The following is a 64,240-nucleotide window of genomic DNA, read 5'->3' on the forward strand; positions in this document are numbered from 1 at the left end:
CTAGGCCCTACCGTTCTCGAGATATTCACAGAAAACTGTGTCTGCCCTACCCTCCTTTCGGGGGGTGCAGTCCAGCGGGGGGGCTACAGATCAAAACGAAAAACGATGGTTCCATGCTATCCATGTGGGGTTACATGCCCACCAAGTTTCGTGTACCCCAGTCTTTCAGTGTCCCAGGAATCCTTGTTGGTGTACGGTCACTAAATGTTAGGGGTGTAACGGTACACAGAAGTCACAGTTCGGTTCATACCTCGGTTCGGACATCACGGTTCGGTACGAGTTCGGTACAATGGAGGGAAAAGCAAAACAAAAATGCAGAAAGCATTTTTTTTTGTACATGTCTCAGGCTGTACCACCTAGTGTCATACAGTCTCTACCCTGAGCTATCTGCAACAGCCTGAAGTGTGTAAGATGTAGGCTAAACAGTACAATAAGTACCCAGACTCCATCTGTAACTTGTAAACAAAATAAGACAATCAGCTATAAAACTGAAAATAGGCCTACAGCATCTCTTATTTCTGAAAGTGCAAATTACATAGAAAAATGATTTTTTTAAAAATCCACTTAAGCAAGACCTTTTATTGTGTGTAAAGTAATAATCTAGCCTACTAACTGAAAATATCACACTATTTTGCCTTTTTTTAAAAAACGAAATTGCTCCTTTCATTTCATAAACAGACTACAACTAGAAGTCACGGACTTTGCCCTTTTTGACGTTAACTCACCGTGTTTGGTTTGTTTATTAGCCTGGTTAAGCGTTGTCACTTTATTTTACTGTCTATGCACTTACACTACCAGCTCCTCATGTGAGAAGTTACAAGTTACCCCAACATAAAGGTAATTACCACTCGATTTACATAGCTTTCTGTCATTACGAAATCATTGAATTTAAGCCATAGGTTTCGGCCCTATTTGTATGTGTATCCAAAGGCTGCTGAAGCGCAGGGGAAGTTTTTTCCCCTCGTTTCAGTGATTGGTAGTCTACATCATCTGGGTGATGGCTTCGAATATGTGTAGTATTTTTTCCAGTCACATACCCAACAACTGCTAAACAACGCCGACACACAGTTTCATCTTATCCACCACTCTTTCGCCTGTACTAACGTTACTGTACTCTCAAACTTGCGATCTTAAAGAGACCAGCGGATCCTCTAACTCTTGTGGGTCTAACATTAGTGCTGCTAATGACTGACAGACTCGACCGACGACCTGACAAAAAAAAACATAGGCGCCAATCAGAGCTTCAGAGCTAAGGCGAGGCTACAGAACTCCTGTAACTCTCGCTACTTAACAGTAACTGCGCATGACATTAATTAATCCGCACACGAGTTTTATGTATTTTTATACCGTGTATTCTCCGTGTAAATTCATGCACCGAACCGTGACGCCCGTACCGTTTCGGTTCAATACGAATACATGAACCGTTACACCCCTACTAAATGTACACATAAATCATTTTATTGTAAGGCCCCCCATGAACGAAAGTTCACAAAACTTGGCATGCATTCGGAAGGTGTCATAATGATCCTACACTTTCAATTTCGTGCAGTTTTGACCATGTCAGCCAGAGATATTGTGATGAAAACACCTAATTTTTTGCTTTTTAATTTTTAACTAGGTGGCGCTATACATGAAATAAGTGGTAATGGGATTGGTTGACATGCCCCCTTAAGACCAACATACAAAAAAAAGGTGGACCTCCTAGGCCCTACGGTTCTCGAGATATTCACAGAAAACTGTCTCCGGCCACCTACAGGCCAGTTGGTGTATAGTAACATAAATTAATTTATTGTGTGGCCCCCATGAACGGAATTCGACGAAACTTGCCATAATGATCCTACACTTCCAATTTCATGCAGTTTTGACTATGTTAGGTCACAGATACCTCGCGATTACAACACCTCATTTTTACTTTTTGTGTTTTAACTAGGTGGTCGCTATACATGAAATGAGTGGTTATGGAATGGGTTGACATGGCCTTGAGATCAACATACAAAAAATGGTCCTCCTAAACCCTCACGGTTCTCGAGATATTCACAGAAAACTGTGTCTGCCCTACCCTCCTTTTGGGGATCCAGTCCAGCGGGGGCTACAGATCAAAACGAAAACGATGGTTCCATGCTATCCATGTGGGGTTACATGCCCACCAAGTTTCGTGTACCCGGCTTCGCTGTCGCGGCGGTCATAATTAGATCCCAAACCAAACCGAAAATGTTATGCTTTTGATGGCCTACCAGTATGCGGCTCAAAGCGAAAAGCATCTCTAATGATGGTTGTTAGTAGACAAACTGGCTTCAGATATCCAACAGAGTGAATATGAGATTGTGCAGTCTTACAGTACTGTAGGTGATGTGTTGCTGTTAATTGGGGGGGGGTTTACATAGTTAAGCAAACCCCTATAGGTTATTATTTATTTAGCGATATAAGGCTTTTTTTCCTTATCAAAAAGTGGGGGGACGACGGCCGTCTTTTCAGCACTAAGTGGGACATGTCCCCCGTCCCCGTGCCTCCTAAGCCCTGGCCTACTGTAGGCTAGTATAACTGAACTGCTACTTGAAAAACTGTTTTGTGTAAGGGATACAGCAAGCATCAAAAGCATGTGTGTGTTGTTTTGTTTTTCTTGCTTTATGATGCATAGCTCATGCTCTTTTATTCACCGCATAAGTGGTAGAGTAAATTAGTGAAATAAAGTGAATTAGGCCACCCACTTACCTTTCCCTATTTCCCAAATATCTTATATACATGTAGCTTGCTTTTGTGTGTGTTTAATACATTTATATTTTAAATAATTTGAGAAATACAGGAATGATGAGACTTTCATAGTTTAAATTGTACTGGGCCTTTATCAGTTCCATAATTGAAAAACTTCTAGAACATGCAGTGATGTTGAACCAAAAAGGAACCAAACCAGCGAATCAGTGGCACCACCAGGGCTGGATAAGCCCTATATGCACACTATGCATGTTATAGGGCCCCATAAGTGAATCAAGGCCTCCTTCCCATCTTCCCTTGAGTCAAGCTAATGACAGACAGTTATAGCTAGTGTCTCATATGAGCAGTGCAATGAGCAGTGAGAACAGCAGTCGTGTAAACTTGTGTTCGTTTCTTGATGTCAACGAATAATCTGAGTAGGCCTAGTAACGTTAAGTTGCTGGCCTAAAAGGGAAGTGAATCCCTTATACTAGCAAGCCACAGACAGGTCAGGGGATTCACTTACCAGAAGTGATGGGAAGTGAATCCCTTGATCTGTTTGTGGCTTGCTTACCAGCCTTTCCCAGTACTTCGCGAAAGTTGTGACATATACTGTAACTGCATATCCGTTTTTTGAATCCCGCAACATCTATTTAAATGTGTTCATAATAACATGCGTGCTTTCGAGATGAAACTAGTGCCAGCGGGTCTGTCCTTTGGTGCCCTCACGCGAGAGTGTGAGATCGCATGGTGGTAGCGGCGACACTGGACACTTTGTTCCAGGTGCGTTTACAGTAGCCTATTATTGCCCATTGACAACTTGACAAGGCCGATGAGGCTGTGATTGGAGCTGTCCCTGACAAATTACGGGATGTCCCGGACAATTCGGGACAGTTGGCAACCTTACTCAAAGTAGCCGCTGATGGAAGATATAAGACACCTGTCTACGATGCACCCTAAACACCAAGCTATAGGACACTTCTGCTTGCTAATTAGGGTTTTCTGCCTTTAGAGTAAGTACTTCCGTCAAAAACATGCGAGATCTGTGTTGTACAGTTACATCATAACTTCTGCTTTTACAATATGTTGACTAACATTTTCGTATTTGTTTCATTTCAGATCAGATCGGAACCTTTCAATGTTTTACAACTTCCTTATCCAGGGATGACTATAAAAGATGGGAGTCTGACAGAGCTAAAGAAGTGTAGCTTAAGGGATCATTAGAAGAATCCTCTGCAGATTGAAATGCAGATTTTGTTTCTGGAATCTTCTTATCACATAGATGAGGTAAGACTGTAGTTGATACTCTATAATATGTTGTCTTTGAACTATTCTCAATTAAATAGAGGGTTACCATGATTTGAACTCTTCTCAATTAAATAGAGAATTTATTTGTAAATCATAGCATTCTGTTTTTATTCACATTTCACACAGTGTCCCAACTTTTTCAGACTTGGGGTTATATGTAATGATGAGTTCTAAGTAATGACAAGTTATTTGAGTAATTTATGATTCTGTTGGAGGATCAAGATAACACAAGCCTCTACCCTATTTGAAAAGGGAGTGGTCTGTATCGTGAAGTTAACATATACAGTAGGCATAGCATAGGGATAGGAAGGAAGGCATACAAAGTTAACATACAAAAACGCTATATCTCCGTTTTTAAAAACATTTTTTTACAAATTTTTTTTACACAATATTTAATTGTGTATTTCAGGTAATATCATTAAAATTGCAGTTTTGTTGTTTTGATTGAGTAAAGATAAATCAAATAACAATACCAAATTGGTTCTATTGAAATTACTTGGAAAACAAAATGTAAAAAGAATATGAAAATGTACTAAAATGGCTAGCGTTTTGGAACCAAACTCTTCATATGGGCACAGAGATAGGAAGGTGGGAAGTAAGGAAGTTAACATAGGCATAGGAAGTTAAAGGAGAATTCCGGTGTGATATTGACCTAAAGTGTATTGAAACATGATACCGAGTGTGAACGTATGTCTCATAGCCCATCTCGGCTTGTCCCCTGCACTCCAAAATCTGGCGCTAGTTAGCCGATGCTACCAAGCCGATGCTACCAATGCATGGATTCCAGTTGCTGCTACTGGAAGAAACTGGAATCCATGCATTTCCACTGAATTATTTTTGGAATCTGATCCCTTATCATACCTGTTCATTCTTACTCGTTGCTCGACTTATCGTGACTAAATTCAAGATGGCTGCAAACGCTAAACTTCGTGAAGATACTGTCTGTTTAAATCGTCTTGTAAGTAAACTACCAGTGCTTTTTCAAAGTTCTCAATGTCTCGTTTTAAATGTCAGGGCCCTCGGAAGTCTACCAATGAAGTGTGGAGATACATTGAACCTCGTAAATGGGTGTAAAACAGTGATTTATTTGCATGGCTAGCCCGATGCCGAAGCACCACTATTGGAAAAAGCTGTTGGTAGCATCGGCTAACTAGCGCCAGATTTTGGAGTGCAGGGGACAAGCCGAGATGGGCTATGAGACATACCTTCACACTCGGTATCATGTTTCAATACACTTTAGGTCAATATCACACCGGAATTCTCCTTTAACATATAGGTAGGTATAGGGCCCCAGGTGCGTGAGAGAGAACATGAGCTCAACGCTTACAGTACAACCCGCAATGAGTTGATAAAATAAGATTCACCTACCTGTCACAAAATGAGCCGAGCTAATCTGGACGTTGACAAGATTCTGTCCATCTAATTTGGTTCAATTACACACCACAGATCTCCCGGATCCACACTCAGTTGTTAGTTAGTTAGTTAGTTTAACTGTCCTGCTTTGCAACCATGTTTGTGAAAGGCCTACCAGAGGACTAGAGAAGTTCAGTCATTTTAAAAATCACATACAGCATGTGCTGCCTAAAATAGCCTATATAGAACGATGGGATGCCGCCAACTTGAAGACATCCAGAGAAATCTAAACATGTTAAATTTAATTAATAATATGAAATAACTAAGAACAATTATTCACTGAAATTATAAATAATAAAAAATAATAGCAAGTTATTATTTACTCATCTGCAAGTCCTTCCAACTTATGGCGATCCAATGGTAGCCTATTTGAGGGGAATAAGTCTCATATAGTGATTTTTGAGAAGGTATACCACCCTAAAATTTGAAAATGCTTTTACATTGCATTTGACATATAGCTTTTTGTGTTTTATCATGCTGTTTATGTCTAAGTCATGTTATATGTTGTTGTAGATGTTATGGAATATATTATAGGTGAAATGTTATATGTTATGTACCTACACTTAGAAGGCTCTGTAATGTGACACACCTTGAAATTCTTAGGACCCTCCACAAGAATGGAGAACAAAGATGAGGACATTGCTGTGATTGGTGTTGGATGTGATTTTCCAGGAGGCATGTGATGTTGTACCCTCTTTTAAGTTAAAACTATTCTATATGAAATAAAGTTTTCTGGAAGGTTTAGAAAATAGCACACACATAAATACACAAATGCATGCACGTGCACTCACACACACACACACACACACACACCAGTGTTGCGCGGCCCGCCCGAAATTAAGCGGTCCGCTGTCACCCGCGGTTATGAGTCATAAAAAAATATATTTTTATGATACTCGGGTCATTTGCGGGCAGGTCAGTTAAAATTAATTAAATATATATATATTTTTTTAAAAACTTAAAGTAGGCTATCACGAGAAGGCTGGCATCAATATTTAACTCATAATTGCTTTTCAAAGATTTCATTGGTTGAAGCATAGGCTACAGTAGACCTAATGCCACATAGGTGGAGACGGTAGAGATGGAGACAGTAGGCCTAAAGAGCTGAAGACGCGAGAAGTTAAAATAATAAAGACACCCCTCCAGGAAAAGCGATATATGGGAAATATTTGGAATGGTTCTTAAAGAAGATGACAGTAGTGCAAGTTATGTTCTATGTACTTCTTGCGAAGCCATTTAAAAGTATGACAGTCACAAAACAGGCACGACCAACATGCAGTAACTCGTCATAAACGCGGCACTAGACAAACCGAGCAGCCTAAGTGCAATTCTCAGACCTCAATATATGCAATAGCTTGCTTGTGGTTTATATACTGACCCGGAACAGCTTTTTTAGACTAGGTACAAGACCTAATGACAAGTCACTCAGTAAAATAATGCTGATACTTTGCCACCTGCCCATGTTAAACTTTTAGCCTACAGCCGTGAGCAGGTAGCCTGACGAGCCAGACCCACATTGTTGCCGCTAGGGTGCATTTCGGGCGCCTTCAGGAATAAATGTTATGGTACACAGACTACATAGCTATACAGTATCTACCGGTGTGCATAGGCCATATAGGTTCGCGCATGCATAAAAGTTACTTTGGTTCATTGTGTCTGTGACTTCAAACAGTGTATGTGCTTCAGTAAAGCTTTGTGCTTCATTCAGCCAACCAGTTCTTATGCTAACGTTTTGACCAGCCATGTATCTCTCCCTACCTTGCTGCCTTCACCATTTTTGTTTTCAAAAGAAAAATGGATGTCCATGGCCTTGACATCTTGTCTTAGTGTTTAGCTTATCCTTTGCTGGTAGTGTGCATGCTTGCGCTCTTTATTCTCATTCTCTCTCCTGCGCAAAACATTTTGTCCTGCATATGTGTAGTTAGTTACAGTATACTGCTGCATAACGCTTCGCAAATAAATTAGTTTGTTTTACAGAAACGGCCTACTCTCACACTGCATGGTAGGCTATAACCAAAAGCACACATTTTGTAATTAAGCGGGTCGGATCTCTGGTCGGGTATAATTTTGTCCTAATTAATATTCGCGGTCCGAGTTGCGGTCGGGTTTATTAAAATATCGGGCGAGCTCGGGCCGCTTGTGACCAAACCCGCGCAACACTGACACACACACACACACACACACACACACACACACACACTATAATGTGTGTATTAATATGTATTAATATTTGTAAAATTCAGGTGAGGGCCTTGACAACTTCTGGAAGGTTCTAGTGGAAGGTAGGAATTGTGCAGTAGAGATTCCAGATGAGAGATTTGACTGCTCCCAGTGGTATGATCCAGATGAGAACAAACCTGGGAAGACACAGACTAACAGGGCTGCTCTCATAAATGGGTAAAAAGTTCAGTTAAATATCACAGGACCTCATATACAGTAAAATGTATCTTCAAGTATTTCATTGTTTTTGCATTTTTAAATTTATAATTCATTCACATTTCATGTGTAAATATATTTGTAAAATAGGTTGAATGAATTTGACCAGCGATTCTTTGGCATCACGGATGCTGAGGCTGACCAGATGGATCCTCAACACAAGTTGCTGCTGCAGTGTTCCTACAGAGCACTGGAGGATGCTGGGATTCCCATGGAAAAGGCCAGTGGCACCAGGACTGGAGTTTTCATAGGTCAGTTTGTAGTTTACATTATCATTGCAAAAATGTGCCAATTTACTAGTCTGTACAAATCTGGTGCAACCCATAAGGAAACAGTGATGTCACACGAGGAGACAGGGTTTTTGCATTTAATCCCCTTTTAGAATCCAGGCCTACTCGCTATATCAGCCAAGGTCCTACTTGTTGTTTTTATTTTATTTTTGCAGGATTGATGAACAAAGACTTTGAGCTCAACAGAGTAAATCACCATCATAATGAAATCAGTCATTGGACTGGAACTGGTCTGGCCACAAGCATAGCATCCAATCGTATCTCCTACACCTTCAACCTCACGGGACCGTCCCTCACACTTGACACTGCCTGTTCCTCATCCCTTGTGGCCCTTCACCTTGCATGTCAAAGCATTAGACAAGGTAAGTCTGAACATTTTTGTGGACAATCTTCAGGTTCATACATTGACATTTCTACACTTGCTCAGCTAAATAGTTTTCAGTGATTGAGTACATTTCAAACTAGACTGCATTTCCGGAGGAACTGCGAAAGTGTGCTTGCTCTGGTGCGGTCACTAACGTGAGCAGAAAGTGGAATATGCTACGTTGAACCTGGGTTGATCAAAGAATTCTAACAGTGCCTCATTTTTTTTTTAAATCGGGCATACAGCTCAAAGGTTACGTACATTAACATACATCCGAAATGCTAAAACACCTTTATGCTAGTTGCAGTGACCTCTAGGCCAAAGGAAACAAAATTATATGTGTGCCCTCACAATGGAGTCCTGAGTCCCTGTACCAAGTTTTATTTTGATAAATGAAAGTGCTTAGATATGAGCTAACTTCCTGTAACTCTAGCGCCCCCTAGTGGTCAAAGGTCACCAAATGTATTGTGTGTCCTCATGAAGGGTACCCAAGTCAATATACCCAGTTTGGTTTCTATCCGTGAAAGCGTTGCTGAGATGTGAGCAGGCTTGGAATATCACCATTTTAGGGGCAAGGCCACTTGGCCTTCAGTTGGGCATATTTGGTGGGGGGCACCAAGGCCACATGTCAGGGCACCAAGGCCAAAGTTAACTGTACAGTAGTAGGCTATAAAAATGTTCAAAATTGTATTTAGCCTATTCACAGCAGTAGACCTGGATCACTGTATGAAACATTACAAAAACATGACATATTACAAAGAACTGTAAATCATCTGATCATCTAATATTTACAGATATCTAGGCTATATTTAACATTTATTTTATATTTGGCCTGTTACAAAATCATGTATTGAACAATTTAACCACAGCTCAGCTTTAAGAAACTCAAATAGCCTAGATCAGCGGTTCCCAAACTTTTCCCCCCCCGTACCACCGCCTACATTCCGACTCGGCTCGCGTACACCGTTTCCTGGTTTTAGGTGCGTGCATTTCATCAGTTAAAAACTTATGAAAAGTAGCCTGCATAGTAGCCTAACTACATCCACATACAATATCTTATAATAGGCCTACAACAACGCCTGACAAGGATGTATTCGTTTGGACAACATTAGGCTGCCTGTTATATCCGCGAAACTTTCCCCCCACGGACCACGGACCATCCAACGCATTCAAAAGTAACGCATTCTATTAGCTATTCCAGGCGTCATGTTTAATAAGCTGCCCTTTTTTTGATGAACACATACAGAGTTTATAAATGATATCCTTTAATTTCATGTTTCCATATCATTATGACCTGATTCGAAATTATGTATTTATTCATGAATTAATTACAAAAGATTTGAAATTTTCATTTTACACCTGTCCGCCAAAGCCCTTTGCATCTCGCGTACCCCCTAGAAGCATACCATAGTTTGGGAATCCCTGGCCTAGATGCATACTTTTTAGTTACTAGCATTTTGTGATCATTAAGGCTACTTTCACAAACTCTTAGTCAGCTGTATATCCTCTGATTTTAATATTTACTGATATCTAGGCGATATTTGTAACATTTATTTTGTATTTGGCCTGTTATGAAATCATGTAGAAAAATTTAAACTCATTGTGAAACTTAAAGCCCAAATTTGGAGCATGCATGTTGAAATTTGCTGCAAATTCAAAACGGATTACTCTGGGACGGCTAACTATACAGGAGACTGCTTTACACCTTTGTATTCGGTAAGGTCTGCTGTTTATTTTTTTTTGTGATCAATTGTTTTTTATTTTATTATGATGGACATATTCACAATCAATAACAAATACAGAGGTATAACACTTTCCAACCGCCCTCCCTCCACCCCCACCCAGTGGTGAGCATCTGCAATCTTACATGTTATGAAACATTTAAAGTACATTGGTATACAATTATAAAGAAAGAAAATAACATATTTTCCAGTAAAAAAAAAAAGTTCAATTATTTTAAAGAAAAGAAAAACAAAGAGGGATTTCAAAACAGTACACAGCACCTTAGACATGACCATCAGCCATAAAGGTTTCGACTTCCTCAAAAGCATGGTTCCACCTCATTAGAGTTTGTGATCTGACCCCATGTATACGGGCTGTTGAGAGTTCCATAGATATAATATTAAGTGAACTTAGAGCTCACTGACGTCTACACATAACATGTGGGGGGTTCCATCGGCTGACTAACATTTTTTTGGCTGCAGTAAAAGCAGCCAGCAGTAGACTGCTCTGGAAAAGTGTCAATGAGGGGTTGGAATAATCATTTAGAAAAAATAGACTTGGAGTTATAACAATATCAGTCCCAATCAGAGTTGAAATGTCCCCAGTTAGCTGTTGCCAAAAAGGTACCAAAGATGAGCATTCCCCCAAAAAATGTAAAAAGGTTTCTGTCTTTCCATCTGAACACAAAGTACAATTAGGTGAGGTAGTTAGACGTATATGAAATCTCTTAAATGGTGTTAAATATACTCTGTGTGTTAGTTTCCAATGGATCATTTGATGATTAGGGTTCTTAGAAGACATAGTGATCGTCTCCCATGTGTGATCAGAAAAGGTATCTTCCAGTTCACATTCTAAATCTTTTGACCAAACTGCTATTGCTCCAAGAGGCTTGTGTACTTTCATCATCAGGAAGGAATAAATAGATGACGCAGAAGAAGGGATGAAGTCATTGAAATATATAACATTGCGAATACTATGCACTGGTAGTCTCGTGTTGAAAAGGAACACCAAGAGCCTTAAGAGCTGATCTGATGCGCAACTAGAAGTAGAAGCCGGTATCAGGGGCGTTTGTAGACTTTAAGGACAACCTGGGCTTAGCCCGGCTGGACCGGATGTAAATTTAAAGATTAGCTGAGGATTTTTCATATATCATATATATATATACAGTACATAAAAGGTGTTATTATAGTAGACAACAGACTACATTAGACTGCCCAAATTATTTATTATTGAATTACTAAGTACATACACGTTTAAGTGTGAGGTTGCATGTAATGTATCATTAAGCAAATGTTCTGCACCTCCTTCTGTTGATCTCCCTTCTCTCTCCATCACCTGACTGCTCTTTTGTTGTTTGATCTATGCCAGAGATCTACCAAAAATACAGTAAAATGTTTGATGTTAAAATGGGATTGCACACACACACACACAGAGAGAGAGAGAGAGAAAACACATCATAATCACCTCTTGCTATTGTTTTTTTTGTCCTTATTACTAGCTGTTCTCTTCATCACTCTCTGTGGTCTCATCAGTTGCTTATGGTTCATCAATTACTCTCTCTTTCTCACACTATCTCCCTGCACTAGTCTTTGGCATCACTTGCTGTTTTTTTTCTCATCAGCAGTTCAACTGTTCTTGTCCTTCTAGTAACTTGCTGTTTTGCTGTAATAACTTGCAGTTTTTCTATCTTTCATCACTTCCTGTTTTCTCTGTCATCATGCGAGTTGGTTGCCCCATCACTTGCTGCTGTGTCAGTTCTGTCTCAGTCTGTTTACAGTATCTGTCCGTTCTTATCACTTTCTCTTCTTTCATCACTTACTGCCGTCCTTCTCATAACTTGCTGTTGTCCTTCATCACTTACACTTTTCTCTTCTCCTTTTCTGAATAATGGTTACCAATGTCCATGCCTGATCCTGACATAAGATCCTGACTCTGCTCCTGCTGCTGGCTCCTCCTCCTCTATTTGTAACCCATCTTTGCTGTTACCCTCTACAAAATCATGGGATCAGATCAGTGTGTGGCAAACCAACAAAAACATACTACATTGCAGGATACAAAGAACTTTTGAGATTGCAATTTTCAGCTGTAATTACAAATGCTTTGCTTATGCATAGGGCATTTGCATACATTTCAGTGGACATTTAAACACATTCCCGTGAAACATGTTCATTCATGTTCATTCCCATGAAACTTGGGTTTTTTAATGCTGTTTTATGTTTATGTCACCAGCTTTGTAATCACTTTGATGGTTAAATGGCTCATTACAGGGTGAATGAAAGCTGTCTCAGCCCCCTCTAGATATTTAATGGTTTATAGTTTGTCACTGTTAAAACATCTCCTCCCTTACAAAAAAATCCTATATGCTATAGTGTTAGAGAGTGTAACATCCTCGTCTGCTCCTCAGAACATCAGTACAAATGTTCCCTTCTGGCTAAATTTAGTTATTTAAAGCTGAGTGTAATATCTCTCTCTCGCTCCCTCTCTCAAAACCAGCACTGAAATGTGTCGTGCCAATTTACCTGACCCAGATGCCTTGCAGTTGCCTAATGCTTGCTTAGCCTACTAGCAGGGTTCTAAATTGCACCAGACAAATGGTGGTAAATATTGAAGTTGGCTAGTAGATTTCAGACAGAAAATACGGATTACCTATTGAATGGCTGGTGAATTTCGCCACTTCATTTGTCAGTGACTAGTAGATATTCACATTTTAAAAAGTTAATTTTGAATTTTGTTTACTAAGGATAGCTTGCTACCCAGCTAGCTAGCGACAGGATAGGTAAACAACACTAATAGCTGGCCTTTATGGAGTCGGTCGGACAGGACTAAGCTTATATTTCAGTTTGCAAACATGAATTATTACCCTTTGCCTTTCATTTGAAAAAGCCAAACAGTTTCAGTTGTTTTTTGCTGACCATGTCACATCTGCTCTCTCAACGTAGGGTACTGCAACCTATGACGCTGAACCACCCAGTGACTAGTTGACAGCAGTAACGTTAGTTGTGAGCACAGATCCACTGATCTCAGACCAGACCGCGAAGCAACCAGCTCTCCAGCCACCCCCAGCCCCGTCCGGCCCGGCCCGTTCCGCTTCTCCTTGTCAGAGTTTAGTGTTGGGGATTCGCTTCTAACAGGCTACAAGGGATAGAACGCACAACTTTAAAAAAAAAACTTAAATAACAATTTTGGCTACCCGGGCTGAGCTCAATTTACCCCGGGCTGAAGCCCCGGTAAAATCGGCTGGCGACGCCCCTGGCCGGTATATTGTACTTAGATCTTAAATCCTGAAAGGTTCTCCAGCCTTTGTCATCATACAGGTCTCCAAGAGTTGTAATGTTGCATTCTGCCCATTGCGAAGATCTAAATGGGGTACTCCCAGACAGAAACCCATTATTATTAAAAAGTGGAAAGTGATGATGCCATTTTGATATAGATCCTGTTTGTCTTTCTACAACCTTCCAGGTGGATAATAAATGGGCTATGATTGGACCAAAACAAAGGGCACATTGTCGAATAGGAACCTTGCAAAAAAACAAATCTCTTAAATTATAGGGGGTGACCATTGATTCTTCAATGGCTCTCCATGCCACATTTTTATTTGAATCAAACCAGACTGATATGGGGCGCAACACAAATGCTTGGGCATAAACTTTAAAGTCAGGAAAAGATAAACCACCATCCTGCCTAGAGCGTTGCATAGTGGACAGCTTAATCCTTGCACGTTTCCCATTCCAAATATATTTCCTTATTGTGGAGTTGATATTGTCCCAAAAGTGTGCAGGGTGTGGCAAGGGTATCATTGCACTATAAAAATTAACTCGTGGTAAAACGTCCATTTTGATGACTGAAATTCGTGCATATAATGACCTGGGCAAAGATGACCAGTTTGATAGATCTGTACTGACTTCAGAAAGAAGTTTTTACTTGTGAAAGTAATTGTGGGTGGATATAATTGCTTGACAAAAACACAGCAGACTTCGGCAGAATTCCAGATATCCAAGATTCAGGCTTTACTTTACAATAACGCGCGTCAAGGGAGAATACAGTCTTCAGCTCAGAAGCATCGACTACCATTCTAACTACTACTGACTGGCCTTTTATGCTCAATTTGCAAGGGTGTGGTTCAAGAGGACGGCATAGGTACAACGTCCTGTGATTGGCTTTCTCTTCCCGCCGTTCAGTCAGCCACACCCAAACACACCTACACACACCTATTTTCCATTAACATATTAGGCAGGCTCCTCAGGTAGAAATGTTATACAGGATGTTCTTAACATTCTTACACTTAAATCATTGTACTCCTTGTACTGAGACTATAAAAATGATACCAAACATGAATACATTTACAGTTAATAACACAAACATATAATTCAGCTAAGTTTTAACCCAGGGTCTTTGTCTACCCAAAGATAGAACAAAGGAGTTTGTGGAACAGATGGAATAAGCAAAAGGTGCCCAGTGGGGAGCATTTCATACCTACATCTGCATTGAATAGATCAAAGCAAGGAAGAGAGAATACACTTTCAATGTAAATGGAGCTAAGCCTCCATCTAGTCTGGGGCAAGAAAATGTCATAAAAATAATTCCCATCACTTGCAATATCATGCAATGAGGGATATATGTCTATACCTAAATATTTAAATGATGTTACAATGGGTGCAGCACTAGGAAGAGGCACAGAGACGGGGTCAAAGTTTAGTGGTAGAAAACAAGATTTGTTCCTATTTATCTTGTAACCTGAAAGATCACTAAAATGATGAACAATGACATAAGTCTGCTGTTTATTTTGATATATAGTTTGTCATGTGTTGAACGAAGGGTTCGTGAAGTATTCCACAGAGATGAATAGGGTAGGGAGATAGGAGCAGAACCTAGAATTTATGATTTAATTTAATTATATTATTTACTTGTCTTGCGAACCGTTCACCACAGCAACTAGCGAGACAAAGCTGTGATACTTGCCGTGCATGGTCACTTTCTCCACTGCATAAAAGACTAAATTAATTTGTGCTGTGAATGCTAAGATTATTTTGACAGGCCATAGGCTAATAAATTACGCTATTAGTTGGACGCAAACCAGAATATTGGCCGTCGTGGCCGCCGTGAAATTCCTACCCTGGATGTGAGCCTACCTCCTGTGATTATAGTGCCTCCTAGTAGTCAAAAGACGCCAAATGTACTGTGCGTCCTCAGGATGTGGTCCCGAGTCTATGTACCAAGTTTGGTTTCGATATGTGAAGGCGTTGCTGAGATATGATAACCTGACTCTCGCCAGATGAATTTCGTTCCGCCTAGCTCCACTCATCCATCTGGGATCAATCCATTGGAGTGGTGCTTCAGAAGGCTGGGCCTAATCAAAAAATGCTTGCATATGATTGGATAAGCCACTTGTCTGTCATCTATTGACGTGCTACTTCAACCACTCACATCGAAACCAACCTGTGACGCTGAGAACAGTCTTACAGTCGCTTCTACGCTACATCACATCTATGAAACTCCCGCCCTACGTCCTGATTGGCTCTATCATACAAACTGGTGCCGAAATCACTCTCAACGGAACCGATCCCAGATGGATGTGAGTGGAACTAGGCGGAACGAAATTCATCTGGCGAGAGTCAGGTTAGAGATATGACCCTACTTCCTGTTTGGCTATGCCGGCAATTTAGTTTGGCTGTGACGGACAAACGCTTTCGAAAATCAAAAATCCTTCTGGTAATTTCTGCTATGACAGAAATTGGGTGTGATTTTATTGTACTGTTTTACTGGTTTATTTGACAAATAATCTATATGGACCTGGGGCCGTATTCACAAAGCATTTTATCTTACCGCTAGGAGTACTCCTAAATCGCAATAAAAGTTTTTAGCTAGGAGTTTTCTCTTAAAACCTATTTACAAAGCCGCTCAGACCTACTCTTAGTAAGGAAAAATTACAACTTTTAAGATAAGAGCTCCGTAGCCATGGTTGACGTCATTACTCATGCACAAGCTTGATTGAAGTGACCACCTTGATTGGCTGATGATTGTAACGTGGGAATGATGACAAGTTTGCAAAGAGGAGAAACAGTTTAATTTGATTTACAGTGAAACGTTACATTTTGTTTACATGTTGACAATGAATGGTTTTGATTGTTGTTGGTGGCGTTATTGCATCACTTAGTTACAATGCACAATTATTCGGCTTAGGATTGTTTGTGAATAGGTCTTAGTGGGTTAGGAGTCCTATTGACTTTTTCTAAGCTGTCCCAGACTTAGGTGCTACTTTTAGGGCTACAATGCTTCGTGAATTACTCTTAGTTAAAAAAAATTAGGAGTCCTAAAGTTATGAGTGACACGCCCATTATTTTTAGGAGTTTCTCCTAAATTCCTCAGTTAGGTGCTACTTTTAGCCTCTTTGTGAATACGGCCCCTGCTCTATAAGCACCTTATGTCTGCTTGGAATTGTTTTGATGGCCTATTGATGCATCTCAGAATAAAGGAATGTCCACAACATTCAGTGTTTTTTTGGGAATATATTTCACTTAAGTCATTAAATGTAGCTGGATACTGATGAACACATATCTCTTATTGCCACAATAGTTACTTTCAGTTTCCGTTTTGATGCCCCCATGGGTCTGCTTTAAGCTGCCTGTCCATAACTTGGCCTACATTGTCCCAAATTGTCTCATTCTTTTTCCGATGGGCTGCATGTGGTGAGCTTATACAACAAGGCTATGGGTCAATTTACACTGAACTTGCACTTTAATAATAAGCATGATAAGCAAGTTGGTATAAACAGCCTTTGGAAATAGAAGCATATAATCGCATGATGCTAGCTAGACATTTTCTGTTTGCAATTACAAGTGATATATGAGCCTGGTAGCCACCTCGCTATCTGAGTGGAATGTGTTTCAATCAGCATATCTTGTCACCAGTCTTCCCCAGCCTTGTCTATGTTGCCTTCATGATTTCCTTTTAAAAAGTTTCTTATATTAAAAAGTAGATATCAATTATCAACAATGACAAGCCAGCCAGAGCCTGCCACTCTCTCTATCCCTCTCATGCACATTCAGACGCGTTCACAATTAAATGGAGTAGCATAATGTTCAAGTTAGATCTGCTGCAAGAGAACCCTAAAAGTATCATCCTTATGTAACATGCTGTTCTAATGTTGACATTGTAAACATTCTCTAGGGAGGGTGAAACATTTTTTGCAGTAAAGCTAACCACAACGTCGTCTATCGCAGGAAAAAAAGAGCAAGCAGCCTATGATAAACTAATTAAATGCCTTGCGGGCTGGTTTAAAGTGTGTGGCGGGCCATAGTTTGCCAACGAGCTAGAGGGAATCGGATAACTCCGCAATCTCCTCCAGCCTCGTCTTTGTTGCCTTTGTGATTTCCTTTTAAAAGTTTCTTATTAAAAAGTAGCTATCAATTATAAACAATGACAAGCCAGCCAGAACCTGCCACCCTCTCACTCCCTCTCATGCGCGCTCAGACGTGTTCCCAATTAAATGGAGTAGCATAACGTTCAAGTTAGATCTTAATGGAGATTGAGAGAGAACCTGGAAAGTATCATTCTTATGTAGCATGCTGTTGGTGCATATTGACATTGTAAACATTATCTAAGAAGATTAAAAATCAGTTCACAGTAAAGATATTTACTGGCTAAAAGTTGGTGCCCCCTCTGTCTCTTGGTGCCCCCTCTCTCTTGGTGCCCTACGCACAATGCGTAATGCGCGTGGTGGAAGCAGCGGCACTGGTACTTGTGAAGGCTCACATTTCTATACCATAATTCTAATGATTTCACCGTATTTAGATGTAAAATGTAATATAACGTTGCCACCTAGCGTTCAGAGGCATCAACATCAAGTGTGAGGTGAAATCTTTGTCATCGAAAATTGTAGGACAATTATGACAAGTATGAATTTATTTGTCCAATCAAAATCAATTTGTAATTATGTAGGCCTACAGGTTTAATCGTTATTGTTTGGTTTTCTGGGTTCTTGTTCATATGGAGTAAATAAAACAAATGACTTTGCTTTCTAGTTTTTGCTTGATTTAGTTGTTAACGTTTGAGGGGGGTATTTGCATAAGGACTTAGAATGGGTTTGGGGAAAGGGGGGTCGCCAGACCTCGCCATACTTTTTTGTGGGGTCGCCAGACAAAAAGTTTAAGAACCACTGCTCTAAGGAATATAACATGATGACAAACTTTATAATACATGTAAATAAGTCAGGGTATTCAGGTTTGAACTGCATTTTCAGAGACCATTTAACGTTGGCTAGTAACTTAAACGTATACTCCATAGCTAGCTAACGGAAGTTAGCCCATTTAATTGTTTTTCTTAGTAACATGATGCTAATCGCGATATATATGATAACAAATCTAAAGCATATTTAATCTTTAAATTTAGACATGCAGAAATAACAGTATTAACAGCAGTATGTGGGAGTTTCCCTACCAGTTTAGCTGCTCTGAACTCTCCTGCATATTTCAGTTAGCAGCTAAAGTGACATTTCCTGCTTGTTCTGTCGTGAACTCAGGGTTGCCAACTTTGGGCGCCATGGCTGGAGAGAGATTTTGTGAAGCCATAGTTCGTGGTATATACATTTTTCCTTAAACCTAATTATGACCGCCAAGCAGCAAAGCGGGCGGTCATATTAGGTTTAGCCTGGGTTTAGTCAGATTTTTTTTTTATTTTTTTATTTTTCGCGATGCCCAAATTTCCGTCAATGATTCGGGACACTGAAAGACCGGGTACATCATAAAACTTGGTGGGAATGTAACCCCACATGGATAGCATGGAACCATCGTTTTTAGTTTTGATCTGTAGCCCCCCCCTGCTGGACTGGACCCCGAAAAGGAGGGTATGGCAGACACAGTTCTCTGTGAATATCTCGAAAACTGTAGGGTTTAGGAGGACCTTTTTTTTTTTTGTATGTTGATCTCAAGGGGCCATGTCAACCCATTCCATAACCACTCATTTCATGTATAGCCACCTAGTTAAACACAAAAAAGTAAAAATGAGGTGTTGTAATTGAAGGTATCATAGTCATAGTCAAAACTGCACGAAATTGGAAGTGTAGGATCATTATGACATCCTCTGTATGCAAGCCAAGTTTTGTGGAATTCGCTCATGGGGGCCACACAATAAATTAATTTATGTTACTATACACCAACTGGCCTGTAGGTGGCCGGAGACAGTTTTCTGTGAATATCTCGAGAACCATAGGGCCTAGGAGGTCCACCTTTTTATGTATGTTGGTCTTAAGGGGCATGTCAACCCATCCCATTACCACTTATTTCATGTACAAGGATTCCCGACACTGAAAGACCGGGTACACAAAACTTGGTGGGCATGTACGCCCACATGGATAGCATGGAACCGTCATTTTTCGTTTTGATCTGTTGCCCCCCTGCTGGACTGGACCCCCCGAAAGGAGGGTAGGGCAGACACAGTTCTCTGTGAATATCTTGAGAACTGTAGGGCCTAGGATGACCATTTTTTCCGTATGTTTGCTTCCAGGGGTCATGTTCACCCATTTCATGTGCACACGTGTGCACAAACAGATACACACACACACACACACACATACATTCATTCACAGTAATCATAATGTATGACACATACTCACACAGTAGACATATGTACGCTTGCATGCACAGGCACATACGCAGGCACACACACAAGCACGCACACACACACACACTCACACACACACATAACATAAACATAACACAAACAATCAAGAATTTCTCAGAATTATGAACAGGCAAGATGGAGGTGGGGTTGTATAAAATGAATTTTACATGTGAAATCTATGAACTAATCATGTTTTGGTACTTGTTGTCTAGCAGATACCAGTGAGAATTGAGTGTGGATAATGCAATTTAGTGAGACAGTTAGAATCATATAGGCCTTTCAGCGTGATTTCTTTTTGTGGAAAAAATGTGCTGGACTGCTATGTACAGTATAATCCCTGATTTATGTTTTTTTATTTAAAAAAACCTAATAGAATGGAAAAGTTTCTTCAAAATGTACAATTAAATTATTGATTGCACTTGAAAACAAGACCAGTGTTTTAACCCTGTGGCATGGAAGGATTATGAGCCACTGGGCCCCTGGGCACAGACATGAAAAGGGCCCCCCTGCCTACCTGAAAAAGGTAGTAGCTCAGTAGAAAAAAATGAAAAATAACCCCTTAAATGATGACTTCTGGCTAGTTTTGTGGAAAGAAATGGACAGATTGAGACGTATGAATGTGTGTATGAGTGTACATATGGATCAGGGATGGAAATAGCCTAAAATATTTTTCCACCTACCATTGTGGCTGGTGGATTCCAAAGTCTACCAGCCACTAGAGATGAAAATTTGATGAAAAATCCTGACCAAAATGATCACGGTTATTGGTATTATTGCAATATGATTAAAATGTGCTGACTTTTTTTCTAAACCTACCATCAATGTTGGACAGAACTCATTGGCCTGCCCTTCATGCCCAGTAGCAACAAATCTAAAGGTCAACAGAACAGCTATAGTGTCATAAAAGTGGTGTGGCTCCTTTAAGACCCAATCCACTGGTGTGATTTCTGGAGCCATCCAACTTTATCTAACTCTATACTATCCTACATCATCTGATTTTAATATTATGTCTAGGCTATATTTTAACATTTATTTTCTATTTGGCCTGTTATGAAATTATGCATTGACCAATATAAGCACATTTTTTTAAGACACTTAAATACATGCATGCTTAGCATTTTGTGAAAACAAATCATTATGGCTACATCGACAAACTCTTAGCCATGAGCTGTATATCCTCTGATTTTAATATTTACACATATGTAGGTATTTAAGCACAGCTCAGTTTTAAGACACTTAAAGCCCAAAATTGGAGACCATATAGAAATTTGCTACCATTTCAAAACCGGATTACTCTGGAACGGCTTATTGTACAGGGGATTGCATTACACCTTTGTGTTCGGTAAGGTCTGCTGTTTATTCTGGTTTACGGTTTGTCATGTGTGGAACGAAACGTTTGAGAAATATTCCTCCTATATGAATTGAAATGAGCGCAGAGCTATAGTAGCCTAATATGATTATTTCTTGAAAGTTAATTTTTTTGCGAACCGTTTATCGCAGCATAACAGTCAGCGAATCAACAATCAGAGAAAACTGCGCTGAGAACGTTGTAGGTGGATATTAGACCTACCTGCTGTTGGTCTAGACATATGTATGCCTTAAACTCGTATCCTGTCATTTAGAAACAATGCTGTGGTCTAGATTAATCATCAACAAAAATGAACGGATTGCAAAAAAAAAGAATGGATTTGGCGTGACATTTCTTGAGTGTGTGTGAGAGCGTGAGATTGGTGCTGAAAGCGTGAGTGTCACGCCAGATGCGTGAGAGTTGGCAACCCTGTGAACTCCAGGCGGAAAATACTATGCTTTGAGGAAAACAACCATTTTATCGTTAGTTCCCTCTTCAGTGAGCGATACTAGCTCGTTCTTGTAACAGAGATGGTTGTTTATTGTCCCTAGGTTTACAGAAACACCTATTCATATTAGTATGGAAATCAAGTTAAATGCTGCCTACCACTGCTTGTCTATTACATGGTCCAGAATGCCTTGCATTACAACAAAACAACACAATACATAATTTCCCGTAAACATGAATTTGCATACTTTTTTTAACATTACATTTCTCTTCCATCATGACATTTGACAATAATTAAAATTTACACCATGAATGGGAAAATAACTGTCAGCTATGTTCTCCTTGCAACTTCAGTTTGTAAGTCCATAAACACCCATGGCAGAGCAATTGATGAGCAGGGCCGGAGTGGGTAATTGGGAGAATTCCCGGTGGGCCGCTTCACTTTTGGGCCGGTCGAGGGAAAAATATTGGCATTTGTCACGTTAATCTATCTTCTCTTAAAGTTGGCTACACACGTTCGCATTCTATGCCTAACACCGCAGCCTCTGCATGGGTTGTTCTCCCCTCCCAAGAAGAGTTAATTGGTTGGGTCCATATACTGTAGCCCGTCTTTCCTAAAAAGTTTTCTCAGATACCAGCCGGGCCGGCCCTACCTTAGTGATAAGCGTCAGGGAGGATGGATGGTAGAACGATGCCATGAGGGACTGAAAAGGCCAGGTAAAAAAGACGAAAAGTATTGGAGGGAAATGCTGCCAAATGTGCCATGCTTCCAATTTTTTTTGAAGAGGACAGACATAAGTGGCAACTGGTAAAGAGATAGCCATGATTATAACGGCGTAATTGGGCTAATAACCTACTGGACGTTATAGCGTTGTCAACCAATTCGCAAGTAACATATTAAATTAATTAAAATATTAGCATTTTGGAATCATCCAATATGGCTATTCATAGACTTTGCAAATATTATGCAAATATTGATAACAAAACTCAAGCTTGATCTGTGTATGCAGTAGCCTATAGGCCTAAAAACAAAAGTAGCCTGAGCAGCAGATCAGCCAGTCCCCCGCTGAAAATGATGAGCCCGAAATTAACTATGACTATAGGGACAAGTAGAAAGGATAATAGAGTTAACCATATGAATTAAAGTTATTATGGCAGAATTACAGCAGCAAAGGTGAAGATGATGAGGATACCAAATAGGTGTAGTAAAGGAGCAAATCAAAACAACAACATGATATGACATTTTGAAATGTTTTTTTTTTTTATTTTTCTTGTTTTGCATCCCTCACATTGGAGCCTATAATAAAAACTACAGGATATTAAGTTAATGTACAAAGTATTTGTTTCAATAAAAAAGTGACAAAAGTGGCCCCACTCCGCCCTTGATGAGATAATACCTAACAGAATTCCTGTTTACCAAATAGCTGGGTGTTGCTGATATGACATTTTGATTTTTTCTTTTTATCTTGTGCAAACACTTCCGAAAATCAAAAATCCTTCTAGTAACTTTTGTGAGGCTTGGTCCAAGGATCATGTACGCCAAGTTTTGTGAAGTTTGGACCAAATTTGTGACCTGTGAAAATTTAATTTCGCTTTCTGTTCAATCCAATATGGCGGACGACCGATGTGGATCCGTGATGTCATCTCCGCGAGCAACTTACACGGGTTGGAACGGTGTTCCTGTCTGTCTCAAAGGGCCTAGGCGCAGGAGCTGGCCAAAAATTAGGGAGACGGGAATAAGAAAACTTTAGAAGAACAATACTGCTTTCAGCAAAATAAAGTTTAACTTGTCCATGTATCATGATACCCAGTACCTAGTTTTGTATTGACTTTTGTGTAATCTTTTTAAACTTAATCATTTTTTGCATAAGACATTTCATGCCCTGTATTTCTCAATTCATTATTTCTGGGCCATCATGTTTACACCCTTAAAGATAATAAATGATATCACAAAATTAACCTTTCCTTTAATATATTCCAAGCTCTCAATGTATTTTTGTTATACCAGTAGATGTTTACCCTTTTACATAATGTAAAAGCAGTCCTATACAAACACCCACTTTTTTTATTCCACAGGTGATTGTGATATGGCTGTGTGTGGAGGAGTAAGCTGTATCATAGAACCAAGAGTTTTTTTGTCTCTCAGCAAAGCCAAGATGATCTCACCTGATGGCACTAGCAAGCCTTTTTCCAGCAGAGCAGATGGCTATGGCAGGGGGGAAGGTTGTGGAATTGTTCTTCTGAAGCCTTTCAAAAAGGTACACTTATAACCATTTTGTGTGCGCACGCGTACGTGTGTGTGTCAACTTGATAGAAATGTGATGTAAATGGAAACATCTATATCCTGTACCAAACCTACCTAACATGATAAATATACTGTATACTTTACAACCCATAACTGGTTTACAACTTCTTTTTAATACAGGCCCTTCAGGACTCTGATCATATCTGGGGTATTATCAGCAAAACTGCAGTCAATCAGGATGGTCACACTGCTTCTCCGATGACCAAGCCATCCATGATTCAGCAGAAGGAGCTTCTGAGTAAAATCTACTCTACAGAGAGTGACCTGACCAGTGTCCAGTACATAGAGGCTCATGGGACTGGAACACCAGTAGGTGACCCCATAGAGGCAGGTAGCATCTCAAAGGTCATTGCCAAAGCCAGACCACCAGGGTCAGAGACTCTCATTATAGGTTCTGTTAAAGGTAACATTGGACACACTGAATCAGCTGCAGGTGTAGCAGGACTGATAAAGGTTCTACTAATGATGAAACATGAGACAATTGTGCCCTCAGTTTTCTACTCAGATGACAGTGCTAGTATAGATGCAAATGCTCTCAATGTCAGAATACCCACTAAGGTAGAGAACTGGCCAAGCTCTAACCCAGCTGGAAGGGTGGCAGGAATAAATAACTTTGGTTTTGGTGGCACAAATGCCCATACAGTTATCAAGCAGTACAAAAACTCACAAGTTGCAGTAGATGAAGATAGGACATTTCAGAGTCAGCAGTATTTTGTGCTCTCTGCAGCTTCTGAAATTTCACTTACAATGATGATCGCGGATATGATTGATGAGATCAAAAAGGAAAGTACTGAGAGCTTTCAAAATCTTGCATATACATCGGCATGCAGGAGAAGTCATTCAAAACACAAATATAGGAAAGCTTTTCTTGCATCATCATTGGCAAATCTGAAAGAGCAGTTCCTGTCTGTTCTGACCAAACATATGAAGCCATCCAAGCTAGATGCCACTTTGGTGTTTGTGTTCTGTGGTAATGGTGTTACCTACAGAGGCATGTGCAAACAGCTTATCAAGCAAGAGCCTATTTTTAGACAAAAAGTAAAAGAAATAGAGACTCTTTTACAAAGCTACAGAGATATTACCATTGTCGACAAGCTGGAAAATGATACTGATGAAGGCAATGATTTCTCAAGACCAGACATGGTTCAGCCACTCCTCTTTGCAATTCAGGTTGCCATTTTCTGTCTTTTCCACCACTGGGGTGTAAAACCAGATGCTGTTCTTGGGCATTCTGTAGGAGAGGTTGCAGCAGCTCATTGTTCTGGTTTGTTGTCTCTTGAGGATGCTGTCAAGGTCATCCATTACCGTAGTGCACTGCAGAACAAGGTCACTAGCGGGAAGATGCTGGTTGTTGGGAATATGGGTGTCTCAGAGGTCTTAAAACTCTTACCTCCATACTCAGGGAGGGTTTGTTTGGCTGCTTTCAATAGCCCGCAGTCTTGTACACTGTCAGGCAATGGAGATGCTATAGACAAACTACAACAGACCCTGGGCAGTTTGGAAGGTAGTGATGCCCTTTTTCTTCGTGCCTTGGATGTTTCTACTGCATATCACAGTCATCATATGAACCAAATACTTTCAGAGGTGGAAGACGCCATACATCTTCTACAACAAAAGATAGAAAGACAGAGTTGTACTCAACTGTTTCAGGTGCTGCTGTTTCAGATGGGGATTTTTGCACTGGTAAATACTGGGCTCGGAACATACGTGAGCCTGTATTATTTGAATCAGCGGTGAGGGCAGCAGCTAAAGGCAAGAAGAATGTGGTCTTTGTGGAGATAGGACCCAAGCGAGCTTTGCAGAGGAACATCATCGAGACGCTGGGTACTGATGTCACAGTGTTGTCTTCTGTCCAACCAGTCCGAGATCATGAGACAATGCTACAGGCAGTAGGAAACTTGTTTGAGAGAGGGTTTGATGTAGACTGGAACACATTTTACAGAGGATGTGAGACCCCACCAACAAATCTGCCAAGGTATCACTTTGATGTGGTTAAAAAACCTATTACTTTGGAGGCCAAAGCAAGTGGCAGTACAAGTAATCATCCAGTTCTCATCAAGACAGCAAAACATGGTGCAGACTTTTGCTGTGATCTGTCTTCAGACTCAGTGTCTTATCTACAAGACCATAAACATAATGGGTTGGCCATTATCCCTGGTTCATTTTATGTTGACCTCGGCTTATCATCTTTCATGGCAAGTGCAAAACCCAGGGTACCGTTGAATACTCTGGAGCTCAGTATCAGGTTTCAGAGCCCCTATTTGGTCAACAAGAACCCATCAGAAATGAAAGTAAAACTTGAACCATGTGAAGATGGCACCAAGTTTAAAGTTTATTCTGACACAGCAACCTTTGCAACTGGAGATATATCATGCAGAAAAGGCAGGGTGGCTGGAGAGCCCTACATATCTCTAGAACACGTCTATGAAAGATGTACACTTGTGCAGAGCTCTGATGAAGGATATAGGAAACTCCGTCTTGGTGGGTACCAGCATAGCTCTGTTTTCCGAAATGAAGGATACAGCCACTATGGAGAGGAATTGAGAGAAGTCGTCACAGTTGTAACTATCCCTGAACAGCTCCACTCTCAGTTGCATGACTACTGCATTCACCCAGTAGTTTTAGACTATTTTATGCAACTTCTACCTGTTGCAGTTGGTCCTAGATATATAGCAAGACCTGGATTTCCAGGAAGCATTGGCAGTCTGACCATTTTTGAACCTCTGCAAGATGAAATGGTAATTTATATTCGGGCAACAGAGCTTGGAGTTAACCATTTTGAAATATGCGGTTGGTTCACAGACAAACAAGGTAAGGTCTTAGTTGAGATCAAGCAAGTGGTGGTCAAATATCTTGGAAGCCCCTCTGACATTGTTGAGCAATATTTTTACCACAATAACTTTACTGAAATTGTTGAGGAACCAAAATCAGTTGAGGCAAAAATGACCTTGGTGTTTGCGGATGATTTGGGAATTGCCCATTCCCTGCAGTCCCATTTGAGCTGTAAATTTGTATATGTGCCATTTGTTTATGGCACGGAAGTGCTGAACAATGGGTTGCAGGCACTGATGCAGAAGTTGAGTCTCTCAGATAATATGGATGACTTTGAGGACATTTTGTTTATGTGGGATGTCACAAATATTACCACGTACTCAGTGGATGCAGTGGTGGAGAGTGGAGTTACCTGCTGTGAGATTTTTCGTAAAATCATTGTAGACCTGAAAGCAATGAATACCATGAAATCCATTAGGACAGTGACTCATGGATGTGCAGACAGCACAATCGATCACGTCAGTCTTGGATTTGTGCTCTCAGGAATGACGAGAGCATGTGCTGCTGAGGTACCAGATCTCTTGTTTCAGCTAATTGACATCAGCTCAGTCTCATCTGAGAATATCAAAGCTCTGGCTCGGGTCTTAAGATCATATCCCTGCAGCAAATATCCAGAGCTGTGTATAAAAGATGGTCTGGTTTATGCACCAAATATAGTCCACACACACCCTGCAATTAGTATGGACCATCAAGAGGGAAGGGTGCAACGTCTGGAATCACAGAATTTCTGTTTAAAGACTGCTGACCCTTATAAAATTATGCATTTGAAAGCCAGTCTTACTGATGATAAGGTCAATGAGATTCCAGAGGGACATGTGGAGGTCCAGCTCAACAAAATCTGTGTGCATTCCGCAGATTACTTTCCAGTGAGCACATCTGCCCTCAAATTTGGTGAGACAGTGTACTGGAATAAATATACTAAGCAAGACCACACACTTCTAGCTCTTGACTTTAGTGGCACTATCACAGCAGTGGGCCATGGCGTGACCAGACTTAAAGTGGGTGACATCATCACATCCTGTTGTCCTGTGGCAGCTACCTCCAAGGTTGTTTTCTCGGAAAAACTGTGCTACTCAACCAATGAGGTGTCATTTTTGAAGGATATTCCATGTATGTCCTATTTTGCAATTGCATGGAACATATTACATTGTACATTACCTAAAAAGGAGGGGGAGGGGAGGCTTGGCATTCTCTCAACTGTTACAGATTCAAGCTTGAGTAAAGTCCTTGTCCAGACTGGTAACAAATCAGGATGGAATTGCACAATAGTTACAGAAATCAATGGTTGTGGTGCTGAGATGAAATTTGATGCCTGTGTTTTGTTACCTCCATTTGATAAATCATTGTTGCAGAGTGCTTTCAGAGCTCCTGGTGTGAGACACGTTGTGATTCTTTGTGACAGCCAGGCTTTATTTTTTCTCTCTGAGTGTATTCTTAGAGCTGGTTATGACAGCATTTACATCCACATACTTCACTTGCCTCAAATTCTGGTGAAGGGACAACTCACAGAACATTGTAGTCACATTGAGAATTGGCTTAAGGCTTTACACATTGACAGACATTTATTGAATCTCTCAAGCATTTGCTTTGAAAGTGTGACCCCTGACAGTAATGGCAATCGACATGCACAAGAAGGTGAATCCTATTTCAGCACCAGGACCATATCTGTGGTGAAGCTGAATAAAGAGGGTGATGACAAGTGTAAACTTACCGAGATTCCACTGCTACCAAAAGAGTACAGGCTCTTCAACAAAAACTATGTGTACATTGTAACTGGTGGTCTCACTGGGCTGGGGTTTGAAACAGTGAAGTTCATTGCTGAGAGAGGCGGAGGGTACATTGTCATTCTCTCCAGGAGGAGCCCCAGCTCTGAGATGCAACAGGAGATTGATGCTGTGAAGCAGCAGTGTGGGGCTTCTATTGAAGCTTTGCAGTGTGATGTCTCTGTAACAGAAGAAGTAGAAGAGATTATGGGTATCATTAGACAGAATTTTCCTTTCAGACCTATTAAAGGGGTCTTTCACAGTGCTGTTGTACTTCATGACGGCATCCTTGAATATCTCAACAGGTCTCTTTATGAAAAAGTCATGAAGCCAAAAATGAACGGAGTACTAAATTTGCACCATGCCACCAAACACTGCAACCTAGACTATTTTGTTTGCTATTCCTCAGTTGCTTCTTTCATTGGGAGTCCTTCTCAGTCTAACTATGCTGCAGCCAACTCATTCCTGGACAAATTCTGTCATTACCGAAGGCGTCTTGGGCTTGCTGCACAGTCCATCAACTGGGGTGCCCTAAACCTTGGACTGTTGCTAAATAAAGATCATCTGCAGAAAATCTTAGAGACAAGAGGAATAATGCTCCTGGAGTTGAATGAAATACAGCAAAGCCTTCAGGATTGCCTCTTACTGAACAAACCACAGCAGCTTATTTGTAAGTTTAATTTCAAAAATATTGGAAGTCATTTTTATTCACAAAATGCATCTCTAGGGTTGCGTTTAGCCCCACTGGTGAAGGAGAAACTTAGGAACAGTAAGGGACCAGACACAGTTTTTGAGCATGCCCATCAGTCCCCAAGCGAATATGTCAGGACTGTTTTGTCCGAGACACTTGATGTTAAACCTGAGGAGATATCTGAGGACACACTCCTCTCAGCTCTAGGCATTGATTCTATGCTGGCCATGACTCTTCAGAATCTATTCTCCAAGGGTAGAGGTGTGACCATTCCACTGGTCAAATTCTTGGACCCAAACAGCACAATGGGCACTTTGGTGACAATTCTGAACCAGCTTGCTGACAAAGCTTAAAGTCTTCTTTATCAAAATGATTATCCTATTTGATACACCATTTAGGAAATATGCAGTGGCAAGTTAAGGCGATCAGTAACAATTGAAATATTTGCAATGCTTTTGGGACACATAATTTATTTGCAGACCCTCCCTCCCTTCAAAGAGTGAATGGGGATGGGGTATCAAATACTGTATATCACTGACATAAGTGAAGTGAAGTGACACCCATGATATCAATATTGGCAGCATAAGTGTAGTAAAATTGGTTAAAGGAGTGATTTGTAGGATTGTTACCGAACGTTCTGTAGGCCAAAATCAAAACACTGGTGAACGTTCTCAAGACTACCAGACGCAAGCCTCTTCTGGGTTGCCAGCTTTAACGTTTCTCCAACCATGACCCAGCTACGCATTACAGAAACAGTGAAAACAAAAAATACCTCTCTAACCAACGTCTATTTAGCTGAAGTTAGCTGAAGATAGCTAATATGGCCAGCTCTGTGTCAGACTTATTCTTCGTTTGACGAAGACGTCGCCATCTCAAGAAGCACCTCCGATGTCCACTTAATTTGTTTCTTGTTTTAATTTTGCAAATTTGCCTGCCTCTCGTAGGCGTTCATGACTACAATTGACAGCTGTTGACAGTTGACCTTTGCTAATTTGGCAACCCAAATAGGAGGATGCGCCAGCCCATTATTAATATGCTATTCTAGAATTAATCATTCAACATAAACGAAAATTCCAAGAGATTCTGCCCCGTAACTCTTTTTTTTCCACAGGTTTTAAGGGGTTTTACGGGCTATAGTAATATTGTCAAATAAGCCATTACTTCAATTCATTGTGTTTCCTTATTCTCTGACGACATATGGTGATAATTTTTGGAATGGTTACAATTTATTTTCCATTATTTCCTACATACTGGTCCTTTAACTCATTGAATGCCAAGCTGTTTTCAGAAGCTTTGTCCTAGAGTGCCAGCAATCTAGACCGTTAAGGAAAGGATTCATCTGTTGAGATTTTTGGTCAACATTTGTATAATATATTTTACATGTGAAATGTGTAATTATTATAACTTGACAATATGCTTGTAGTGTGTAATTATGTAGTTGCAATATGTGTGTAAATGGTACATAAAAACATTTAGCTAAATTACTTTATTTGTATGCAGATTTTATAATGTTTACAATAAACTTTTGAATATCTTTGCATACTGTGTGGCCAATGTTACTGACTGACTGAATATTTATGACCGCCGCTAGTGAAGCTAGCGAAGCGGTCATATAAAGATTGTCAAAGTTTTTATTTTTTATTTTTCCCAGTCATCTCTGAATTTTTGGTCAACGATACCCGGGACACCGAAACACCGGTGCACATGAAATTTGGTGGGTATGTAGCCCCACTAGACTTTTTTCGGAAAATTTTTTGTTTTAGATCCCGGGGGCCCTCCTCCCCTCCCCCCCATGCTAGGCACCCCGAACCGCAAAAAAAGCAGTTTTTCCCTAAATAACTACCTGAACCGTGGCACTGAGGATGAAGAATCTTTTATGGTATGTTGGTCTCAAGGGCCCACATCAACCTGGCCCATAATCACTCATTTGTGATTTGCACCCCCCCCGGTAAAAAATGAAAATGCAATATTATTCTGCTTTAATCGCACCTATCTTCAGTTAAGATGTTCAGAACTGCACCAAATTTTATGTGTATGATTGACCTGGCATTCTATGGGGGTATGCCAAGTTTCGTAGAATTTCATCCATGGGGGGGGGGTCTAAAAAAAATTAGGTTATGTGTACATTTAGTGACTGTACACTCATTGGCCTGTAGATGGCGGTGCACACATATACACATGCACACACACACAGGCACCCACATACTATCGGTATTAGAACGGCCGATACATAATTACAAATTCAGTAGGATTAAAAGAAAGCCAAATATTCATCATCATCATGGCTGCATCATCATCATGGCTGCATGGCGATAAGTAGTCGTTTGTCCACTAGATGGCGCATCGTTGCAGTGAGACGTAATTTTGTTGGAAGTTAAAAGTGGGTTGGAAAAACAATGGACGCTTCCTACAAGGGCTGTAGTTTACCGGAGAGAACGTCTAATAAGGATAGGACGATGTTCACATGAAATGTAATTCCCATTTCTTCTTGAAGCCGAAATAAATCTGAGGATGTTTATTGGACATGCTTGGTTTTTACTGCAGGTACGTTAATCTTATAATATCAATAAGGACCTAGGTAATGTTACCGTTAGCGTTGGTTGAGTGATGGAGGCCAATTTGATTGATTGCATTTGTAGAAAACTATAAATGCGGTTATACCAAAAACAAATTGATAGCAGCACTGTAATTGTATCTTTCGACTGTCATTTGTTGCACGTGCTACAAAAATCATTCTGTGCAATGGAAGATTTACCAACGTTACACCGGTCTGATACAGTTTTGCCTATACATGCGTGAGACTAAGACGCCTGTTTATTTGTTTTAAGTGCGTGCAGGGTGTGAGAGGGGAATCGATGTGCTTTGATTACAGCTTGGTAGTTGTAGTCTGTGAAATAAAAAAGCATGTGTGTGTTTAGTATCCAAACAATGACACCTTCATTTCATTATGGCTGCTTTAGCAACACACCTTAAGCTACTGTGTAGGGGGTCCCATTTAGAAGTGGCTAATTCATTTGCGCTTTCCTTGACTCATGGAGCTGCGTGAATTTTATTACAACTTTTCGCCACGATATGGCAATTTAAGTCCGCTTGATACTGTAAGGCGTAAGCCATTGGTTTCCAAAGGAGATTTTATCTGTGTCGCCAGCATAGCCTATTGGCATAGCCATAGCCTATAGGCCTACCTTATAAGCCTACCTGTAGCTTAGGGAAGCTAACAGCTTTCTATTAGGATCTAGTTTGTTAGTTACAGTTTTGTCATAACTCCCTGATGCATTTTTGCATTTAGAATAGCCAGAGTGTGGATATCTCAATTGGAAAATTAAACAATATCGGGTGCCTATGGACTAGGCTGGGTGAACCCAGCCTAATCTGCCCGCTATTTATTTTTTGATTTCTTAAAAGATTGAGCTTGGTCTGGTGAAAGCTAGACTAGCCATGGACCTCAGTTACACAATGCAAGGGAACATGAATCAGCCTATATTTGCACGAACAATAACGGACAACAGCTCTTCAACTTTGGCCCGTTAAAATGTGTATGAACAGTCTAGCAACGCATTTCATCAAGGCCCATTTGGACATGTCAGTTATTTGCACCACTGGTTAGATGTAAAACAGCATTACGTTTCAGACTACTGTTACTTAATTTGTGCATTGACAATAAAGTATCACATGAACTAAAGATGACTAAAATCTTATGTAGAAGAAGAAACATTCACAAAAAATCCATCCATCCAAAAATGACCTTTGTTTTTGATAGCTGTTGAAAACAGCATGACAGATGTTTTTGTTTATAAATAAATAAATAAATAAATAAAATTATGCTGATACCTTTTGCTTTTCCCAAATACAATGTAGCCTACAGGTGTAAGTGACCTTTCATCATTCCAGTTGCAATTGATGAACTGTGATGAACTGCCCTACTTGTTATTGTTTAGAGATTTTAAAGGTTTTATAACAATGCTACATCTTCTTTGGCTATTCACCAGTAGGCTACTTTCTGTGCAGCCGCACAAACACACTCAGGCATGCCAAACAAGCATACACAAAAGTTTCAAGAGTGGGGGATGGAGTAAAAGATGGAGACAAATTGAAGTGTGATTTATTTTCGCGGAACGGATGTACAGGACTGAGCGGCGGTCATATTTTGTACCGCTATGCGGTACATCTAGTTAATTCTATATTTCATCACTTCTTTACAAGCTACCATTTTAGCATTGCTAAGTAACAAATCGGCCACAAGGGGACAGTGTTTAATGATGTAACTCACATCTCAGCAACTGCATGGTCAGAATAACATTTCTTACTTCCTCAGATTGTACATAAATTGCTGAATGAAATACGCCTGCAACCACCAAATTGTTATATTCTATAACTGCCACTTTTAAACCCGACATTGGCTGTGACTTCTGCTCTGTAGTTGCAACTGCTACAATGCTCTTTGGACTCCGTTAATCACAAATTATATTTACAGTTGTTTATTTCTCTGCCATTTAGTTGGCCACCAAACCTGGTAGGCAGGTTTGTCAGCTATACACACACTGTAACATCAGGAGAGGTTGTTCCTTAAAAATAATGTATGGCAGTATGGAAGCTAGAATGGGCTTAAACAGAAAATTAGGTAACACTTTATAAGGTACACTTTATTTGACAGTATCGACATGAACATATGAACCCTAGCCCTAATCCTAACCTCTAACTCTAATCCTAACTCTAACCCTAATCCTAATCCTAACTTGTTATGACAAAAACCGAATGTCACTTAATAACAGAAGTGTTATGTCATAAACGTTTATGACTTGTTTATGACACATTCATGACAGTGTCATGTTGTGGTGAGAATTACAAATGACGTGGAAGCAAAACCGTGCTGAGATGTGTTTAGAAAGGGAAACGTTCCCAGGTTTATTACAAGCCGGCTCGGAGGAGAAACATGAAACAAGTTGCCTCAAGTCACCTCCCGAACATTGTCCGTCACAGCCTTATATCTGTTAGTAGGTTCTTTGTCTGCTGCAGTGGAAAAGTTCAGACACGCCCCGGAGATATCTGGCATAAGACAAAAGCTGGGCCGTTGTACATGACAAAAGACTTGATTTGCAAATGGTCGAGGCGTCTTGACCAGGCATAGCAGTTAATGCAAATATGAGGGAGACAGGCTGATGATGTTAAAATTACATTTGTATACAGTATGTTCATACAAATAATTTTTACTACAATGTCACTCTTATGTCGATACTGTCAAGTAAAGTGTAACCCTTTAAACTGGAGATGTAGCTGGCCTAAGAACAGCGAGGGCTAACCTGTCCCAGGGCATCAGGAAGGCAAAAAAGGATTACACAGACAAAATAACAACACACTTCAAAGACAGCAGAGATGCACAGAGCCTATGGCAGGGCATACAGGCCATCACTGACTACAAGCCTGCGCCACGGAGCTGTGAGAACAACACCTCTCTGCTAAATGACCTGAACAGTTTTTTCGCCCGTTTTGAAGCACAAAATGACACTCACCCACAGAAAACCCCACCTCCCCCCCACGACCAACCCCTGTACCTGTCCTCTGCCAGCGTGAAGAGGACACTAGCCACCATTAACCCACGCAAAGCAGCAGGCCCAGACAACATACCAGGACGAGTGTTGAAGGACTGTGCAGAAGAGCTGAAGGATGTTTTTACAGACATTTTCAACACCTCTCTGGAGCAAGCAGTCATCCCATCACTTTTCAAAACTGCCACCATCATACCCGTGCCAAAGAAATCATCACCATCATGCTTCAATGACTACCGTCCCTGAAGCACTCACGCCCATAATCATGAAGTGCTTCGACGGCTAGTCATGTCACACATCAAAGCCACCCTACCCCCCACCCTGGACCCCTTCCAGTTTGCATACCGAGCCAAACGATCCACGGAGGATGCAATCTGCTCTGCCCTCCATCCAGCCCTCACCCACTTAGACAATAAAGACTCATATGTGAGAATGCTGTTCATAGACTTCAGTTCAGCATTCAATACCATAATACCACAACAACTCATCAGCAAACTGGACAAGCTAGGATTCAGTACCTCCCTCTGCAACTGGCTGCTGGACTTCCTGTTGCAGAGACCACAAGCAGTAATGCGTCGGGGACAACACCTCAAGCACTCTGACCCTGAGCACGGGGGCCCCTCAAGGGTGTGTGCTCAGCCCCCTGCTCTTCACACTGCTAACACATGACTGTACAACCACTCACAGCTCCAACCATCTGGTGAAGTTTGCGGACGACACAACACTGGTGGGCCTCATCACTAAGGGCGATGAGGCTCACTACAGAGAAGAAGTAGACCTGCTGGCTAAATGGTGCAAAGACAACAACCTCCTGCTAAATGTCAGCAAGACCAAGGAGATTGTTGTCAACTTTCAGAGAGGCCACAAACAACTGCCACCACTGTCCATCGACGGAGATGCTGTGGAGAGAGTGAGCAGCACAACATTTCTGGGGGTGCACATCAGCGACGACCTCTCCTGGACCACCAACACAGCATCACTGATGAAGAAAGCCCAGCAGCACCTCTACTTCTTGCGCAAATTGAAGAAGGCAAGTGCCACGCCTCCCGTCATGACTACATTCTACAGAGGGACCATCGAGAGCATCGTCTCCAGCAGCATCACAGTGTGGGGCGGAAGCTGCACAGATCAGAACAGGAAGACCCTCCAGCCACTGTTAACAGCTAAGAGGATCATTGGAGCACCACTCCCCTCCCTGCAGGACATTTACACCACCCGCCTCACCCGCAAAGCACTAATGATTGTCAAGGATACAACCCACCCTGCACACAAACTGTTCAGCCTCCTGCCCTCTGGAAAGCGGTACAGGAGCCTCCGCTCCCGCACCACCAGACTGGCAAGTAGCTTCATCCACCAAGCAATCAGGATGCTGAACACTCTACCCACTCTCCCATCACTGACAGCCCCCCCACCCACCAGCCAACCAGGAACCTAGGAAACTAGGATCCTGTCTACCCTAACCCCCCCCAACACCGCCCTGTGGAACTGCACTGTGACTCGCGGCCTAACGTGTTGCTGCTTCACATCAAGCCTGATATACTTGAAATTACTGCATACTGCATATCAATGTAAATATACAGGTCACACAAGCACAAGTTTAAACTTCATGTAACTGTTAAGACTATATAAATATACAACACAACTACCTCTATTTTTTTATATATATATATGTCCTATATTTCTATTTTGATACATACATGTTCTATATTTCAGTCTTGCACTTTAATTTAATGTTTATTGTCTATGGCTATGTCTATAGTATGTCTACAGTATGTCTGTATTTAAAGTATGTCTATGTCTGCATGGGAAAGTAAGAAACGAAATTTCAATTCTTTGTATGACCAGTGCATGTAAAGAAATTGACAATAAAAGCCGACTTGACTCGACTTGAATGCCAAGCTGTTTTTGGAAGCTTTGTCCTAGAGACCCACGAAAATGGCCTGGTTTTGAGTTGACGTGCATGCGTCACTGATTCGACCCAAAGCAGCAACCGAGTTATGATAAAATGTCCAGATAAAATGTCCAGATTGTGCATTTTCATGAGTTTTCGATCGTCATATATTTAATTTCCATTCATCACAGAGTCCCCAAAATCACATATAAGGTGTGTTAGTGTCTAGTTTCGTTAAAGTGTTAGAGTGTTTTTTCATAAAAAAAAAGCTAAAAACTTAATATTATGTTTTTGGCACTCAATGAGTTAAAAGTGATGAACACCTCTCCTTTACTGTCTGTACGTATGTAGGTTTACACCCGTTCGCCACCTAACACTTCCGTTGTGTTGTGAATATTGCAGCGCGTTTCTGAATTGCTGTTGTGAATTAGCAGCTCGTTTCTGAAATGTAAATGTTTTCTGAATTTGCAGTGCATTTTCTAAATTATGTGCAAGTGTTGTCAAATGAAGATGAAGATGTTTTCTGAAGTTCTTTGTGTTTTGTCTATTCGCATGTGTTTTGTTGATTTGCATCTGTTGTCATAAATTGTATGTCGTTTGCACCGGTCAGCCACCGTAGCAAACAAACGCTGCATCGCCATTGAGATCACATAAGGAGCTGGCTATCAATGTGGTAACCATAACAGGCTATTTGACATCTTTAGAACACTAAACATATCGGAGGTGTCAAATGTTGAGTTACTCCAGTCTAGATTTTTTGACATTAATCAAATTGCTATTATTGCTATTGTCTATCCGAAGTAAAATGCCTGTTTCAAAGTTAACTGATGGTAACAAAGGCTATCCCTTCTGGCTTGTTACAGCTACTTAAGTCCTCTTTGTTATGCAATAATATTATTCTCCCTACACTTTCTCTAAATGGCGTTCCAATTACTGACAAGAAGTGCAGTAACAAACATATTCGAGTTGTGCTTCAGGCAAGAAATAAGATCTCTCCTAGGGGGAAGTCTTCTGGGGTGCAATAATTGGGCCCATTAACTGGCAAGTCCTGGTTAACTCCCTTTAGGTTTTGCATAAGTCAAAGAAGTGCACTTTAAAATCTTGCACACAATATATCCAGTAAATTTTCTTGTTTCCAAATATTGTGATACTGAAGATATATGTACATTTTGTAAGGGTCATAGCGAAACTTTGACACATTTGTTTCACAGTTGTCCAATAACTACTAAGTTATGGGCAGACATTGTGAGCCACTGGTTCTCAGGGAAATCTTCAATTGAACCCTAATCTTCAATTTTCTTTGAAAGATGTCTTTATGTACTATGAAAATGAGGAAGACACTAGCTTAGAATTTATTTGTAATCTTGTTATTTTGATGACTAAGTTTTATATACACAAGCAAAAATTTGCTTTAGCTACCCCAAATGTAGAACAATTTAGCGCTGAACTTGAGTCCTTTCTTGAAATTGTTAAAAGATTGGATAACAAAAAAGCTACAACATTGCTTAAACATTACAATATTGTGCTTGTTAATTCCCCTTGTTAATTTGTCTTTTTTCTTTTCCTGTTTTTCTTTTCATTTATTTACTTATTAATCGTTGTCTTTGTTTTGTGCAACTTGTAATTTTATTTTGTATAATTGTAACCGTACTGTTTCACTTTTATATTATATTCATTTGTATTTGTATTATGTCTTTAATAAAGGAAAAAAAAAGTTAACTGGTGGTCAAATAACCAAATATCCAATTGTTTGCACCTCCAAGTGGTCTGTGACTTACGTCTGTAGTTACGTCTGTAGAGTTTGTGTGAAAGAATTACCAGACAAATAATAACATGTAGCAGGTGCCTGGGCCCGCCACCGCCATTTCCTTCTGTGCCACATTATCTGAGAACAGTGAAGCAGGAAGCAAACGATGCGGTGAAGGAAAATGCAGCATGGAGGCCAGTGATGCAAACAATGGATGGTGCGGCGGCCAGGCAGGAGTGAGTGCGATGTGATGTGGCAGAGGCAGGGGTCCAGGCGTCCACCTGGGCAAACGCAACCTACCATTTAATATAGTAGCCAAGTATACCTATTGGCTAACCAATTAGGCAGCCATTATTGGGCGCTCCACCCATTAATCCTGCTACACTAGCAAGAATTATCCCAGTAGCCTAGGTATCAGGTCACGAGGCTATCTGATTTGCATCCTCTGGTCATTCTTGAAAACGACAGCGAGTTACAGGAAATGTTGGCAACGGGCAACCATTTCGTTTATACGACATTTCCCTCGCTAAATTGAAACTTTTTCGGACAGTTGCAGCGCATGGATACTGGAGAAATAACCACTCATTTTGTAAGGCTAGTTAGAAACGAAACATGTCTTACTGTAACACAAACTGCGTTGAAAAGCCTGTTGCCGCTGCCTTTAAGGTACTTGGGCGTTGCATCGGTAAATATCCGTGGTTGTTTTTCATTCTTCCTCTGATGATATCGTGCGGACTCGGAGGAGGATTTTACTTTCTTCATCAGAGAGAGGTACATAACATTGAGGACCAGTTCACGCCACTAAACGGCCCAGCGAAAGAGGAGAGGGCGTTTGTCAAACAACATTTTCCTCCAGGCAAAGATTTCTCCCAATTGAAGATCTATACCGAGGGCGTGTATGCGTCGTTTATCCTGGTGAAGAAGCCTAATATACTCACTGTAAAGGCGTTTCAAGAAATAATGACATTAGACGAGCGAGTGAAGAGTCTCAAGACAAGTACAAACAAGACATTTGAAAACCTGTGTGCTAAGAAGAAAAACAAATGTGTCTCGAATGACGTTTTAGATATTGTAACGTATAAGGCTAGCAACATTGACAATATGACTATATATTACCCATTTCATGGAAAAACATTTTTTGGAACAGTTATTGGCGGTGTTAAATATAGACCAGAAACTAAGGAAATTCAGAGCGCCGATTCGATACGATTGTTCTACTACTTAGAAGAAGACCTCGGAAATGAAACTGATGCCTGGCTGAGTTTGTTTATTGACACTTTCTCATCGGAGACAAAATATGCTGAAGGGGTAAGAAGATCATGTGTGAAATTTGAGTCTTGTTGCATGTGGGAGAAAAACGTTGATGGCTTTGTGTATAGTGGCAATATGAAACTATAAGGGAGACACGCACCTATGTCCGTTATTTATGACTGGCGCGCTGCGAAGCGGCAGTTTTTGTCTTCTTTTGTCTGATTTTTCTTCCGGATTTTTTTTTTGTATGTTGGCCTCCAGGGGTCATGTCAACCCATCCCATCATATCCACTCATTTGATGTAAAGCGCCACCTAGTTACAAATGAAAAAGCAAAAACGAGCCATTGTAGTCGCAGGTATCTTTGGCTGACAGGTTCAAAACCGACAGCATTTTTAGTGTAGGATCATTTAGACACCCTCTGAATGCATGCCAAGTTTCGTGGAATTCCGTTCATGGGGGACCATACATAAATGAATATATGTACATTTAGTGACACACTACGCATGCACATACACAAACACACACATAAAGATACATGCACACACTTGTAGGCACAGACACACACATAAAACACATACGCATAAACACATATACACACGCACGCACACAAGCACATGTACGCACACACAAACATACACGTACGCGCACGCATGCACAAACACACACATGCAGGAACACGCACATAAACATACATGAACATTACACTCTACACACATGCACAACATACAGAAAATCAGGACTTACAGTACCTGGCCCAAGATGCTACCCAAATCCTGGTACAGGCCATAGTTATCTCTCGACTCGACTACTGTAACGCCCTCCTGACACGTCTCCCAGCCTGCAACGTGAAACTACTTCAGATGATCCAGAACGCGGTCTACAACCAACCCAAAAGGGCACATGTTACCGCGCTGCACATCCAGCTACACTGGCTACCTATGGCCGCTCGTATCAAATTCAAGTCTCTAACGCTTGCCTGCAAAGTAGTTTCCGGTTCTGCTCCCACCTACTTGAATGCCCTCATACAGGCATACGCTACCTCCTGACCGTTGTGCTCCTCAGACGAACGACGTCTGGCTCTGCCACCGGTACACTCAGGCCAATCCAAACTTTTGTCATCTGTTGTTCCTCGTTGCTGGAATGCGCTACCAATTCCTACTATAGCAGGGACATCCCTCTTCATCTTCAAAAAACTCCTGAAGACCCTGCTCTTCAGAGAATCTCCTCGTAACACTACTTACAACTAGCCTTGCTATTTCTAACACTTACACCTGACTAGAACTGACCCTGGACTGCATAAAAACAGCACTCACTGAAGCACTTTTTCTTATTGTACGCTACCTTTTTAAATTGGCTTAAATGGTTCTAGAATTGTTGAGAGAATTGTTTTAAAAAGCTTTAAACTGTTTACCATGTTGTAAGTCGCTTTGGCTTAAAATGCGTCAGCCAAATGTAATGTACCTTAATGTAATAAACACACACACACACACCCCATTACCCCTACACAACCACTCACAAGTGAACACAGACACGCACACACACACATACACACAAAACACACATACACACACATGCAAGCAAGCAGATACACACACACACACACACACACCATTACCCCCCCACACACACTCACAAGCTAAAACACACACACACAGTGAAGCACACATATACACAAAAGAAAACACAGACATACACACACTCATTTATACTCAAAAGTTGCAAGAGTAGGGGATGGAATAGGAGACAAATTGACAAGTGACAAATTGACAGTGATTTATTTTTGCGGAGAAAATGTGCAGGACTGAGCGGTGGTCATATGGTGTACCGCTTTGCGGTACATGTAGTTATTTATGAAGGGGAAGGGCTAACTTGAAGGGGTCACGTGACTTGAGTTGTAGTCAGTTTATGAAATGAAAGGAGCAATTTCCATTTGTTGAAGATATATCCTTCGATTTTTTTCAGTTAGTAGATTATTAACTATACAAACTGTGCCCATAGCTTCACACACATTTGTAATGTTTTGCATGGATGTGCGCTGGTGCACGTTCCTGTGGATGAAAGAAGCAGGGTGCGTTATGCACCCGCCCATATAACTGTTGATAATGCGCTCTTAAAATAACATGTAAACAAAACTCGCCATGGATTTCTGATCAAGTTTCTCTTAATGCGGCGTTATGCGTTTCAGGTAGTGTATGATAGCGATTTTAGATAATGCGCAGACCACACCTTAGGTCGTTAATTGCCCCACCCCTGAGTGCATTGTTTAATAAAAGAGACGCGCATAGCGCAAAACTCGAGTGTAAGATAGGAATAAACTTTGCGTTGGGATAATAATCCGCCAGGTTTTGCGTCAGGCCTAATGCCTTAGAGGAGTCATAGAATTAATTTGTTGGGTATTTTACGGTTCTCTGGCGTCTCCAGGTGTGGTCAAGTTGCATCATTCACACAAATTAAATCATGAATCACTCTTCTGGGAAAAAGGCCCAAACTACAGAAAAGAAAAGAATTTAGAATTTCAAAAGGAGCATTCCTATTTAGTAATCAGAAAATAAATGATAGCAAGTAAGTTTATTGGTCATTTGTGGAGATGGAATGCTCTGTAAAAATGGAAGGCTCTGCTTTTTAAATACAGTTTCCTGTGAATGTGAATAAATTCCTGTAAATGAATCCATTTGATATAGAGTATGTGTCTGTTCCATGTGTTTGTTGCAGGGCTCTATATCCATTTTCACATCATTGTCAAGAGAAGAAGAGCTGAAAAAGAATAGCAAAAGTGTGACCCCCTTGTTTTCCATCACATATTTTTTGGCCATCAACATATCTATTCTTTCTTGCCTAAGGTATGTCATCTCTTATACAGTATGCCTACCACGGTTTAGAGCATTTGTTCAGATTATTCCAGAAATGAATTCCCATTGTATGGCAGATGATATCAACTGATGGTGGTTAAGTGTCTGTGTGGTAATTACTGTCATCTGTATCCAGGTTGGACTGTGTGAGGAACAAGGTATCTGTGGCCATCTTTGGGGTGTTTTCTGCAGGGCTGTCTGTGCTGTCCAGTTTCGGCCTGCTTCTGTATTGTGGGATGCCATTTGCAATAACTGTGACGACCTCTCCCTTCCTGATTCTTGGTAAGGCTCATTTTGTAAAACTTGACACATGTTGGGACATTGCACACATGATTGCCTATTCAGATGTACATCTGTTACGATACAATTCAAACGTGCAATTTAAAGCTAGTGATTCTCTTTTCGCACATTAACTTTAACAGGCTAATCTAAAATCCAAATGTACTCCCAAACTGATCTACATAGTTATATATTTCCTTCTAACCCAAAAGAGAAAAAGGGCATTCTCTGACAGTCATCTTTAATTGATGATCATGACGTCTTCTCTTGTTACATATTACCTTTCCAGACAACAGGGGGGCACACCTCAGTCTCAGGCCATTTCTGAAATGCCTGGCAATACTAGTTTTCATACATGGAATCACCTAAGATTAAGATTAAAGGGGAACTTGGCAACTATTTCAACGTAATAAACCCGTTTAGAAATCATTCGGATGGTTAAATGACCTGTTCCGGTGAAAATGGTGACTTTCCCCGCTGCACCTAGCGTCCCCAGGCGGAAAACCAACCTTGCAACATTGAGACTACCGTCCTGGAAAGAGAAGTGAGAAACAAGAAACTCGTTTTAAATCGTGTTTCTTACCTTGTAACATCCACATAGTTCTGCCAAACTTATGCTAACTGTTCGCTAGCTTGTAAACAAATCCATGTGCTTTATCGTTACCTTTTCCCACAGTTTGAAATAGCATAATGCACAATTTCTCCAGCAGAGGGGGAAATCCTGCCAAGTTTCCCTTTAAACTCAGTAAAAATCAGAAGCTGCTCCAATAGCTTATCATCATGATCATCTTGGTGAACAGTTTTCCCCGACGCATTCTACTATCAGTGACTGACGCGTGAGAAGCGTTTCTGTGTTCCATTCATTCATTTTCACTGGGGGCGTGCCCTGCCATGCTTCTGTTAATTTGTGGCACAATTGAATGGTATTATGGAACCGGGGGTCGACAGAAAAAGAAACTAAAACTTTCCCCGATCAAGATATACTTTTTAATTTGGTGTCATCAAGTAGGCATAAATTTATGGGGTAGCCTGTAGTGTACGAGAGCCCATTGAAACTGAACCACTCGTGGGTAGGCCATTAAGCAACGGCATTTAAAACAACGAATAAAGATTCCTGTAACTGTCCACGAAAAGAGCTAGCCTAATCCACTGCACGAAAAAAAATGGAAATTGCGACTAGTTGTAGGTCTGACAGTGGTAAATATCATAGCAAATAGCCTATGGCAATGACAGCTTTAAAAAAACATTTATTTTGTCTCGCTGGAGTGAACGCAGAATGTGGGCTGTTGTGCATATGAATGAATTAGGAAAATGATCTGCATCTCTGTTAACTAAAAGCTAGTCTTCCTAACATCTCCATTGTTAACGTGAAATATGTCTCCATGCAAGGTAGTGTCAAGCCATGAAGAGATAACCTTCTGCAGGTAGCAATGTTCACAACACTGCCTACAGAGCATAGCCTACCTTAAATTGTAAGTGGTCAGTAACAGCATAATGTAACTTAATCAGAGCCGGACGGCCCTCTAAGCACACTACACACGTAGGGCCCTCGCCTCTCCCTTGCATCAAGAGTTATATTGTTGATTAGAGGATGAGAAGAGAAAAAACTCTATGCAAGTGAACTGTGTCCCTCTTCAGGTTTGATGTCAACAAATAATAATAGCTGATCTGCTGACTTGCATCTCTCAAATCTGTGTCTGTAACCTAGGCAATGAAATTACGTTCACTGTTGGTTTTTAATGACAAATGAGTAACAGGCTACGCAACTATTGGCAAACTTTTACATACCCTCCTTCTAGCCATCAGTTAGCTCACGCCATGTTTGCTTGTCAACTGCTCACCAGAAATAAACATTGCATAACACTCCTGCGATCCAAGACAGGTTCTCTTTGAGTTTGGTTTTTCAATATTTATTTAAACTAATCCAATAGCAAACATCCTGACTTACATCCTCATATGCACATCTCATTTCCAAATTATAGCCTATAGACACGGACACAAGTTACTCTACTAAATGAAAGGCACAAGGCGCCTAATTAGATTTACACACAACCGATACAATGTAATCATGACTTTAAAGGTAGGTGTTAAAAAAGTTTAAAATATGAAATGTTTAAATGTCAAATTATTTTAGGCTATTAAGGAACTCCAAAATATATGAATGAAATATTATATATATATATATATATATATATATATATATATATATATATATATATATATATATATATATATACAATATAATATAATATATATAATATTTTACACCTATTATACATAGGCAAATATCCATGCATATATATAATATATATAATATTTTACACCTAGGCTATTATACATAGCTCTGCGAAAACAAATAAGAGATCCATGCACATTTTTCTGATGTTATCCTGTTCCTGTTGCCTGTTGCTGAGTGACATGCATAATGAGTATACTATATGGCAGGGGTCTCAAACTCAAATGAGCTGGGGGCCACTTCGGCCAACGTCATCTGATTGGAGGGCCACATCAGTGTTAAAGAAAAATACAAAAAAAAGAACGGCTATTTTTTCAAATACTACACAAAACTGCAAAGAGAAAGTGCAAATCTTTTATCTCCTTTTAGACACCTGTGCTAACAACCTTAGTTTATAAATAAAATAATGATAAAATAAATATTAATACAAATTATAAAAAACAAAAAGCATAAAAACAGGTATGTGTGTGTTTCACTCCAAATAAAAAATATTTTCTTCTCATAACTTATTTAAACCTGCATGGCAAACTTTAGGCACCAGGGTTAAGAAAACAACACCATTGGATTTTGACCAATGGCTTGAAAGTGGTCTTTGTAAGGCTTGAAAGTCCTACTGTGAATCTTTGAGTATAAAAAAAAGTTTATGAAGGGGGTAAATGTATCTAATTTGCCACTGGATGGCAAGCACCTCAAATTATGCACCTTTCAGTAAATACTGGATGTTGAACATATTTGAGCAGGTTTACAGGTTTTGTCATATTACCCACATAACAAATTAACAGGAAAACAGTAGGCCTAAGATGTAAACCAACAATAGTAAACTATTACTAGCCTATATCCACAAACCGTTATTATAGGCCTACAATAAAGTAGCCTGGTCAAATCGGTTCCTATCGTGGGTGACTTTGTTCTTTAGAGCCCTATTTTTATTACCCCTGCTGTCTGTACCACGTCCATTACAGACACTATCATCACGATTACCACTGCCACCCCCAGCTATGTTGGGCAGAGGGTCGAAATAAGCATGGTAGGGCCTATGCTTAGTGGACACCGTTGTATACACGCAAAGACGCACCTCCATTCACAGACGCACTGTTACTATCACCGTCAATAGACGATCGATCATAATCTCCAAAAGGCAGATATTCTCCTTCAGAATCAGAATCTAGGTGAATAACATAGCCTACCCAAGACTTCACACGTGAACGTTTTTTGGTGTAGGTCTATTTCTGCTTCAATTTGTGCAAAACTATGGCCTGCATCACTTCCGCGTCATTACAAACAAATGCACGTCTTTGTGTTTCTCACGTGTAAATACAAGTATTTCCTGAAAACTTTGTGCAGCGAATTTGGGCTTGAATCGAAGCTCTGAAATCGAAGCTCTTGAATCGAAGCTCTTTAGGGGCAGCCGTGGCCTACTGGTTAGCAGTAGGCACGGCTGAAGTGCCCTTGAGCAAGGCACCTAACCCCTCACTGCTCCCCAAGCGCCGCTGTTGATGCAGGCAGCTCACTGCGCCGGGATTAGTGTGTGCTTCACCTCACTGTGTGTACACTGTGTGCTGTGTGTGTTTCACTAATTCACGGATTGGGATAAATGCAGAGACCAAATTTCCCTCACAGGATCAAAAGAGTATATATATATATATATATATATGGATGCCTAGCAACTGGTGGAGGAGAGTACAAATGGGATTTGTCACCGTACTTGGATCTATTGTTTTTAATCAGTGTAGTTGTTTGTCGCAATTAAAAAATACCCTCAAGGGCCGAATTACATTATTATTTTGACATTAGGCCCGGGCGCGGGCCTGAGTTTGAGACCCCTGCTATATGGTATATAAGACTGTAGTGTTACAATGTAATAGAGGCAATCACAAAGAAAATAGGTAGGCTTCCTGCATGACCCATTCCGAATGAATTGTCTCTGATATAATAAATACAACACATTGGACTCGGAAAGATATTTGGCAATACTACTTTCACACAAGTGATGGCACCCTTGCGTACTACGTACTGTACTACTTTTCAGTCAAGATCAGTATATTAGCAGTGGTACGTCATGTTCGGGGGAAAAACAATGCTGTCTCTTTGTAAGTCATGCAGACATAACTGAACAAAATTCTTTGTTCTGCACATCTTAAGAAAAGTCTATTTTATAAACACATTATAAAATCAAACTCTTGAGGAATTTTGCTTTGTTCGTGCACAAAACCCTTTCTATAGGTATTGGTGTGGATGACATGTTCATCATGATCTCCTGCTGGCAGAAGACGAGGGTTCATGACAAGGTTGAAGATCGCATGGCAGAGACGTACAAGGAGGCGGCAGTCTCCATCACCATCACCACTCTGACTGATGCCTTGGCCTTTTACATCGGCCTCCTGACTCCTTTTCGCTCTGTGCAGTCCTTCTGCATGTACACCGGCACAGCCATCCTCTTCTGCTACATCTACAACATCACATTCTTCGGTGCTTTTTTGGCCCTGAATGGACGACGAGAGGGAAGCAACAGACACTGGCTTACATTCAGGAAGGTTGAAACTCCAAATCCAGACAACAAGAGCAATGCCTGTTCAGTTGGAGGAGCTTATGATCACCAAACAGGTGCAGAGGAGGAAATGCCCATCAATGTCTTCTTCAAGAAGTATTATGGTCCATTCTTAACTAAAAGATACACCAAGGTCTTTGTTATTTTGCTCTATTTTGTATATGTGGGTGTGAGCATATATGGTTGTTTTCAGATGAAAGAGGGTATAGATCTGAAAAACTTAGCTACAGATGACTCATACGTAGTTAATTACTATGATAATGAGAATCAGTATTTCGAAGACTTTGGACCGTTTGTTATGGTAATTATAAAAGACAAAACATTTGAGTATTGGAATAAGACTGCACAAGACAATCTCATGGGTTGTGTTAGACAGTTCGCAAATTCAGACATGGTGCCCAAAAATGTGACTATTTCATGGCTTGATGCCTTTGTGGAATATAGAAAGGGTACTGGTTATGATTTCTCAGACCAGAAAACATTCATGAGTTTTTTACCAAGCTTTCTTAAACTGTCAGGCTTCAGTGAAGATGTTGATATTCAAGATGGTGTGATTCAAGCTTCCCGAATCTTTATACCAACAGTTAATGTCAGGACTGCAGTAGACGAAAAGAACATGTTGAGTTTTTTTAGAGACACCGCTAGTAAATGTGGTGAATCTGCAAATGGGGTAAACTTAATGGTGTACCACCCAACATTCATTTACTTTGATCAGTATGCCGTCATTGTCAGCAATACCATCCAGAACATCATAGTAGCTACTGTCGCTATGCTTGTCATTGCCCTTATGCTGATTCCACACCCTCTCTGTTCTCTGTGGGTGACCTTTGCCATTGCCTCTGTAATAGCAGGCGTAACCGGTTTCATGGCTTTGTGGGACGTTAATCTGGACTCCATCTCCATGATCAACCTGGTAATCTGCATTGGCTTTTCTGTTGACTTTTCTGCACACATTTCTTACGCCTTTGTCTCAAGTGAAAAGAGAACAGCCAATGGAAAAGCCATAGATGCTCTCTATAACCTTGGGTATCCAATAATCCAGGGAGCTTTATCAACAATTGCTGGGGTTATTGTCCTGTCAGCAGCAAAGAGCTACATCTTCAGAACCTTCTTTAAGATCATGTTTCTTGTCATCTCCTTTGGGGCTGTACATGGCCTTGTGTTTATCCCAGTGTTTTTGACATTCTTTGGGGTTTGTGGAAAAAAAGTAAGAACTGAAAGTGACAAATCCATCACCAACAATATAGAACTTAAAAAAATGAACGATGCTTTAGAGCCCGACCAAAATGGCATTTTAAAGAACGATACAGATTTCGATATTTGAGGTTTCAAAAACTGATAACCGACATATCGGTCGATAGACATCTTTAAACAACACAATATACAAATTCTCTCCCATAGCCAAGTTCTGATGAAGGTGGGATATTATGTGTTTAAAAAGGCCTATCTGGTATCTTAATGAAAGGCTCTTATACAGTAATCTATTAAATAATTATTATGAAATAAATAGTCGGGTCTTTGATAACCACCATTGCCACAATCTACGTTGTAGGCTATTCACAGTTCATGCCTAATGACGCTATCCCTTCATGTAAGAAAAGAAGAAGAAATTTTACAAGTACGATCTGTTACTTTTACTTTTAGCCTTTTTAAACCATGCACTTCCTTACTTGGTGTAAACACCTTGTTGAAATACAAAAAATTGAAGACTGAAACTGTTTTTTAAGGATGCATCATAGACAGGCATCTATGCCCTGCTGTTATTTTAAACTGGCATACCATGGCATTAGCTAATTCTGGGATGACAATCGAAGGAGACAATTACTGTGCTATTATCAAGTTACTTGGTACCTTTTGACGTAACATTAAGATGATGACCAATGGCTCTAAGGTCAACATTAGGCTATTGCAGTACAGTAAAAACGAAACATGTCCGATAAACACTCAGGTTTATTTAGGCTTCCAGAAGAAATTATACATTTGACGTGAAAATATCCTTATACCATGAATACACAAGCCACTCCACAAAGCTATGAAACAGCTTTGTCAGTGTAGTAAGTAGAACCAAATTAAGCATGTGTCTTGCAGCAAAATGGTGGATAAATCACACAATGACAATACTAGTAGAATTTTTAATGAAGGATCAATGTTCGGTTTTCCTACACTTAATTAAAAAATATTTATCATACGTTATAAATGCATATCAGTTGTCAAATGCAAAAACATCTCAGGTGCGGTTCCCAGAGAGGTGAGGTGCCCAGCATTTAAGTCTCTGGAACAGGGGCTCGCCACCAGGATGGGACCATGTATTTAACAGAGCAGACTGTTGTGTATGTCTTCATTGTATTGTTTGCTTAGTCTTACATATATGTTTTTAATGATTATAACTTGTTCAGAGTCGATAGGAGTGGGAGAGGGGGTGATGTGGCAATCTACGCCAAATCAACTCTCCCAGTAATGATTTTAAATGCTTTATCGGTTCAACATAGCTTTAAATTTGTTGCTGTTAACATTATTTTAGGCTCTACCTCTATTACTGTAGCAGGGGTCTATCGACCTCCTCTGCTGTCTCAAACTCATTAGATGCCTTTGCAAATCTGCTTGTAAAGCATTGTAATGGGGAGCTTCTGGTCTTCGGTGACTTTAATATCAACTGTCTTAACAACTCTTCTGGCTACCTCAAACGGGTTAGGCTAAACCTGTCAGACCACAAGCACAAGATAGCGTAGCACAAGATCCTGGGCCCCTGCAAAGGTAGTCCTGATGGGCCCCCAGGCAGTCCTGATGGGACCAGATCTCACATGGTCACAATGAGAAATTTTAAATCTTTTAATAGCCAAGCTTTTTTATCTGATGTTTTTTTTATAGTAATTTATATCTTCAGAAATGATGGATTTTGAACTGACACTTGATTTCTTTATAAAAAAAAATTGTCACTGTTATCAATAAGCATGCTCCTTTTAAGACACTACGGGCTATATCTTGCACTTTAACGCAATTGACTTTGCGCAAATCGCTTTGTGGGCGGATGGGCGCTGTTTCTATTTTACTGGCGGAAAATTGACTGTTGCGCACATTATTCATGGGTGTGGTTTGGGCATAACGTGCAATAAACCAATCAGAGCGTCATCTCACATTCCCTTTAACAACAGGCACGCTTGTTCCATAGTGGATTGCTATTATGATGGCGGATTTGCCAGGCGCAACCAGGAACAGTTCACAGTGCTATAGTCAGTTGTGAACAGTTTGCTATTGATTTTTCTTCTTGACAAAATGTAATACAGGAATGTCACTTTCCGATGTTTTGGGATCACTCTCACTGAATCGCAAGCTTATGAATACCTGGTGATATTTTTGCAATGTAATCTAACAATACCTCTCCCATGGGCGTAGATTTAGGGTGGGACGCTAAGGACTAGTCCTAATCAATATTTTAAGATGACAGAATTGTCCCCGCCAATATTTTAGCGAACTTATTTGTGCTGCTGATCATTCCGACAGCCAGCACAACAGTACAAAAAACGTCGTCATATGATTTGCTGAAAAACAGAGGGGGAGGGGGAAGGGTTATCTGACATGCACGCTACAGTAGGCCTACACGCACGGAAAGTGTCAAAAGGCTATTGTACTTGTTTGCACCGGCAGTCAAGCGAGCGGGTGTGTTAATGACAACGGTAAGTTAGGGCTGTCTGCCAATACATAGCCTATCCCAAAAAAGGCCAGAGTAAAACATTGTGATATTCCCTTTGCCCTTCAGCATGTACATCTTTGCCCCTTTTTGTGGTTTGTAGATCAGCTTTGCCACCCCAAAATAGGAAGCTTTTTCATTGCAGTTTAGGCAAAATAATTAGCCATACAAACTGGCAACTGGTGACCAGGCTTTCAAATGCGTATTTTACTGTGTAAAATAGCATTAGCTGTTAGGATATTACCCATGATATTGTCACAGCTAAGCTAGCTTCTGTAATCTTTCAACCATGTCATGTTGAATAAGGGTGTGCCGCACGGACAGTCACATAGGCTATAAGTCACCATCACTGACTGTTAGGCTAATTGGGCTACCAATCTTGCAGTCGCAATAAACAATGGATCCGAGACATTTTCCTGTTCCTATATTCTGTTTATGTAGGCTAATGTATTTGTGAATGTAGCCTGCACAATGCAAAGAAATAAAAGATAAACTGGTGCATTTCCATACTCATAAATGAACTTTGCGAGACACTTATCTCTTCTATGATCTCATCCCAGAAAGATTTCCTTTGACTTGTTAGTTTTTTTTAACATTTATTTTATCTAATGACATAGCAAACATGCTGAATTGAATCCACATATCCCTAACTATTTTTCAGCATTCACGTTCCTCTTAAAGTGACAGGCACTCAATTAGATTTACACACCAAATGTGATGATATAGACAAGTGTAGTCTAATAATTTAAATATCAATATGATGTAATCAAATTACTAAATATGTTTAGCTATTAGTAATCATGTAGATCATAAAATACTATAAATAATTATCAATATAAATGTATAGTTTATATGAATTCCAAAATATGAAAAAGAAACCTATGACAACCATCACTTTCTATGTGTGTGTGTGTGTGTGTGTGGAGGGTCAATCAAATTCTATGATTACCACTGATGTGAATGATCTCACAAATCACACAAATCAAATTTTAATCTTTAATCTTCACTTGCTATTGGTATTGAAACAATAATGTTGGTATCGTGACAACAGGAGTTGTGGATGTGTCCCTACCAAAGCTGAGACCAAACCTACGCCCTTGACCTCTCCCGTGTTGCTGCTGGGGCATTTGGGTTACATGGAATCGGCATGCAGTTCGTCTCATTAAGTCCTCTAATATTTCCTAATTTATGTCGTCAACACATCCATGATTCGTGGAAATGTGTTCGCAACACAGGCGCCCAAGCAATCGCTCCTGCAGGTGTACGGCTGTACCTTACCAACAGGCAACGACTTTCCAAGTTGACCTAACTTTCCAACTCTGCACAGTATCCCATTAACTGCATGACAGTGGGCTATTTACAATATTTATTTTATGTAAAGTAGAGTTTGTAAACACGTTATCATCAACTTAATGCACGCAACTTAATGCAACTTTTGTTTGAGCAGGAGAGAGAATAACAATGAATGGACGCAGCAACTGCAGAAATTGTAGCGAAGGCTACTTGCTGCTTTTTTTTACCATCTTTGGTTGCTGGTTAACAGCACATAATAAGCTTATTTAAGCGAATTCACAAACTCAAGACTTCATGGATATAAAACATTTTTTGAAAACAACGAAAGGATGGAGGGAACATAGCAAAGTTTTGGAGTTATTTCAGATGGGCTACAACAAGGTAGGCAAAATTGTGGTGCTTGTCAAAACCTTAGCGCAGCTGGAATAATGCTTATAGGCTGATGTTAAAGTGCACACGATGTGTAAAGCCATACACAACGGTAAATTGGAACAAAACTAAAGGTAACTTTAGCCTTTATAGGGCTGTATAAAGTTGTCCAAATTAATATTTCGTAATTAGGCGTTATTGTTGTAAAGATATTGCATGTCGATGTACTATATAGGCTACTAAATTTTTAGTTGACCAATGCACGAACAAAGCCGGGAATTGGACAAATATTATCAAGGCTTTGAATGTTTCCATCTGTGCACAAGGTGTCTGTAGATCGGTGTGCATAGCATTCATTTCTGCAGGCCTGTGGCCATGCATGCGCCCTTAAAATAGCATCTGAATTTGCGCCACTGACTTTAGACCAGGAGGTTCCTGTGGGGTATTCCATGTACATGGTTTAGTGGCAAACCTGGGTAAGTTAACTAAGAGTAAGTGGTAAACCTCTTACAACAAGAGCCCTATGGCATTGTTGGGAGATTAAAGCCATACAGCTCTTCTATTAGGAGGTTTACCACTTACTCTGAGTTAACTTACCCAGGTTTGTCACTAAACCACGTACTTGGAAAACCCCCCTGGTCTGTGGCAGAATTGTTTTCTGAAAAATATCAACAGGGACCGTTTGCGCCGGAACACGCCCCCTCTTTTCGCTGAAACGCCCCCGTGGGCGCACATGTACCTGTGGAGGGAAAATTCCAATATTGACTGCAAAATAGGAAAGACAAAAACGCGAGTACAAAGTCAATTGCGCTGGTGTGCAAAATAGAGCCCTACGACTTAGACAGGGTAACCCCATGGTTTATGCTTGAATTATTAGCCCTCCTGAGAGAAGGAAATAGATCCTGGTCTCTTGCAAGAGGGTCTGGAGACACATCGCACTTGTTAGACTTTAAACAATTACGAAATATTTGTACTTCCTCTGTGAGAAAAGCTAATTATTACACAACCCTAATAGAAAGCTCCTCCTCAAATCCGGCAAAACCCTGGAAAGCAGTACAATATCTGAACTTTGTCTTTTAACTTTATAAATGATTTTGTTTCTTAAGTGACAGGCTTAACGTTTTTTGTCATAACTGACAGTTTTGACTGCTGACTCTGCAGTCATCTTCAGAAGAGTCACGCAATGTTGCTGTGACTGGGGACACCGTCATCCCATCAGACAGGTGGAATGACACAAACTAATTATATCACACACACAATAGATGTCACAGCAACATCGCGTGACTCTTCTGAAGATGACTGCAGAGGTATGACAAAAAACTTTAAGCCTGTCGCATAAGAACAAAATCACTTATAAGTTTAAATAGTAGGCAAAATGAACTTGTTTGAATTTTCTTTTAAGTTATATCTTATTGTATTTTAGCGTGCATTCCTCTTCCTCTACTTGTATATTTAATTGGTTTGTGACCATGTAATCTCGGCATCTTTGTAAATGAGGGATTCCCTCAATGAACTCTTCGAGAAACTAAATAAAGGTAAACAACTAATAATATGTTTGTCACAGCCTTGCATTGTATCAGTCTTACATGTTTGTCACAGCCTTGCTTTGTATAAGTCCTACATGTATGTTTGTCACAGCCTTGCATTTTATGTTTTCATTGTATTGTCTGCTTAGTCTTACATATGTTTGTTGCAGCCTTATGGATATGATTTGAAGTTACAGTGAAGGTACTTTTTTCGCCCAAGACAAATTTCCTTATGAAGGACAGTAAAGTTAATCTTATCTTAAGGTAGTTTCATAAAGGTACAACATATGACATTTAATTAGGATTCCTAACATTACATCAGTGAGAAATATTCAAGTATTTTTAATCTTAAATTCACCTGATTTATCTTAGTTACCTTTTTATAATGTTTCATTATTTTTTCAAAGTGTCATTGAAGATTGTTGCACAGCTAGTGCTTGTTATGTTAATATAATTTTCATTACCGACATTATGTTACTGACATTACATTTTTACATTACAACTCCACTCACAGTTGCATAACTACTGCTTTCACGCAGTATTTTTAGACTATTTCAACTTTTACCTGTTGCAGTTGGTCCTAGATATATAGCAAGACCTGCATTTCCAGGAAGCATTGGCAGACCGTTTTTGAACATCTGCAAGATGAAATGGTAATTTATATTAAGTCAACAGAGCTTGGAGTTAACGATTTTGAAAAATGCGGTTAATTCACAGACAAACAAGGTAGGTCTTAGTTGAGATCAAGCAAGTGGTGGTCAAATATCTTGGAAGCCCCTCTGACATTGTTAAGCAATATATTTACCACAATAACTTTACTGAAGCTGTTGAGGAACCAAAAGTTGAGGCGAAAATTACCTTGGTGTTTGCAGATGATTTGGGAATTGCCCATTCCCTTCAGCCCCATTTGAGCTGTAAAAGTGTATACATGCCATTTGTTTATGGCACGGAAGTGTTGAACAATGGGTTGCAGGTGTTCCAGTTTAGATGGTGAGCAGATTAACTGGTGATATTTGCATAAAATCAGTGAATATTCAACAAGACCCTGCCTATTTCTTTAGAGCGTTCTGCTTTGCCTCCGCCTAGTGCAGGTTTACATTTTCACAAAGTGTTTCCAAGTGAGACAATAACGGATATCGCTGAAAAGATCACCAGTGTATGTCTAATACATGTCTGTTTAAGCATTATCCACACAAATATGACACATACTGAATGAATGGAAAAAAATAAAACTAGCGATCTAGCTGGGATTCGAACCATGCATGGACAAGAAAGTTGATCAGATAAGCTTCTACATCGTCTATACCACTACACTACTTTAACATGAGCATATGCCAGGCTCAAAACAACAAAGTAGGTTCATCTTTGCCTCACATACCAAAACCTAACTGATGTTCTATTACTGCTAGCTTGCTATTTTAGTGAGCAGTTCGAGGCCCACAAGTGATATTCATAATGTCACAATGTGTGTTTCTGCACAAAAAACAAACAACGTCTGATGGGGTCATGCCAGTTTGTAACTGTTTGTGATGCAAAATTACTGAGGCAAAATTCATCTGCATTATTCAAGGCATGCATTCGCTGTGTTTGCTCATGTCATAGGCTATCACCAGTTAACATGGACATCAGGATAGTAAAACTAGTAGACTAGTCTACTAATGAAAGCGTTGCTCTTTGGCGTATTGGTGATAGTGCTTGCTGCTTGGAACATTTTGCCTCAGTGAGACTCATGTTCAAAACCCAACAAAACCTTCGCTGATTTACTTTGACACATTGATGCTCACCATCTAAACTGGAACACAGGCACTGATGCAGAAGTTGAGTCTCAGATAATATGGACAACTTTGAGGACATTTTGTTTAAGTGGGATGTCACAAATATCACCACTCAGTGGATGCGGTGGTGGAGATTGGGGTTACCTGCTGTGAGATTTTTCGTAAAATCTTTGAAGAGCTGAAATCCATTAGGACAGTGACTCATGGATGTGCAGACAGCACAATCGATCACATCAGCCTCGGATTTGTGCTCTCAGGAATGACAAGAGCGTGTGCCACTGAGGTACCAGATCTCTTGTTTCAGCTGATTGACATCAGCACAGTCTTATCTGAGAATATCAAAGCTCTGGCTAGGATCTTAAGATCATATCAAAATTTCAACAATTAATGGAGTACTAAATTTGCACCATGCCACCAAATACTGCAACTTAGACTATTGCTATTCCTCAGTTGCTACTTTCACTGGGAGTCCTTCTCAGTCAGTCTATGCTGCAGCCAACTCATTCCTGGACATTCTTAATTACCGAAGGCATCTTGGGCTTACTGCACAGTCCATTAACTTGGGTGCCCTAAACCTCATACTATTGTCAAACAAACATCATCTGCAGAAAATCTTAGAGACAAGAGGAATTATGCTCCTGGAGTTGAATGAAATACAGCAAAGCCTTCAGGATTGCCTGTTACTGAACAAACCACAGCAGCTTATTTATGACCGCCGCTAGCGAAGCGGTCATATAGGGATTGTCAAAGTCCCCCGTCATCTACCGAATTTTTGGTCAACGATACCCGGGACCCTGAACCACCGGGGCACATGAAATTTGGTGGGTATGTAGCCCCACTAGACTTTTACGGAGAAATTTAATTTCGTCCCCGGGGGCCACTCCCCCCCAGTGCTGGGGCCCCAACCCGCAAAAAAGCAGTTTTTCCTAAATAACTACCTGAACCGTGGCACTGAGGATGAAGAATCTTTTATGGTATGTTGGTCTCAAGGGCCCACATCAACCTGGCCCATAATCACTCATTTGTGATTTGCACCCCGGTAAAAAAATTAAAATACAATATTATTCTGCTTTAATCGCCTTTATCTTCAGTTAAGATGTTCAGAACTGCACCAAATTTTATGTGTATGATTGACCTGGCATTCTTTGGGGGTATGCCAAGTTTAGTCAGAGAATTTCATCCATGGGGGTCTAAAAAAATTAGGTTATGTGTACATTTAGTGACTGTACACTCATTGGCCTGTAGATGGCGGTGCACACATATACATATGCACACACACACAGGCACCCACATACTATCGGTATTAGAACGGCCGATACATAATTACAAATTCAGTAGGATTAAAAGAAAGCCAAATATTCATCATCATCATGGCTGCATTTCCAGTATTGGCGATAAGTAGTCGTTTTGTCCACTAGATGGCGATCGTTGCAGTGAGACGTAACTTTGTTGGAAGTTAAAAGTGGGTTGGAAAAACAATGGACGCTTCCTACAAGGACTGTAGTTTACCGCAGAGAACGTCTAATAAGGATAGGATGATGTTCACATGAAATGTAATTCCCATTTCTTCTTGAAGCCGAAATAAATCTGAGGATGTTTATCGGACATGCTTGGTTTTTACTGCAGGTACGTTAATCTTATAATATCAATAAGGACCTAGGTAATGTTACCGTTAGCATTGGTTGAGTGATGGAGGCCAATTCACCCTTCGCTAAGTCCCGCCCTCCTTAGTTACTGTTGCTATGCCTGACAAGCTTTAGCACCCTGCACGTCTAATACATAGGGGGAGAACCGGGACTTTTCAATGAAATGTAATTTACAAAGACATCGTACCACACTGAAAGCTAAAATTTTGTCATTAGCAACCTACATCTGCCCTCTGTTAAATACAGTTGGAATTTCATCTCTGAACAAAACCGTTCATGAGTTATTTAAGCAGAAGTCGAATGTGCATTTTGTTTCATTCGACTCTCCTGGCCAGAATGAATGGAACAGGCATGGGGGACGAAAGAAACATACCATTTAAGCTATGTACTTCCCACAACTTCAATATTTGACAACATATCATGAATGTACTTCAAATAGGTGTTAAATAGATTGCTGATGGGCTATACATCTTGGTGAACGTCTGTTAACAACTTCTTGCCGTTATCGTGAAGCGTGTATCTCGCGGTTATGGAAATATCATGCAATATGCCATTTTTTATAGTTAGAACAATATGTGTTCCCAATTATATCATGTTTCTATAGTGTAACATGTTATTTCACTGTGTCTTTACGGGGTTAGGGCACCACACATCCAAATAAGTGCCCTTCATTACCCACAGGCCTTCAGTCTCCACAGGTTAACATGGCAAAACTCGAAAAGCTTGTCAGACCTCCCGTGCCTAGTGACGGGTTGCTAAGCCACGATTGGCCTGTGGCGGTTTTCGGGTGTGGCTTAGAGAAGGGTGAATTTGATTGATTGCATTTGTAGAAAACTATAAATGCGGTTATACCAAGCAAATTGATGGCAGCACTGTAATTGAATCTTTCGACTGTCATTTGTTGCACGTGCTACAAAAATCATTCTGTGCAATGGAAGATTACCAACGTTACACCGGTCTGATACAGTTTTGCCTATATGCGTGAGACTGAGACGCCTGTTTATTTTTGTTTTAAGTGCGTGCAGGGTGTGAGAGGGGAATCGATGTGCTTTGATTCCAGCTTGGTAGTTGTAGTCTGTGAAATTAAAAAGCATGTGTGTGTGAAGTATCCAAACAATGACACCTTCATTTCATTGTGGCTGCTTTAGCAACACACCTTAAGCTACTGTGTAGTGGGTCCCATTTAGAAGTGGCTACTTCATTCATTCGCGCTTTTCTTGACTCATGGAGCTGCGTGAATTTTATTACAACTTTTCGCCACGATATGGCAGTTTAAGTCCGCTTGATACTGTAAGGCGTAAGCCATTGGTTTCCAAAGGAGATTTTATTTGTGTCGCCAGCATAGCCTATTGACAATTTATGTTGTAGGCCTACCTTATAAGCCTACCTGTAGCTTAGAGAAGCTAACAGCTTTCTAATAGGATCTAGTTTGTTAGTTACAGTTTTGTCATAACTCCCTGATGCATTTTTGCATTTAGAATAGCCAGAGTGTGGATATCTCAATCGGAAAATGAAACAATATCGGTGCCTATGGACTAGGCTGGGTGAACCCAGCCTGATCTGCCCGCTATTTATTTTTGATTTCTTAAAAGATTGAGCTTGGTCTGGTGAAAGCCAGACTAGCCATGGACCTCAGTTACACAATGCAAGGGAACATGAATCAGCCTATATTTGCACGAACAATAACGGACAACAGCTCTTCAACTTTGGCCAACTTTTCATCAAGGCCCATTTGGACATGTCAGTTATTTGCACCACTGGTTAGATGTAAAACAGCATTTCGTTTCAGACTACTGTTACTTAATTTGTGCATTAACAATGACGTTTCAGACTACTGTTACTTAATTTGTGCATTGACAATAAAGTATTACATGAACATTCACAAAAAATCCATCCACCCAAAAATGACCTTTGTTTTTGATAGCTGTTAAAAAACGGCATGGAACTGACAGAGATGTTTTTGTTTATAAATAAATAAATAAATAACATTATGCTGATACCTTTTGCTTTTCTCAAATACAATGTAGCCTACAGGTGTAAGTGACCTTTCATCAATCCAGTTGCAATGGATGAACTGTGATGAACTGCCCTACTTGTGATTTTTTAGAGATTTTAAAGGTTTTATAACAATGCTACATCTTCTTTGGCTATTCTACAATCTATTCACCTTTTCAGCACCAGTAGGCTACTTTTTGTGCAGCCGCACACACACACACTCAGGCATGCCAAACAAGCATACACAAAAGTTTCAAGAGTGGGGGATGGAGTAAAATATGGAGACAAATTGAAGTGTGATTTATTTTCGCGGAACGGATGTACAGGACTGAGCAGCGGTCATATTTTGTACCTCTATGCGGTACATCTTGTTGTAAGTTTAATTTCAAAAATACAGTATTGAAAGTCATTTATATTCACAAAATGCATCGATGAGTTTAGCCCCACTGGTGAAGGAGAAACTTAGGAACAGTAAGGGACCAGACCCAGTTTTTGAGCATGCCCATCAGTCCCAAAGCGAATATGTCAGGACCGTTTTGTCCGAGACACTTGATGTTAAACCTGAGGAGATATCTGAGGACACACTCCTCTCAGCTCTAGGCATTGATTCTATGCTGGCCATGATTCTTCAGAACCAAGGGGAGAGGTGTGACCATTCCACTGGTCAAATTCTTGTACCCAAACAGCACAATGGGCACTTTGGTGAATGGGGATGGGGTATCAAATACAGTACTGTATATCATTGGCATGACTGAGAGAAGTGAAGTGACACTCATGATATTAATATTGGCAGCATAAGTGTAGTACAATTGGTTAAGGAAAGGATTCATCTGTTGAGCATTTGTATTATATATTTTACATGTGAAATGTGTAGTCTCATTGTAGTAGTGTGTAATTCTATAATAGTTATATAATATGTGTGTAAGTGGTACATAGATACATTTAGCTAAATCACTTTATATGCACATTTTACAATGTTTACAATAAACCTTTAAATATCTTTACATACTGTGTGGCCAATGTTACTGGCTAAATATTTAATTCTATATTTCATCACTTCTTTACAGGCTACCATTCTACAGTACCATTTGAAAGTAACAAAATATGAAACAAATTAGCCACAAGGGGCAGTGTTTAATGCTGTAATTCACATCTCAGCAACTGCATGGGTCAAAATAACATTTCTTACTTACTCAGATTGTACATAAATTGCTAAATGGAATACGCCTGCAACCACTCACTGCCACTTTTAAACCTGACATTGGCTGCAACTTCTGCTGTACAATACTCTTTGGATTCTGTTAATCACAACTTATATTTACAGTTGTTTATTTTTCTGCCTTATAGTTGGCCACCAAACTTGGTAGGCAGATTTGTCTGCTACACACGCACTGTAACATCAGGAGAGGTTGTTACTTAAAAATAATGAGTTTCTATGGCAGTATGGGAGGTTTACAAACCAAGCTAGAATGGGTTTAAACAGAAAATTAGATAATACTTTATAATAACTACACACTATTAAGCATTATAAAGCATTTGTAAAGTATTACTAAATGCTTTGTTCCTCATTTGTAAAGTGTTGTTCCTACATTAATTCTCATCAGTAAAGCACACACAGAACATGACATTCTCCAGTTCAACATAAAAGTTCCCATACAAGATCCATAAAATCAACTTCCCTGGTCAATGGCTGTGCATCTTCAGAGTTACTTATTTATTTTCCTCCTGCAAAACACCCACACTCTGTTGCCTACTCTGTGCCCCTCCCCTCCTCTGCCTGGCCTTAATTACCCACCAAATTACCAACACCTGTTTGTGCCTACATTCTGGGAGATGTAATTTCTGTCTAAAAATCCCATGTCAATGTCAAAACCGCCTAAGCTCCAGGTTGTTTAGAAGTTAGCACCATAGAAGTTAGCACTTTCAGCCAGTGGAAGTTTGCATGGGGATCATGGGGATATTTTGGGATGAAAAAAATACCAATATTTTAGCAAACTCATTCGTATTATGTTTGTTGTGAAGACGTATCCTATTCATTGTGGGTTGTGCCCGTACCAAAGCTGAGACCAAACCTACACTCTTGCTTTCAGCACTATTAACACTTCAAATTTTACACTAGTGATTTTATGCAATGCAATGATAGCGACTTAGAGATCAATGTGTCAAAGACAAAGGAGTTGCTCTTTTACAAAAGACAAGACACAACAACAGAGACAGTTTTACTTAATGGCCTAGCAGTTGAAACTGTGGTAACTTACAGTGTACCTACAACCATCTGAATTGTTTAGATAACACATATTTATAAGAAATGCTCACAACAACTCAGTCTCCTGAGAAGACTGAGCTGCCTGTCTGGGCATCAGTGCTCAGATTGCTGAGCTAGTGTACACCACACACATTGAAAGTGTTTTAATCATTTGCCTCTCTGCTTTGTTTGGCCATTTATTAAGCTGCAAATAATAAGGAACAAGCTAAACAGGACAGTGTCAATGGCTAGCAAAACAGTGGGAAAATCCCAAAAACACCTGACCCAAATATACACTGACAGAATGAGGAAGAAAGCTAGGAAATTCACTGCAGATAGCACCCTCTTTCCAGCCAGTTTGAGCTCCTGAAGTCTGGGAGGCGCTTCAGAGTGCCTCTGGTAAAAAGTGTTTTCAAAAAATCCTTTATTTCAAATGCCATTATAGTCTAGTCGTGATTTCTTGAAATGTTCCCAGAAATGTTGAGTACCCTAAAGTTTTATTGCAGAAATGTCATCTATAGGCCTAGTGGTTGGTTGCCTAAAGTTGCACTTTGGGCAATTTGCATAATTAGCATAAATAGGCAATTAAGGCGAGGCAGTACAGGTGAATAGGGTAAAACATTTTAATAATAGATATCACCATGAAACTTTCTGAGTTGATTACTTATGTTAAGATGAGAAAAAAATGTATTGCATGTTTTTTATATTTTAATGTTTACATATGCAAATGAGCTACCATGCTGCAAGTCTTAGTTGCACTGACTATTGCAAGTGTGAAGGGGGTGAGGTCCGCTGCTGCAACCCATTCACAATACATTCAGATAAAGACCAAGAAGATGATGAGACTGAAGGGAATGAGGAAAGAAATGATGAAGATGGTGAAGGCTATTGAGTGGGATTGTGTGGTTGTTGTTAAATATGTGTGTGTGTGTGTGTATGCGCGTTTATGCATACTGTATATAGTTATATAGTTTACAGTGTGTGTGTGTGTGTGTGCGTGTGCGTGTGCGTGCGTGCGTGTTGCATGTTCTATATAGTTCTTGTATATAGTTATTGTGCATTTGTGTATGTGTGCATGCTGAAAATAGTTATTTTGCATATTGTATATAGTTCTTTTGGGTTTGTGTGAATGTGCATGCTGTATATAGTTATTTTGCATGTTGTATATAGTTCTTGTATATAGTTATTGTGCATTTGTGTACGTGTGCATGCTGGATATAGTTATTTTGCATATTGTATATAGTTCTTGTGGGTTTGTGTGTGTGCATGCTGTTATATAGTTATTACCTCCACCAAGGAGGTTATGTTTTCATCGGGGTTTGTTTGTCTGTGTGTTTGTGCGCAAGATAACTCAAAAAGTTTGGGAGTGATCCGGATCACCGCCTGGATCCAGGAGGCGGTTATGTTTTCGCTTGGCGGAGGTCTGCACTCTCGGAGTGCTTTTCTAGTTTTGCATGGCACACTAAATTTCTTAATCTGTCTGTCCATAGGTCAACACTGCCTCCTTACCAAGTTTCTTAAAGGTTTTCAGCAACTCACCCCCCCCCAAGTATAATGTGTTTTACCTTGGAAAAACAATTTTGAGCCTGGCTTTATCACACTATCTGCTTTTGTGTGTATGCAAATTAGAGCATTTTTAATGAGATAGGGCCTCATTTGCATATGTAAACATTAAAATATAAAAAACATGCAATACATTTTTTTCTCATCTTAACATAAGTAATCAACTCAGAAAGTTTCATGGTGATATCTATTATTTAATTTTTTTATCCTATTCACCTGTACTGCCTCGCCTAAATTGCCTATTTATGCTAATTATGCAAATTGCCCAAAGTGCAACTTTAGGCAACCAAGTTGAATTCCACCCACTAGGCCTATAGATGACATTTCTGCAATACAACTTTAGGGTACTCAACATTTCTGGGTTTACTATTGGGCCTATGGGGATCACGACTAGACTATCAGTATCCTCAACCAAACCAAGTGACAACATCAAACTGAGCTGCTATTTTAATTAAGCATATTTATTCTTTTTTATCCTGATATTTTCTTTTTTTCATTTTTAATCTTTTTATACTCCACTTACTTTGTCTGAGATGTTGTCTGTATGTTTATCGGTCTTGTAT

The 64,240-nt window shown here is 40.1% G+C and overlaps 2 protein-coding genes across 2 annotated transcripts; both read left to right on the plus strand.

The window, feature by feature from the left end:
- The first annotated feature begins 5,940 nt into the window (after positions 1 to 5,940).
- Positions 5,941 to 29,906, plus strand: LOC125309171 (phthioceranic/hydroxyphthioceranic acid synthase-like). Its single transcript, XM_048265895.1, is given in 7 exon segments — positions 5,941 to 6,087; positions 7,656 to 7,809; positions 7,939 to 8,099; positions 8,294 to 8,500; positions 23,714 to 23,895; positions 24,063 to 25,551; positions 25,554 to 29,906. Coding segments are annotated over 7 exon segments (6,279 nt in total). The 5' UTR covers positions 5,941 to 6,029; the 3' UTR covers positions 29,582 to 29,906.
- An 8,699-nt stretch (positions 29,907 to 38,605) lies between these two features.
- Positions 38,606 to 50,892, plus strand: LOC125309173 (patched domain-containing protein 3-like). The gene is made up of 4 exons (XM_048265897.1): positions 38,606 to 39,720; positions 42,378 to 42,505; positions 42,651 to 42,796; positions 47,253 to 50,892. The coding sequence occupies exons 1-4, from the start codon at positions 39,025 to 39,027 to the stop codon at positions 48,899 to 48,901; spliced, it is 2,619 nt and encodes an 872-aa protein (XP_048121854.1). The 5' UTR covers positions 38,606 to 39,024; the 3' UTR covers positions 48,902 to 50,892.
- Positions 50,893 to 64,240: the final 13,348 nt, after the last annotated feature.

This window comes from Alosa alosa, chromosome 16 (assembly GCF_017589495.1).
Source record: "Alosa alosa isolate M-15738 ecotype Scorff River chromosome 16, AALO_Geno_1.1, whole genome shotgun sequence".
Classification (NCBI taxonomy): Eukaryota; Metazoa; Chordata; class Actinopteri; order Clupeiformes; family Clupeidae; genus Alosa; species Alosa alosa.

Bases quoted from the DNA above. Each gene is read 5' to 3' on its own strand.
- LOC125309173 (XM_048265897.1), top strand. From the start codon at position 39,025: ATGTCTTACTGTAACACAAACTGCGTTGAAAAGCCTGTTGCCGCTGCC. The intron at 39,721-42,377 runs GTAAGAAGATCA...TGTTTGTTGCAG, and splicing joins AGACAAAATATGCTGAAGGG to GGCTCTATATCCATTTTCAC. The intron at 42,506-42,650 runs GTATGTCATCTC...ATCTGTATCCAG, and splicing joins TCTATTCTTTCTTGCCTAAG to GTTGGACTGTGTGAGGAACA.